Source organism: Aptenodytes patagonicus, chromosome W (assembly GCF_965638725.1).
Source record: "Aptenodytes patagonicus chromosome W, bAptPat1.pri.cur, whole genome shotgun sequence".
Lineage (NCBI taxonomy): Eukaryota > Metazoa > Chordata > Aves > Sphenisciformes > Spheniscidae > Aptenodytes > Aptenodytes patagonicus.
In genome coordinates, this window is record NC_134981.1 from 26,217,525 (window position 1) to 26,268,953 (window position 51,429).

General features: G+C 55.2%; 4 protein-coding genes and 1 pseudogene across 4 annotated transcripts; 4 read left to right on the plus strand and 1 right to left on the minus strand.

Annotated features, from left to right (window-relative positions):
* Positions 1-4,018: 4,018 nt before the first annotated feature.
* Positions 4,019-5,203, plus strand: LOC143172141 (prostate-associated microseminoprotein-like). Its single transcript, XM_076361395.1, has 3 exons — positions 4,019-4,130; positions 4,481-4,589; positions 5,014-5,203. Exons 1-3 carry the CDS (start codon positions 4,019-4,021, stop codon positions 5,201-5,203), a joined length of 411 nt encoding a protein of 136 aa, XP_076217510.1.
* Positions 5,204-7,049: 1,846 nt separating this feature from the next.
* LOC143171997 (RAB6A-GEF complex partner protein 2-like) lies at positions 7,050-15,729 on the minus strand. The gene is made up of 8 exons (XM_076361205.1): positions 15,614-15,729; positions 14,514-14,650; positions 14,058-14,141; positions 8,710-8,859; positions 8,481-8,630; positions 7,926-8,053; positions 7,503-7,680; positions 7,050-7,273 (listed from the first exon to the last, which is right to left on the minus strand). The coding sequence occupies exons 1-8, from the start codon at positions 15,727-15,729 to the stop codon at positions 7,050-7,052; spliced, it is 1,167 nt and encodes a 388-aa protein (XP_076217320.1).
* An 860-nt stretch (positions 15,730-16,589) lies between these two features.
* LOC143172205 (non-lysosomal glucosylceramidase-like) lies at positions 16,590-35,687 on the plus strand (annotated as a pseudogene).
* An 11,365-nt stretch (positions 35,688-47,052) lies between these two features.
* LOC143172206 (avidin-like) lies at positions 47,053-48,810 on the plus strand. The gene is made up of 5 exons (XM_076361446.1): positions 47,053-47,145; positions 47,277-47,487; positions 47,955-48,073; positions 48,373-48,430; positions 48,761-48,810. The coding sequence occupies exons 1-5, from the start codon at positions 47,074-47,076 to the stop codon at positions 48,808-48,810; spliced, it is 510 nt and encodes a 169-aa protein (XP_076217561.1). The 5' UTR covers positions 47,053-47,073.
* Positions 48,811-49,737: 927 nt separating this feature from the next.
* Positions 49,738-50,482, plus strand: LOC143172114 (avidin-like). The gene is made up of 2 exons (XM_076361373.1): positions 49,738-49,906; positions 50,358-50,482. The coding sequence occupies exons 1-2, from the start codon at positions 49,738-49,740 to the stop codon at positions 50,480-50,482; spliced, it is 294 nt and encodes a 97-aa protein (XP_076217488.1).
* Positions 50,483-51,429: the final 947 nt, after the last annotated feature.

Consider the following 51,429-nt stretch of genomic DNA (forward strand, 5'->3'; position numbering starts at 1 on the left):
TCCCATCTGGCTTACCAGCTGCGGGAGACAGGATGGTGTGAGCCGGCTGTCACTCCCCAGGTAGCACTTTGTCCCATCCTGTCCCCCTTCCCGGCTCCTGGTTGCCCAGCTCACTCTGACCCCCCTGCTCAGCTCTCCCCAGGGTCCAGTCGTTCTGGTGAGCGGTGAGCATTCAGGTGAGTGGACATGGCTCAGAGCTGGCATCTGCCTGCATGTTGCCTGCACCCTGCCTGCACCCTGTCCCAGTGCCCTGGGGGCTCTGGGGCTGAAGCATCTTCAAGGTGCTGGGCAAGGAGATGTGCCCACATGCCGCAGCCTCCCTGGGGCCTGAGGCAGCACCGGAGCAGTCGGCCCAGCGATACATTGGGGTTGGGGTTTTTTTTGCTGTTTAGAGAGAAAATAAAGTGCTTGTGGGGAGCAGGAGCTAAGCTCCCCAGTGCCTAAAACAGCAATCACAGCACTTCCTCAGATTTATGGTGTTTGCTTTCACAATGCCAGCCGGGATCCTGTTTGCTTCCTGCTCTGCAGCTGCAGTCCCAGATGAAGGCTCAGGAGGTTCAGGTTTTATAACACTCCTGGATCCTGCCGATGGCAACTTGTCCAGCATCGTTTATTACCCCCACACCTCCTGCGGGGCTGGGGTGGGCCATTGTCACCCCATCCCAGCACCCACCAGCTTGGGTGCTCAGGCTTCATTCTCCCATCCCTCCGCTTGCCCCTGTTGGTCCGCAGGGTCCCATCCTCTGGCACCAGGGGCTTGAACAGCAGCTCTGCAGAGGGAGCGCCCAAGCTTCGCTGGGAGAGGAGCCCAGTGACACTGTGCCCTCAGTGGGATGTGGCACCCAGCTCTTCCCAGGCACAGCTACCTTCCCAGGGCCAGGCCAGGCAGGAGCAGCCAGCTCTTGCCAGGAGGATGCTGAGACTCAGATGTGACCTTCTGCGGGGTCCTGGGATGCTCACGGCTGGTGACTGCTCCTCACTGGCATGCCTGGACATGCAGTCACCCCTTGCTGTTGGCCTCCACCTGATAAATCAAAGTGACTGAACTTACAGTGAGGCACTTCTTCCAGCCCCTACATCCCTTCTGTGGCTCTTCCCCAAGTCTCAGTTGTCCCCCTGAGATGTGAGCACCGAAACTGGCTGCCCCCTTTCACCTCCTGGGGCAAAACCTCCTTCGGGATGCACTGGCTAGCGCAGCCGGAGAGGGTGTCAGCTCCTCCAGCCACGGCATCCCTTGGGTACCTGAGCTGAAGCTCTTGAGCATTGAGTCCATCTCCAGCTGCTGCTTTCCAAGCTACAAGCCCCTGCCGAAATGCTTTGGACCCCCGATGGGGGTGTGTGCTGGGGCCAGGTGGGCACCCAGGGAAGCAAAAGGCAGGGAAGGAGGGTGGCCGGGAGGGGGAAGAGTGGGACTGACAGACTGCAGGGGACCACCAGCCCCATCCCCCAATGCACAGCCATGACATGGAGGGTGCTTTGCCGCCTGGGTCCCTCTGCAACGCGTTGAGGGGTGTCCTGACCCCCTTTCCTCCTCCTCTGCATTTACCCAGCGGACCGCTTTGATGAAATACCCAAAGGCCGCGAGCAGGCTGGTAACCTTAACCCTTTCTTTGGGAAACCAGAATGGCCGAGCTACAGAAATCCCAGGAATGCCTCCCCACATCCCCAGCAGAGCAGGGCCAGTGTCCCTCCGTGTGGCTGAGAGATGCTCTCACCCCAGATTTTCGGCACCCTTCTGGAAGCCTGGCCAAATTATGCAGGCCTCCAAATGAAACCCACCGCTTTTGTTTAACGTTTGCTCTACTCAGTGATGAAACGATGATGGATTATTTCATTGCGGTTGCTAGTGTGCCAGACTTCTTCTTCCAAACACACAATAGGAATATTAATTTATTGCTCCGATGACAAAAGCTTTTATCCTCCTTATATAGTAACAACTCTGCACCAAAGAGTGAGTTTCATTTGTCACTGATACACTTCACCATCCCGGCTCACGGCCCCATGGTCAGCAGGTTATTCATGAGTGCCCCGAGCTTCTCTGATTTTATCAGCCTTTTCCAATTGATCTCACCCTCACTGCCATCCGGCCACCCCGCTCAGAGGGCACAGCAGCATCCAGGGCACTACAAGAGGGCTGGGGTAACTCTCCGAGGGGGAGAGAGGGTACAAAGCCAGGGCTGCTCCTTCAGAGGCGAGACTACGAGATGCAGGATGGGGATGCAATGGGACAGCGAGGAGGCCTGGAGCACCAGTACGAAGGGCCTATGCCTTCAAATCCGAAGGTGGCAAATCCAAAGCAGATAAAAGGAAGCGTTTTGGTTTTTTTCCACTCCATGCTTAATTAGGCTGCCACAGGAAAATGCTCAAGCCAAAATTTAGCGGGATTCAAGGAGGGATTGGGCATTTATGGGGATAACAAAAATATCCAGCTATAATAGCAGATGCCAACACAAATTCTGGAAGGAATATTAAGCCTCACACGTCAGGGTGTAAATCTATCCCAAACTCTCAGAAAGTAGGGAGCTTAATGCAGGGGCAGATGACCCACATATGCTACCGCTACCACCTTGCTGCCGGCACAGCCCTGCGCTGGCTGAGCTGCCGGCTGGACCGTCCCAGGAGCCCTGCTGTTTCCTGCTGCTGGCAGCGCCTCTGAAGAGGGCTGTGAATTTCTTCTGGCAATTCAGTCCTTCACTTGTAGCTCCCTGATCTCCTCCACCTCACCCATCCCCTCGCTTTGCCTGCTGATAACAGACTTATCACTTCAACCTGGAGGCAGCCACTCTGGGCAAGGATCTGTGCGGATCACGGGCACATCCCCGGGTGGTATGGCATCTTCCCACAGCTTCTTGCTTCCAGCCAAGCCCCTCATTTCCCTCTCAGGTCACTTGTTGCCCAAATCTACCTTTGCCTCCTGTATTTCATCCCTTCTGTTCCCTGTTTCTGCTGGGGCCGGTCTCCAGCCTCTGAAAGGGGCTGCTCAGCTCTGGCGTCTCGCGGGTGCTGCACGTACGCAGGCATGGCCCCGCTCTCACACTCACATGGGCACCACTGAGCTGAGCCCTGGGGACATGGGTGCCTCACGCAGAGCCTTCCTCACCTGCTCTGCATCAGCGGCAATCGCCGTACTGCCTGCTCTTGGCTGAAAAAAAACACTATCACCTCCAGCCCGTGCATGGCCACAAGCCTGGCACTGCTGCAGCCCAGGCTGGGGTGAAACTGCCCCGCCATGGTACCCAGGAGCTGGGTGCGGGCATCTCTGCACCTGCTGAGGATGGTGCCCTTGTGTCCCACACTGGTTGTTAATGGGATGCCCGTGCCGCTCTGGTCCCCGCGAGATAGGATGCTCCCAAGACCTTGGTCGCTGTGAGGGATCAGAGATGGCTCAGCGCAACCAGAGGGGAGCCCAGAGCTCTCCTCCTGGTTGGGGGCCAGGGGCTCCCGTGCTTGTCGCTTGCACGCCTGCCACCCTGCTGAGGGCAACCCTGCCGGGGTTCCTTGGATCTCCCCTCGCTGTGGCACCTTGCACCCACAGGGGCTTCCAACTGGAGACATTTCTGGAGAGCATGAATCATGTTTTCACATTTTGTTAAAAATCTTGATCCTACCTCTTGTTTTCATGCCTTTCAAATCAGGAAATGAGTTTTACAACTTTTTCAGTGGGGCACATCTGGTGGCCAGGGTTGTAAAGTTGAACTTTATAAATATCTCTTGTTGGGATTGGGGGGGGGGAGAGAGAGAGGGGGGGAGAGAGAGGAGGGGGAGAGAGGGGAGGGGGGGGGGAGGGGGGGAGAGAGGGGAGGGAGGGGGAGAGAGAGGGGGGAGAGAGAGGGGGCGGGGGGAGGGGGGGAGAGAGGGGGGAGAGAGGGGGGAGGGGGGGAGGGGGGGAGAGAGGGGGGAGGGGGGGAGGGGGGGAGAGAGAGGGAGAGAGAGGGGGAGAGAGAGAGAGGGAGCAAAGGCAATAGAGAAGCAAGGCAACCTCGGCAGGACGGCAAAGCAGCCCAGCTCAATGCCGGCCATGGCCATGCAAGCGCAGAAGACGGGGTGTGCTTGGGGCAGGCTTTGCCTGCTGCTCTCCCTCCTCCTCCGGCTGCCAGGCTCCCAGGCCAAATGCTACTTCCAGGCTAAAGGTAAGCAGGGAGGTGAGCCGGGAAGACACCGATGGGAAGAGGAGGCCTCAGCTTTCCCTGGGCTGCGTGCCTGCGAAGCACGGAAGGGACTGCGCTGAGCTTGGGAGCACGATCGTGGGCCAGTGATGAGTGGAAGGAGCAGTCTATAAATCACAGAACAGCTCCCCAGGGCTCTGGCTGAGAAACAGCTCGCTGGGCCATGAAGAGCTCCTGGCAGGAGCCTGGCTGGGGCTGAGTGCACAGGACCAGCAGCAAAGGGAGGAGGGCTGCCCATCTTTCCTCTGCTGCCTCCTTCCAGGGCTGCAGAGATGCAGGCCCGCAGGTGCTCATCACCGCCATTTCCTTTGCAGCTCCCTGCAAGTATGAGGGGAAGCAGTTCTCCCTTGGGGAGTCATGGCTGAGCACCAACTGCCTGCTCTGCACCTGCCTGCATCCCATCGGCGTGGGCTGCTGCGAGACGTGAGTGAGGGGCCGAGGGGCGCTGGGGGTGGGCTACTGCCGGCAATGCTGCCCTGCCATGGCACCTCTGTGCCCGCAACGGGGAGGAGGTCACACGGGTCTGGCAGCCACACACACAGCGGAGCAAATGTCAGAACCCTGAGGGGCTGTGGGGTGCCAGACCCTGGGGGACAAGGGGCAGAGGTGGGCAAGAGCCCACTGGGGTGCTGAGGGTGGCAGGGTGAGTTGGGGAGCCAGGGACAGCAGGGGCATCTCAGCACAGCGAGATGCCCAGACGTGCCAGGAGCTGTGGCCCAGCCTGCCCAAGCTGGCCTGGGAGACACCCCAGCCAGCTGGACTGACAGCGGAGGAAGCCACCTGACCCTGCCAGCAGCCCCCTGGCACAAACCAGGGGGAGCTGATGGCACCGTGCCTTCTCCCACAGCACCCAGCACCCCATCGACTTCCCCGACTGGTGCGAGGCCCACTATGACTCACAGACCTGCCAGATCTCAGTGGTGCAGAAGACCAACCCCAGCCTGCCCTGTGTGAAGAGCATGGAGCACAAGTGGGGCTCAGCTGGCACCCCCGAGCCGCTGAGCAACAAGGTGCTGGGCGTGGGGCTGAGCAGATAGAGGCTCGTCGGCACCCCATGCCCACCGGCATCAGCCTCCCTCCTCCAGAGCACACCTCTCGCATGCTCCAGACCTGCCCCATCCCATAGAGACATCACTGCAGCCACCTTCGAGGGAAACCACTATCCACACACTATGGTACTGAGTTAACATTTACACCCTAGCTCTGCCACGGTATGGCTTTGCTTCCACCTTCAGCTTCCTGAACCGAACCAGGGCCCCCTCCCTGCGAAACTCCCTGTGCACCGTGGGAACGCAGATCCTATGGGATCTCCTCCCAGGTGGGCAGGAAAGCTCCAGCTACTAAAGAAAGGGCTACAGGAGCAAATTAGCCTGCATCGCGGCAGTCTTGTATTCCCACATCCTGACGCAAGCTAAACAGTTCCCTCCTCCCTCCGAGATCGCCATCCCCCTGCACAGCAACCGCTGGGAGCTCGCTGGGGAGCACCGCGGCCCTTCGTGCAGGACCCGCGCACCCCGGCCAGCCCCTTCTCTGCCCCAGAGCACGAGGGGCACAACCTACCTCTGGAACCACTAATGCCCCTGCTTCCACAGCTCCTGGGGCCGAAGGGGGTCCCTGGCACTGCAGGCCAGCCAGGGGCAGGCAGCAGAGGGCTAGGTGAGCAGGGGGAATCACTAGGAGTCCCCAGGAGGAGCTCAGCCTCTCCCATGCTGGCTGCCCCATTCCAGCTGCAGGGGAGCGGGGGGGGAGCCAGGTGCCCTGCTAGGGTTCAGGGAGCTGAAGCAATCCGCATGCGCCAGGGTAGAGCCAGCCGCCCTGGCAGCCTGCCCCAGCTGGTGCCATGCCTGTGTTGTGCAGAGCCTTGTGTAGATGTTTCTGTTCTTGCAGTAAAGTTATTAAACAAATAGGAGGTCTCCAGCCTGTGACTGTTGTGCAGGGCAGGCTGCATCCAGCACCAGGAATGGTGTAGGAATAAGGCTCTTTGGAAGGCTGTTTTGCACATTCAGATGTTTATTAGATTTCCATGCAAAGAGGAAAACTCTTTGAAAGGTTTGGTAGAAATGGGGAGCTGGCTGTTGAGCAGGGGGATCTCCATCCCAGCTCCTGAATGCACAGCATGCATTCACTCCAGCTCTCCAAGGATCCCAAGACCAGCAGGATGCCTTCGCGCCCAGGAGCACAGGCAGAGAACAGCCCAGGCGCTCAGTGCTTCTCAGTTTTGGATCATCACTATCGTGCTGTCACAGCACACAGCCACATCCAGGACACCAGCACGTGCCAGCAGCGCAGGGCTGGCCTGCCAGGACCTGCCTCCTCTGGGCGAGGGTAACGGGGGCACTAGGCTGTGCGCATGAGACATCCTTCCCAAGAGGCAGGACATGTGCCAGGGCAGGAGAGCAGGCTCCCACCCAGCCCAGGTGGCCAGCATGCCTCACCTGGATGCCAGACCTCTGCTTGAGGGGCCTCTGCTGTAGGGGCACGGCCTTCACCCAAGGCTGGTATGGGGCTTCAGCAGAAGAGCTCCACTCTCCTTTCCCTGGGCTGGGCTCTTCCCTCTTGGAAGCCCCTCATGGGGTAAAGGCACATCGGGCTGTTCCCTGGAAGGCAGATTTCCTTTCGGCGAGTGCTGGGACTTGCACCTTCACCCAGGCAGGAAGGGTCCGGCTCCCAGCCAAAGGCTGCAGCACAAGACGTCACAGCAAGCGCAGCGCTCCTCCACCCACAGGCAGGACAGACTCACCTGGTGCCCACCTGGGCATCGCAGACGAACCCAGGGGGACGTTGGGGTGCACACCCCGCAGCACGCCGGTGACAGTCCTGCCTGCCATTCCCACTGGCGGCACACGCCTGCAGCACTGCAGGCCCCTACCAGCTCTCTCCACTTCAGATGGTGATGGAGTTGGTGCTGGAGAACTGAGATACGTAGGAAGCCAGGATGGGGTTGGTGGGAAGGACTTTGATGGGCAAGTTCCAGCTGAAAGTGTCCACTTCGATCTGCTCCACCCCAGTCCAGGTGACAGCCTCTGACTGGCTCCCACGAACCAGGCAAGTCCCTGCCGACTCCCCAGAGGTCACAAACTCGAAGTGCAGCCTCCACTTCAGGGACACTGTGGGCAAGAGGAGGGTCAGCAGCCAACACCACAAGGGACAGGGACAGCAGCTGTCTCAGTGCTGGCTGTCCTGGCAAGGGGACAAGCAAATAAGCCCACTCACTCACACAGGCCAGCTCCCTCCCACACAACACAGCCCTGCGGGGTAGTAAAGGCAGGACTGGGGACATTGCAGTCCTCCTGCAGAGACCAGCAGGGGCAGGTCCCTTCCCTGGTGGCCACTAACCAATGTTGGTGGTGAATCCTGGGGTAGAGCTGAGCGGGATGGGCAGGCTGAAGCTGCTCTGGGCCGTGTGCAGGCAGGCCTCCTGATGGCAGGCGTGTGTGCTGAAGGAGATGGGCTGACCCTGCCGGTGCTGGAACTCCTCCTGGATGCTCTCCTCTGTCTGCAGGCTCACGGAGAACTGCAGGGCAATCGGCAGGGTGCTCACTCTCACACACACAGCCCTGTCCCAAAGCCCTGGGGCCTCCGTTTCCCAAACAAGCTCAGAACTGGAGCCCTTCCCCACCTCATACCCCAAGGGGACCTCAGCTGGGTCCCGCTAGAAACCCTCACTAGAAACCCAGCCCAGTGCCACCCCAATCCCTTCTCCCACTCCCCCACCCAAACCCCCTGCCTCTCCCCAGTGACCCCAAAGCCAGCACTGACCTGCAGACACGGGATGTCTCCTTCTGAGAAGTTAAAGGTCCCAATGACATCCTCTCCGATCTTATACATGGTCTTAAAGATGCAGAAAGTCCCCACCTTCCCACGAGTGTTGCTGATGTTATACAGGTCTGTGGAGCAAGAAGAGGTGGGGACAGGGTTGCAGCAGAATGAGGCTCTGCTCCATACAGCACTCTGGGTTAATCAAAGATCCCAGCAGAAATGACCCCATGCCTGCTGCTTGGGTGTGAAGGACAGGCCCTGGAGGCGGCATTCCCTTTGGGAAACACCTGCAATGAGCAAGAGCAAACCACACGCTGGATACACTGGGGAGAAGGTGTCTCTGGTTGAATTAGGAAGAGCCTGAGACTGGCAGGGAGAGCCTGAGACTGGCAGGGAGAGCCTATGGGAAACTCTGATCCGAGCAGGCCCTGATGGAGCTGCTCCACAGCCCCAGTCAGAGCTTTGCTTTGCCAGCAAGAGATTTTTGCAGCGAGCACTGAGCTGTGTTTCACGCCCAGGTTAAGACAGCAGGTTCAAGCAGGGGAAATGACCTACGCAGGCTGCATTGGGAGGTGGCCACCATGAGCAGTTCTGTCACCAGGTCCGCCAGGTGAGAGTCTTTCTTCAAGCCCTCCTCCTCTTCCTCCAGGAAGGGGTTTGAGGGCGCCACAGCCTCATCCTGTGGGAACTGGTAATCCTTGAGCCCTGGGGAGAAGGCGAGAGCATCATTGGGGCAGGGTGCAGCCAGGCCTGTGTCTGCAGGGAGGGCAACGCGTGGCCTTACCGTGCAGCACAAGGACATGGAAGGGTACACGCAGAAACTTGATGGGGGAGTTGACACGCTGGCAGCCGATGGTCAACTTGTACACGTACTTCACTGACTGTCCCCGGAAAGAGGGAGGGCCGTCTATGGGCAGCGTCTCACAATACGAATCTGCAACAAGTGCAGAAAGGTTTGCTTTCCAAGGCCAAAAGGAAGTTCCTGGAGCTGTTGCTCGCAGGCTCCCTGCGCAGATGGTTAAGAACAGCAGTGGGGCTGAGCTAGGGACACTGCATGGTGCTTTCTGCCATCTCCTCTTTCCCACAGCAGGCCAAGCACATCCCTGGCTTCCCTGCACCAGTGCACTGCTCCTCACCTCGCATCACATGCACTGTCATCCAGACATTGCTTCCAGCACATACAACCACACACATACAAACTCTGCCTCAAAAGAATGTGAAAGATGTAAAATCCAGGAACACAAACACGAGAGCTAAACTTACTCATCACGAGTTCAACCTGAATTTGCCTCTGCACACTTCCTTCACACACCGCTTTAAAGATGCAGTCACGCGCTGCGGTTTCCTCAGAGCTCTGCCCCGTTCACGCACAAACAATACTGAAGGCAGAGGTACCGATCAATACCTCATGCCTCTTTTGATATTCGCTTTACACAAACCCCAAACTCAGCAACAAAAATTAGTTTCTTCCCGTGTTTTTCTCTGAAGCACCGGGTCTAAATGGCCAAGAAATAATTAAGACGCCCATCTACAAGAAGGGCCGGAAGAAGAATCCGGGGAACTACAGGCCTGTCAGCCTGACCTCGGTGCTGGGGAAGATTATGGAGCGGTTCATCTTGAGGGCACTCACAAGGCATGAGTGGGACAACCAGGGGATCAGGCCCAGCCAGCATGGGTTCATGAAAGGCAGGTCCTGCTTGACCAACCTGATCTCCTTCTATGACCAGGTGACCCGCCTAGTGGATGAGGGAAAGGCTGTGGATGTGGTCTACCTGGACTTCAGCAAGGCCTTTGACACCGTCTCCCACAGCATTCTCCTCGAGAAGCTGGTGGCTCACGGCTTAGACAGGTGTACTCTGCGCTGGGTCAAAAACTGGCTGGACGGCCGGGCCCAGAGAGTTGTGGTGAATGGAGTTAAATCCAGTTGGCGGCTGGTCACGAGCGGCGTTCCCCAGGGCTCAGTACTGGGGCCGGTCTTGTTCAATATCTTTATCAATGCTCTGGATGAGGGGATCGAGTGCACCCTCAGTAAGTTTGCAGACGACACCAAGTTGGGCGGGAGTGTTGATCTGCTCGAGGGTAGGAAGGCTCTGCAGAGGGACCTGGACAGGCTGGATCGATGGGCCGAGGTCAACTGTATGAGGTTCAACAAGGCCAAGTGCCGGGTCCTGCACTTCGGCCACAACAACCCCATGCAGCGCTACAGGCTTGGGGAAGAGTGGCTGGAAAGCTGCCTGTCGGAAAAGGACCTGGGGGTGCTGGTCGACAGCCGGCTGAATGTGAGCCGGCAGTGTGCCCAGGCGGCCAAGAAGGCCAATGGCATCCTGGCCTGTATCAGAAATAGTGTGGCCAGCAGGAGTAGGGAAGTGATCGTGCCCCTGTACTCGGCACTGGTGAGGCCACACCTCGAATACTGTGTTCAGTTTTGGGCCCCTCACTACAAGAAGGACGTTGAGGTGCTGGAGCGTGTCCAGAGAAGGGCAACGAAGCTGGTGAGGGGTCTGGAGAACAAGTCTGATGAGGAGAGGCTGAGGGAACTGGGGTTGTTTAGCCTGGAGAAAAGGAGGCTCAGGGGAGACCTTATCGCGCTCTACAACTACCTGAAAGGAGGTTGTAGCGAGGTGGGTGTTGGTCTCTTCTCCCAAGTAACAAGCGATAGGACGAGAGGAAATGGCCTCAAGTTGCGCCAGGGGAGGTTTAGATTGGACGTGAGGAAAAATTTCTTTACTGAAAGAGTGGTTAAACATTGGAACAGGCTGCCCAGGGAAGTGGCTGAGTCACCATCCCTGGACGTATTTAAAAGATGTGTAGATGAGGCGCTTAGGGACATGGTTTAGTGGGCATGGTGGTGTTGGGTCAACAGTTGGACTCGATGATCTTAGAGGTCTTTTCCAACCTTAATGATTCTATGATTGTAAGAGACCTTCACAACAACCTGTGGCGTATCCCCCTTGACAGACTGATGACTTAGATCACAAAGCCTCTGACTCCGAGACCTCTGAGATGCTGGGGCCTGGCTTTACACCGCATTGAGCCCTCTCAAAGCCCCTTGGCCACCACAAACCCCAATACTTTTCGAGGCAGTGCGAACACTTCTGCAGCTTTTCCAAACTGCATGCTGTATAATAAGAAAGGTGCAAACAGTGAACTCTGGAAAGTCTCCACCTCTCTAGCTTGCCCACCATGACACAGATACACCCTCCCAGAGGAAGGGCAGCATCCTGCTGTGAAACCACAGATCCTTTCCCATGTCTGGCACATCCTAAACATTGAGGCTTAGATTAAAAGCTAGGGTTACACTTTAAATATAACTTCTAGATTTAAAAAACAGGACTGGAAGGAAGTAAAAAGCCTGTGCTAGTACGTAGTGCCCACAGGCTCTCACACCTTAAAACACAAGGCTGTCCCGCTGGACCAGGGTGCAGATAAAGCTGAGAACTGTCCTGACAGGGAGGAAAATCGGATATTTCCAAGGAAGGTTCGGGAGCGCTGCAGCAGACTGCTGTAACCCCCTGTACCAGGCTTAACAAGAGTGCTCACAAAGGCCTCTGTGCCTAGTGAGGATAACCCGAGCAGAGACCACCACTGTCCAAGGAGGATGGGTGGTTTGCTACCTGGCACAGGAATGCTGAGACTTGGGAAGTCCCAGCTTCTGTGCAGATCCCAGAAGGAAGTGCATTCCTGGCACTATGGATGCCTTCCTCTACCCACCCGCTGTACCCTCTGGCTGGGCTCCTGGCCCATGTCTAGGCTACCTCCATTTCCTCCCCTCTCTGTGATCTACCAAATATTTAAAGGTATTACAAAACCAGAGAGGAGGCAAAAACAGCCACAGAAATTACTTGAGGGCTTGAGAAAATGTTTTATGGTGACAAATTTAAAGAGCTCAGTCTGGGCAGTGTGTCAAAGGGACGGGAGGTGAGTCAACTTCAACATATAGGCACCATAACAAGGGGAAGATATTGGGGAATAAGCTGGTCGGCAACTGAAAACAAGGCCTTTTATCAAGAGACAGACTCACACAACCTCAGCTATACATGCTAGCTCTGGCTACAGTTTCATAACATAATACTTTGCTGAAGCAGAATTAAGATTTCTTGGGGTTTTTTTGCCTTTCCAAACTCAAAACTTCTGAAAAACAGGAAATGAAGAATTAAGATACACACCCACACAGCCTCAACTCTGCCTCCACGGAGCTGGCAGGAGCCCCCAGGAATGATCTGCAAGCATGCCAGCTACAGTTTCTCGTGAGAGGAGCGGCACTGCACGCCGATGGGATCGGTGTGAACAGCCTGGCAGAGCCAGGGCTGTGATACGGGGGTTTCAGTGCTAAAAAGCCCAGTACCACACACAGCGGCATCACGCATGACACGCCAGGGATGTGTGCATCACACAACCAAGGGGAAAGGCTGTAACATATGGCCAAGGAACCTCAAAGCGTAGAAGAATTTGTGTCCTTCTTATGGAGCTGCATCCAAGCGCAAGGCAGACACAGGCTCAGTATCACCCAGTGGCAGAGCAAACACACACACACAATACAACATCACTCTGAGGGACAGACTATCGCTAGTTTAGCTGGGGGCTGAACAGCTTCTGCCTGCAAAGACAGAGCACAAGGAAATCCTCTCAGTCCATCCCAACCACCTGGAGGTTGGACTGTAGTCACTGATCTGCTCTCCCAGAGACTGCCAAGCCTGCCTGAGATGCTCTAGGATAAGGGGCTTCCCCCTGCTCCTGGGGAATGGATGCTCCAGCCCCACATCTGTCAGCAGCGAGGAGCGCAGGAGAATCCAGGTGAGCCTCAGGCCAGCTGAGATTTCTGCCTCCTCCTTCCTGGCACAGCCACTTTCAGAAAGCACAGTGGACCTTGGCTTCGATGCAGCAGGGCCAGCTCCTTTCACCCGCATGCTGCTATAGAATAGTAAGTAAATAACTAAACGTCCTCAGACGATAGGCTTTGCAGTTTAGGACACATAGCCCCAGACAGCACTGCCCCACCCCACTAACCACCTAGCCAAGCCAGGTTGGTTTCATCCTGTCCGCCTTTCCCTCCAGTCAGGTCCCTCCAGACCTAGAAAGGCAGGAGGTCCCTGCTTCAAAACCAGCATGTTACAGCCCGCGGCTCCTTGGTCTCACTTGCAGCTCTGCTCTCACCTCCTCCCCAGAGCTCAATGCTCCAGAGGAGCCCCCTCCACCACAGGCACTGCCTCTGCTCCCTTTGCTCTGTGACTTGAGAGGTCTCCATCACCCGTTCCCAGCAGACCCCTAGGACAATCTGAGGAAGCCGTTCACGCGCAGCCTGCAATGCCTAATGTTATGCTGCCACTGGACCACAGGCCGCTGGAACACAAAGGAGATCTGACACGAACTGACAGGCTGGGTCACGCAGCCACCGACCAAGAGACAACAGCACATATTTGTATTTTCACAGCTGTCTACTCAGGTAGAAGTCCCTGATAGAAGCAGCTGCCTGAACTAGAAAAATGACTTGCTGCAAATTCCCTGTGAAAAGGATGAAAATGTCTCTAAACAGCAAAAGGGAAAGTAGTGAAGGAGAGCTTAAAGGGGGCCCGTTGGAAGGATGCCGTTTGAGGGCTTTGGAGACATGGAGAGCTTTGAGCCAGAGATGATGAGAAGTGCTCACTTTTACGGCAGAAAGGTCAGGAAAACTAGAACAGGCAGAAGACTCTGCGATCTCCAGGACAGCCACAACCTGAAGAGGAAACATGGACCTTTGGAGGACGCCAGCCTAAATCCCAAGAATACTCCAGTGTGGCTGAAGAAATAAAGGTAGGGAAATGCAGGTGTGTGTATCCATTCCTTCAGCTGCAGCCAGGTATTTCAAAATGCTTTATGCCTCGCAGCTACACAATGGACCTGTGGCAAAGGATGCGGGCCAGGGGCAGGACTGAGGGGCACGTTGCAGTACGCAGCCCTCATATGGTGGAGAACAGACTCTGCACGATGCAGCAGGTGAGCAGTTCCTTAGCACTCACGCTCCCACCGAGGCACCTCGCCTTCCACGAGCGCCAGGGTCTCCCACTTGCAGCACTCAGGTCTGCAAAGCCAGCTTGAGAGCAGGGCTCCCCAGAGGCGAGCTCTCTGAGCAGGGGAAGAGAAGACAGGACTCACAGGACTTTGATTTCCCAGGATCCAGTCGCAAGTCACAGAAGAGAATCTTTGGTGGAGTGGACAGGATACACTGACCCTGCTCTCCTGGAAGAGAAGAAAAACCATGTGAATGCTGCCCAGCCTCGGGGCCCAGGCCAGCCAGGCCTTAGCCTCACAGGGAGGAATGGGGAGGAGAAGGGGCCGAGGAGGAAATATCTCATGCCCCGGTCAGATCATGAGACATTCCCAGAACAGCTGGACTGACAACCTCACATTTCACTCCAAGCTAGCACCACTTTGATCTTAGTATTAATGAGGTCCTGCAGCAGCCATCACCAGGGAATTACACAAGGAAAGCAACATGGACTTCCCGCTCGCTTCTATGCGTGCTGTCCTCAGACACACGTTATAGTCTGCTTGATTCCTGCTCGCTGTGCTCTCACCGTCCCTACCCGATGTAACAGCAGTAGCACTCACCTCTGTTGGGGATGAAGACTGTCTCGTTCTCTGCCTGCACATCCTGCTTGCTGCCATCAGAGGGAGGGAGTGCTATCCAGTTCTTGCTGGCGTGAAACTGGCAGTGGATCTGGGCGCTGGCCCACACCAGCATCTCACTGAGAGCAAAGAAGAGCAACACTCATGTCTATGCTTTAAACCTGGATTACAGCGAGCATGAATTGGGAGAAGAGCAGCTCTTGCTGCTCAGCTCCATGCAGGACTATTTTTCTGGGGAAAGAAGGCCTTGCTTTGCTGTCACTGAAGCCACTCTCAAAGCCCCCCTCCAAAGAAGCCTTCGGGGCAAGCTCAAGCTGGGGTGCTGACCTGAAGCCACTTCCACCCCAGCCGCTGACAGCAGTTTCACCTAAGGCCTGGCTCTGTGGCCTGAGGGCTCTTGTTTAGCAGCAATTTTTGCAGCCTGAGCCACACCACCTTGGGCACAGCACAGACACGGAGCGAGGAGACACCCCTGCCCCAAGAAGCCCACTGTACATGCATGGCAGAAGACAGCAAGCAGCACAGGTCAGCAGCCACCCCGTCCACAGCGACAGAGCTGAACCCCACAGAGATCCTCCAACACACTGAGGTCAAGCGTCCCAAGATCCAGTCCAAAGCCTTACTCACTTGGTCACCTTTCTCATCACACCTGTCCAGCAGGGCACAGCTTGGGACTGGCCACAGACTGTACTGTTGAGAGGACAGCTCTAGCTGTCGTGCATGGGCCAGGCCTGGCAGAGGACTTTTAGCCACGAAGAGCTAAATCCCAAGCCAGAAGTGACATGCAGAGCAGCACTCTGAGGCATCTCTGGTGACTTTTTTCTCATCTCTTTCTTGGGGGCAGAAAACCAGAATAATTATTTCAGTTTCAGCCCTGAAATAGCGATGGCGCAAAGCACCCTTAAGGGAGTACCTCGGGCAGGGAAGTCACCAGTGGCTGAGCTGGCACTATTGCCCCACAACCCAGCCACGACTACACCTGGCTGCTCAGAGGGAGGGCTGTTCCCTCTGGAGGGAACCAGACAGCACTGCCACTGCAAGGCTTCATGTGCAGAGGGGCCCACTGGTGCGGGCTGCTGTACCTGCTGGCGGAAGTGGATGAGGCTGATAATGGGTTGGTAAAAGTGATCACGCACTCCAGCACCTCCCCTGCCAGGAAGACAGGCCCGCGGCCCAGCTTGGCCAATACCTCGATCATGGCTTGGACAGCCCTGCTGCACACCTGTCAAAAAAAACCCCAACAGTGGGCATAGAGAGAGGGCTGGGTGCTGTAACAGCAGGGGAATGGCAACAGCCAGGCTGGGCACATGCACATGGGGAGGTCAGGGAGAGCCCCAGCTCTAGACACAGCACACAGACACGTACAGGAGTCAGAGACAGCCCTGGCCTTGCACATACACACACGGGGGAAGCAGAGACAGCCCCAGTCCACCCCCCCCCCCCCCCCCGAGGTGTACAGGGGAAACACGCACAGCCCTGGCCATACACATACATACACCCCCCACCTCCCCCACACAGACGTGGGGGGGTCAGGACATACTGCTGGGGGTGAGGGACAGCCCTGCCCTACCCCCCGGGGCTCAGAGACGGCCCCGGCCGCAAACACACAAACATACAAACATAAACACCCACGAGAGGGGCCAGGGACCGCCCCGGCTCGGCGTGCAGGAGCGCACGCTCCCCGCAGACCCCGCCCCAGGCCCAGGCCGCCCCGGCCCCACTCACCGCCCCGCGTCACTCCAGGACCGGCTTCCCTTCAGCCGCTCAGCGGCTCTCCCGACCTCTCCCGGGGCCCGCTCGGCAAGTCTCAGGCAGCGCTCGAGGGTCGCTTGGGAACTCTCGGGCACCGCTCGGTAGCGCTCGGGAACTCTCTCTCGGGCTCTGCTCGGCAGTGCTCGGTCGGGCTCCCTAGGGATTGCGGGTTGTGCCAGCGGCGGGGCGGGTCCGAGTTTCCGGACGCGCTCGGCGGCGCGCGGGGCCCCGTGCCCCGGGGGCGCGGGCAGGGCGTGGCGTGGCGGCGCGCACGGTGAAGAGGGCGCGGGCTGAGGGGCAGTGATAGCGATGGCGGCGGCGGGGCTGTTAGTGCAGCGGTACGAGGGCGCGGCGCCGGGCTGGGGCGCCTGCCTGGCGCACCGCTTCGAGGAACTGCGGCAGCCCTATGGTGCCGCCGACGTGCCGCTCCGTGACGTCCTGCGGCACGTCGGCCTCGCCTTGCGGTATGGGGGAAAACAGGGACCGGGACTACCCCAGGAGGGGAGGCGAGGGACAAGTAGTGTCCCGGGGGCAGGGCGTGGTAGCACCGCGCCGCACCCGAGCACCCCGGTGCTGGTGGGCGGCTCGTCTCGGGGAGGCACCGTGATGTCCGGAGGGCAGGGCACGGCAGATCACGGAAGGCCCTGGGCTGGAGGGAGCTGCTCTCCTCCTGCCCCGAGCTGCTAGCACCCACCTGCCTCCCAGGTGCCAGCACTGATGCAGACTGGCTGAAGCTGGCTTAGGGGCAGCACCCAATGCTCGGGCTCCCCAAAACTGAGCAGGAGCTGGGAGGGAAAAAGCATTCGGGGTGGGAAGCTGCACTTTGGCCCTGCTCAATGTCCTTGGAGGTTGCTGCTTGCAAAGCTTGTTTATACAAAGCCTGATGAAGGGGCAGATAGTGGATTGCTTTGGGGTGCACAGCATGCCGGTCTGACCTGAGACATTCCTGGCGTGAGCCTGGGCATCAGGGAAGGGAGAATGTGGGTTGTGCGTGGGAGATAAAGGCTGCTGGAAAAGCTGCCGCAGCAGGTTGGGGATGAGCTGAGTGCGTGTGAAAGCGTGAAGTTCTGGTGGGGTGAGCAGGGAGAGGTGATCGCCTCTGTGCTGGCTTGGGGAGGCCACTCCTGGCCTGTTTTCATTGGGGTCTCAGAATGGAAGTGGCTTGTATCGGTCCTAGAAAAATGTTTTTAAGGTTCAAAAGACTGGCTTTTAAGCAAGAAGCTAAAATTCAAACTATTGTATCTTCCCCTGTACAAGTTTAGGAGATAATTTGGTTGTGATCTCAAAATACTTGTGCAGGGCAAAGCTTCCTTGCAAGGAGACTCTAGCCTAGAGAGCAGAAGAGAGGAAGAGCCAGGGCGGCGAGAAATACCTGCATGGGTTTGAATTAAAACCCGAGGGCAGTGGTGATGACTGGTGAGGGGTGGTTAATGTGGGGATGCAAGGAAGTGTGGGAGGCTGTGTGTTCCTGGCATTGGCTGGCACCCGCGTGTCTGCCTGGCAGAGGCAGCTGGCTGATGGAAACCTGGGTGCTGATGCTGCCAGAGGAGCCTGGAGCTTGGTCCTGCAGCACAGTGCATGGATCTGAACCTCTGGAGCCCTGCACATTAGTGTGACCTCTCCCAAATGGCCAGTGATGAGCAGCAGCCCCTCTCTCAGGGGCACCCATGCCAGGGGTGCTCTCAAAATCTGGCATGGCTTGGAGCACCAGAAGTGCAAAGTTGCTTGGTACAGGCACTTGTACCTCTCAAGATGGCTGGGAGCGCCTTGGGGTTGCTGCACGTCTTCGGCCAAGGAAGTCTAGGACCTGCAGAGGAGCCACCACATCCTGGGTTGACGTGGTGTCATGTTGAGTTAAACCTTTGGCTGATGGGTGTCCTTTCCTGCAGCCCCAGCCCCTGCTGCAGTTGGCATGTCTGGGGGTGTTGACGGCCCTGGGGTGGGATTTTGTTAATCAGGGCTCATCGGGGTAACCCCTTCATGGGGACACCCACAGCTGCAAATATGGAAAGAAAAGGTTGTGCGAATGTTTGGGCTGCAGCAGGTGCTGGGGCTGGTGGGGCAGGAGGAGAGGTACGGGCAGGTTTCTGCAGAAGTGGCTGGTGTGCCCTGGGAGGGGGTTACAGCACAAGTCCAGAACGTCTGGGTGATGTCTGGACAGGTTTTAATTCCGCTGCCAATTTGAAGGGAAAGAAATGCCCTCTGGCCCTGACAGGGCTTCTGGTGTTGCAGAACATAAAGACTTTTTCCTGGTTATTTTGCAGCCCTGGGAGAGCTGTTAATAGCCAGTAACTGGGCATCAACCACCTTTTCTTGGCCTGTGCCACATGGGGAGAAGCTGGCAGATGGCAAAACAGCTCAAGTAGTGGCTGGCTGTAAATCTCAAACCTCTCCTGCTGCGTGCTCCTGGAAAAAATGCTTTTTGAAATCCCTCCATCGCCTCCTTTCCAAGGAGCCAGGATGCCCCGCTGGGCTGTGCTGCAGCCGCTCTGCCTGGGTACCTTATTTCCCATCGCCAGAAACCTGCTGGGGAAGCATCTGGGTTGGTTCTCTGACACTGGGTTAAAAAAAAAAAAAAAAAAAAATCAAAAAAAAAAATCACTTCCTTGAGAGAGAGAGCATGCTGCCAAAACCTCTTCTCAGCAGTGTAAAGCCAGGGCTGTCTCGGCTAGAAGAGCAGTTGCAGCAGATGTAGCTCGAAGATAGCAGCAGGCCCTGATTCAGGGCAGTCGTGCAGGACAGGCTGGTTCTCTTGGTGCCCTGAACCTCTGCAGGCAAAATGTCCTTAAACAGTCAAATGTGAAGGTGAGTGCATAGGAATGGGGAGTGGGCTGCAATTGGGTCCCATGACTTCATCCCAGAAAATCTCATCCTGAGAGGGATTTGGAGACCTTAAAAGTTGGCGAATAAAGGTGAATGTCTGGTGACCACACAGCCAAAAAGGCAAGAGTGGGTTGTTTTTGCTGGGGAGGAGTGTGTAGGAGCAGGGGGTGTTGTGGAAGAGCCTCTCCCCTTTGATGCCCCTGTCCCCATGAAGCTAGGGGTACATGTCCCAGGGGAATAGTGCTCACTCATCGCCTACTGCCTGGGCTCTGCATCCCGCGAGCTGCTGGAGCAGGACAGGCTGTGGGCTCCCAGCTGGGGTGGCTTTCTCCTCTCGGTGGTATGGCATCAGTGCCCGCAGGTAGCTCAGGGATGTTCCCCACCACAGGGGCTCCTGTGCCCACCTGGGGCTGTGGAGCTGCCACTTGGGTCTTGCCTGTCTGTTTGCTCAGGGAAGTTCAGCTTCTTCTAATCTGGTAGCTGGTTTCTGTATGCTAATTGTTTCCAGATGGAAGATTTAACTTGGGGTGGTTCATTAGCAAAAGCCAGTCCCTTATGAGTGCTGACTTGGGAGCTCAGCCCTGCTCCTCTTGCCTGGAGTGGTGCCAGCACACCCAGGTGTGGGTGTGCCCCTGTTTGGATGTCTCTTAATTTCTCACCCAAAGGCCTGGGAATCATCTGATGGGCAGTGCCTGGCTGCACAGCCAGTGTGCGAGTAGAGGTGAGTCCCTGTGATCCTTCCAGCTGCAGACAGCAAGCATCACCTCCTACAGGGCAAGGCTGCCCTGTGCCGTCTGCCCCTGGGGATGTGGCATTGGGATGTGGCAGGGCTGTGTGTGGCAATGGGGACATGGAGGTGGAAGAGCAAGGCTCACATCCCTGGAGCAGTGTATGGCTTCTCTGAGCTTGTGCCTCTGCTCTGAGACCTTCCTTAGCAGGATGTGCCCTACCAGGTGTGGTGGTGGTCCTTGTGTATGTTGCCACTTCTTAATGGGGCGGCTGGGAAAGCTCCCTGCATGAGCTGGGAGCCCTGCTCTCGGGTATTGGAGTGCTCTGTTTTCATGCTGTGCCCTTGCAGGCAGCCTTGGGCTGCCTGAGCTCTGCCCACTCGTGTCTGCTGATGGATACACACTGCAGATGGATGGCAGGGGATGTCACCCTGTGTGCTCTGGGACACAGGGCCCCGTTGTACATCTCTACAAGAGGGGCAGCTGCAATGTGTGCCAGTCACTGCGCAGGAGGATGTGATGCCAGATCCTGTCATCTTTCATACCTCTCCTTCCCTTGCTTGCAGATACTTCAGGTGGTGATACAAGAAGACCTGCATAGAGAAGAAATCTGCCTTCATTGACCTATTATGTGCTGTTCCTCTACAGCAGATCTACGGTCAGCCTCCAGTTTGGGCACTGGGGTGGCGTGGGAGGCAATGCCAGCGTGTGCTGGGTGGGCAGGGATTCACGTAGGGCCGTCAAGGTGCTAGAGGGGGAGAGTGGGTCGAGTTGCTTCTGGGGTGCAGGCAGTGCTGAGGGGCCCCTGGAGCTGCATGGGGGGGTCATTGGGCCAGACCTCACTGTGGGGAGGAACCAGGGTGCTAATTTCAGGTGTTTCTGCCGGGGTGCCTGCTGGGTGGGATTGGGGGATGCACCATCGTCTGTGGCTGGCGGGGCAAGTTCTGCTGCTGGCAGCTGAATCCTGGCATTTATCACTATGAAACAGTCATTGCTGACCAGGTAAGTGCAGTAGGGCTTGGACGGCAAGGGGTGTGAGAGGTACTGCAGCAGCCTGGGTGGTTGAGGCATCTGCTTCTTGGGCTCCTCTCATCCCTTCCACGTGCTCCTCTCCTCCAGTTCATGGTGTGCCCACATCGCAAGGGGCAGATGGCTTACCAGCAGGTCCTGTCCATGAAAAGACCCAGTGCTCTGCAGGGCTGGAACTGTGGCTACTATGCCTTCTACCATGCCCTGTACCCCTGTGCCTGGATGGTCTACGAGCTCCCGGGGCAAAAAGTGGTGCTCACTTGCCGCCAGGTTGCTCCTGTCATCTCCCATGACTATAAGGTAAGGAGGTGATGGCCCTGTGCTCATTGCAGCTTGTCCCGTGGGAGCGCTGGGCTACACTGGGCTGCGGCAGCACGGCTCTTATGGAGCAGGCTGGCAGGGACTTTGCAGAGCTGCCTGCATGGGAAGGGGAAAGGACTGGCACAGCAGAGATGGGGCTGTCCTGTGAGATGCTCGGTGCATCCTGTTTGGGCAGCAGAGGCTCGGAGCTGGTGAACTTTTGACCCTTGAGCATTGCTCATGCATCCAGGGATGCTGTAGTAGAGGAGTTCCTTATCTTGTTGCCTGAAGATGACCAGGCTTGCTGCCTTGTTAATGTTTTTTTTTTCCCAGCCTGGTCTCTTCTGTCCCAAGACCCTGTCCTTAGTGCCAGCTGCCACCCAGGTGTGTAACAGCGAGACCCTGGAAGGCTTTGCCCCTCCTGGGGCGGTCAGTGCTGGGAGGAGTAATCCCTTTTTTCCCCTGTGCTTAGCTCTGGCAGCTGCTTCTTTCCCCTCTGACCTGTGCTCTGACACTTTGTCCTGCTTGTTCCCTGCCTTTGGTTTTGTCCTGTGGCCATCCCAGCTCCTGCCTACTTGGAATGGCAGGTCCAGAGCTGTGGCCTTACTGCCCGAAGGATCTGGTGTTGATGTTTTAGGAAACCCTCAGCCTGTACTTGTGGGTTGGTTTGTTGGCTGGGTGCTCCTGAGAGTGTTTTAGCTGGCTCTTGTGTGCTGTCCCCAAGGGAAGAGCTGCTTATTAGCTGGGCTTTCCCAACGTTTCCCCCGTCTCTGCTCAGCGATGCTCCCAGGCAAGAGGAACCCCCACAGCAATGCAGAAGGTTGGAGACGGCAGCAAGGGATGCCTTGCTGCTCCCGCACGCTGCTCCTGCTCGCTCCCAGCCCTGGGTGAGGGTGGCAGGCTGTGCTGCCAACACACCTGACCTTCCTCTTACAGGTTCACGTGCTTTGCTGGGGTAGCAGTTTGAGCAGATGGGTGGTGAGACACCTGTCTGAGCCTTAAATGCTGCTTTCCATCTGTGTATTGCCTGGTGTGGGGGTTTGCTAGCCCAGGGCTCATGATCTGAATTTTGTATTGCCTGCCCCCCAAAATCCTCTGCTGCCGCTGCTGCTCCCCAGCTTGGCAGTGGACTCTGAGATCAAGTTGTTCCTAGTGCTCTTGCTCCTGCTGCATCCCGTGTGAGACGGTCTGAGAAGCGATGCTCCTGACAGCTAACTGCAGAGCACCAGCCCTATACATGGCATTGTCTGTCTCTGCCAGGATTCCAGCCTGCTGGTAGTAGTGTTCATCTGGGAGGTGGAGAATGGGAGGGACGAGGACATGGACATCTCCGTCATGTTCAGCCTGCAGAATGGCATGGGAATGAAAGAGGACAGGAGCAGAGGGCACTGGAACGAGCCCTTCGCCTTCAAGAAGGAGGGTGAGCAGGTTGCTGGAGTCCTGCTGCACCACCACACGCATGTCAACCCCTTCACCCTTGCCATCTCTACCTGGGAGAAGGTAAAGGGCTGGCACTGGTGCTGTGGCTCCTGCTGCGGGGGGGTTGTACAGCCCTGCTGAACGTGGGGAGGCTGCTTCCAGGCAGCTGGTAAAGGATGAGTGTGTGATGTGCCATGGGTCAGCACCAGTCCTCGGCACTTGCCTGACTGCTGGGGCGGGAGCGGGGATGTGAATTCCCCAAGGGCACCCTCTTTGGGGGTGGATGCCAGGAGCGAAGCTGTGGGTGAAGCTTGCAGGACAACAGGCAAATAGGTTTGGAGTTAGCATTGCTGGGCAGCATGCAGGGAGTGAGTTTGGGTTCCTAGGATTGTTAGGGAGGGGATGACAGCAACCCCCCCTACACCTGCCCCTGGTGTGGTCTGGGGGGACGCTCATGTTGCCGGCTCCTTGGGAGGAGCCCTTTTGGTGACACTCTTCCCCTCCCCAGGCTGGCATGGGAGTCACCCACCTTACTGTATTCAATCCCATGGGATTGGGTAGAGAGGTGTGGCAGGACTTCCTGCAGGACGGCAGGCTGGATTCCCCTGCTGGTGTGTACCTCTGTCCTCTGTGGAGCAGGGGAGCACATGGCCACACTGATGGTGGGACATGCGCTAGCCTTGGCAAGCCAAGCAAGGGTGGGTTTCCCTTCCTCCGGCTGACTCCAGGCCATTGCAGGAAGCTCTTGGTGATGCTGTGGCTCATTCCCAGCTTTAGCCTGTGTCTGAATTTCCCGTTGTTTGTCACGCTGTCCTTGCTGTGGTTCTTCAAAAGCTGTTGGCACCACTTTGGGGCTGTTCTCAGCTATATTAATTGCATGTGCCAGTATCTCGTTAGCATGCAACCCTGCACAGACTGAGTTGAGACTTCGGCTGAGATGCCCAGCCACCTTCCCTGAGTTCCTGTTGCCAGATCCACAAGCTCGGCACTGTCAGATTTCTTCTAGCAGGCATTTAGCAGTCCTTGGGGTTTGGTGCTAACATCATTTGCTGTCCTCTTGTTATTACGTGGGTTTCCTGAAGGTCTCTGAAATTCCCTTGATACTTCTGCATCATCCTCTGTTGTCTGCTTGCTCCCTTGGCAGAAGTCTTGAAGCAGGGTAGCAACTCCCAGCCCTTGCTGCTAACCTGTTATCATGACAAGATGACCATTTGCCTAATGTCTCTGCCAGCTTTTGAACAAGGATGATGCTGACAAACTAGTGATGCTGGCACTGGGCCTCTGCAAGATTTCTCGAAGCTTAAATTATGTAAAGCATTTACCTAAATATTTCTGGAAAACTAAGTTTCCTGCCTGCTTGTCAGCAGATGCACTCGGAGCTCTCCAGGCTGTTGGGATGTGGTTTTTCTTCGTGCATGCCAGGCATTATCATAGTCAGGATCTGTGCTTCTGTTAAAATTGTTGCTTTAATGAGTTTACCTGGTACACATGTCAGAACCAGCATGTAATTATCCAGCTGCCTCAGGGCTCTTCTTAAATACAGGCACCGTTCAAGCACCCTGCAAAAAGTTGGAAGCGATGACTGTCACTAGAAAGTCACAGTGTCTCTGAGTGCAGTGCAGTTATAAAGTCATAGGGTGCTCTGTCTCTCCCACTCGTGCCTGGTGGCTTTTCCTGCCTGATTTGTTCCTCTGCTTTGATGACTTTTTTTTTTTTTAACCCCTCTGCCCATGGCAGGTATTTTCTCCTGCTTGCAAAAAGCAGTTACTTGTGTGTGGTAATGTTATCTCTTAACACCCTGGGGATGTACCCTCCAGGTTGCAAGGGGGCTGGGGCGTGCCTGAATAGCCTCATCCCCCTTGGGGCGTGTGGGAGCATCTGTGTTGTGTGTCCTATCCGTGTTGTGTGTCGTGTGTCCCCATCCCTGTCCCCCCTGGTAGGCTTCCTTCATCACTTGTGAATATTTTTTTTTCCTAGCAGGTAAAAGTAGCCCAACGGAGAAGGGGGAGGTGACAGCGGCAGCGGTGTGTGCCAGCTGCAGGGTGCCTGCCCCAGGGGCATAGGATGCTGGAGCTGGCCCTGGCTTGGGACATGCCCCATGTTCATTTTGGCTCCAAGGAGAAGCTGCACCTCAGGTGGGTGGGTTGTCTCTGCTGGGGCTTGGCTCACGTCCCCAAAGTCCCCTTCTCCCTGCCTCTGGGCTTGAGTGCCGCCTGGGGAGCCTTGTGCCACCCGCTCCCCGCGGCCGTGGCCCTGCCAGCTCACAGAGGGGACCTTCTCCTCAGCGCCTGCTCCTCAACACCCCTGCACTAGCAGTCACTTTATACTGGTGTTCATCATAGTCCAGCCCCTCTCCCATGGCCAGGTGGGCTTCCCAGCCTGAGCCTGTGGCATACTCACAAAACCCCTGCTTGGCAGGCGGTACACCCGCTTCTTTGGCAGTGGAGACAATGCCGCTCCTGCCCTGTCGCATCACGCCCTGATGCGCTACGAGGAGTGGGAGAGGAAGATCGAAGTGTGGCAGAAGCCCGTCCTGGAGAACAGGTGGGGTAGATGGGAGCACCTTCCCAGTGGCCTCCTGCAGTTATCTGGGGGATCAGGGCAGGAGCATCACTACCTTGGCCGCTGTGGTTGAGTTCCCCTCTTGCCCACAGCCAGCTGCCTTCCTGGTACAAGTCGTCCCTCTTCAATGAGCTGTACTCTGTGATGGATGGGGGGGACCATCTGGGTGGAGCTGCCCCTGGATTGCTGCGCTGAGGACCTGCAGGGGCCAGCAGGGGCTGGCCTCTCCCACCTCCTCCCTGTCCTGCAGGAGTACGGAAGGTTTGCTTATTTAGAAGGTAACTTGGTCCTTTCTGAACCTCACGACTCAACGGGAGGGTCTCTCTGACAGTTTTGTCTGACCCTGTCCTCTATGCAGTAAATAATCAAGTGATTTTCAGCGAAGCCACCGAGGCGAAGGGCTCCGGAGCGGAGGATCGCGACGGGGGACCCTTCCTGAAGCGGCAAAACCGCGGCCAAACCCGCGAAAAGCAAAAGCGCAGGGAGCGAGAGGGAGCCCCAGCCCCCCCATTCCCCGAGCCGGAGGAGGGCGTTCCTGACGAGCGGCAGCTCTGACTCAGCGTGGGCGGGGACAAGAGGGGCGGCGGCCAAACCCCCTCACTTACAAGAGCAGCCCCAGGGAGCGCGAGCGACCCGGAGCGCGGCGAACAGGGCGGGCAAACAGGACGTGGCGCGTCAGAAGGGCGTGGCGCGGCAGTTCGCGCAGGCAGGGCGTGCAGGGAAGGCGAGCGGGCAAGGCGCAGCCCCGCTCCCGGCTCTAGAGGCCAACTCAACTGGTAATCGTCGGCTTCCGAGAAGAGGACCGGCTATGGTTTCCACTCGGCCGAAAGCCGTCGCCAGAAGGAATGTGGCGACCCAGACGGAGCCCACATGCAAGCATACAGCTGTCCAGGTCTCTGGCTGCAGGGGGTGCCTGAGCCTGTCAGCTGTACCGGAGGGCGGCGGAGACACCACCTGTGTGCGGTGTGACCAGGTGGATGATCTGCTCAGCCTGGTGGCAGAGCTGAAGGAGGAGGTGGAAAGGTTGAGGAGTATCAGGGAGTGTGAGAGGGAGATAGATTGGTGGAGCCGCACCCTACCGTCCCTGAGGCAGAGGCAGCAGATGGAGGCTCCGTGAGAAGCAGAGGATCCCCTGCCTTCTTGTCACCAGGTAGAAAGAGGGGACCTAAGCGACGGGGGGGAATGGAAACGGGTCCCTGCTCGGCGTGCCAGGCGAACCCCCGTCCGGCCTCCCTCACCTTCCCGGTTGCCTTTACACAACAGATATGGGGCCCTCAAACTTGAGGGCCAGGCAAATGAGGATGTAGACGAAGGTCCATCCAGGGGGTTGCCCAGGGTGAGGCAGTCAGCCCCACGCATTATGACTGCCTCTGCTAAGAAAAAAAGGAGGGTAATTGTCGTAGGCGATTCCCTTCTGAGGGGAACAGAGGGCCCTATATGCTGACCGGACCCGTCCCACAGGGAAGTCTGCTGCCTCCCTGGGGCCCGGGTCAGAGACATCACTAGGAAGCTCCCTGGTTTGGTACGGCCTTCTGATTACTACCCGCTGCTGGTTATACAGGCTGGCAGTGATGAGGTTGCAGAGAGAAGTCCTGCAGTGATCAAAAGGGACTTCAGGGCACTGGGGCGACTGGTTCAAGGATCGGGAGCACAGGTAGTGTTTTCCTCAATCCCTACAGTGGCAGGGAAGGATACTGAAAGGAGCAGGAAAACACACCTGATCAACACGTGGCTCAGGGGCTGGTGCCATCGGAAGAATTTTGGTTTTTTTGATCATGGGGAGGTTTACATGGCGCCGGGCCTGCTGGCGGCAGACGGAGTCCAGCTGTCTCACAGGGGAAAAAGGATCATGGCTCATGAATTGGCAGGGCTCATTGAGAGGGCTTTAAACTAGGTTCGAAGGGGGAAGGGGATAAAACCAGGCTCACTAGAGATGAGCCTAGGGGTGGTGTGCCGATGCCAGGGGCGAAATCGATAGCCCAGCTCAAGTGCATCTACACCAATGCACGCAGCATGGGCGGCAAACAGGAGGAGCTGGAAGCCATTGTGCAGCGGGAGAGATATGACTTAGTCGCCATCACAGAAACATGGTGGGGTGACTCTCATGACTGGAGTGCTGCAATGGATGGCTATAGACTCTTCAGAAGGGACAGGCGAGGAAGGAGAGGCGGTGGGGTGGCCCTGTATGTTAGGGAGTGTTTCGACTGTATAGAGCTCAACGATTGTGATGATGATACGGTTGAGTGTTTATGGGTAAGGATGAGGGGGAAGGCCAACGAGGCAGATATCCTGCTGGGAGTCTGTTATAGACCACCCAACCAGGATGAAGGGGCGGATGAAGCGTTCTACAAGTGGCTGGCACAAGTCTCTCAATCGCTAGCCCTTGTTCTCGTGGGGGACTTCAGCTTCCCGGACGCCTGCTGGCAATACAACATGGCAGAGAGGAAGCAGTCTAGGAGGTTCCTGGAGTGTGTGGAAGACAACTTCCTGACGCAGCTGGTAACTGAGCCTACCAGGGGGGAGGTGCCTCGCTTGACCTGCTGTTTACTAACAGAGAAGGACTGGTGGGAGATGTGGTGGTCGGAGGCCGTCTTGGGCTTAGCGACCATGAAATGACTTCTTGGTGAAGTAAGGAGGGGGGGGGGCAGCAAAACCGCAACCATGGACTTCCGGAGGGCGGACTTTGGCCTGTTCAGGACGTTGGTTGAGAGAGTCCCTTGGGAGACAGTCCTGAAGGGCAAAGGGGTCCAGGAAGGCTGGACGTTCTTCAAGAAGGAAGTCTTAAAGGCGCAGGAGCAGGCTGTCCCTGTATGCCGTAAGAAGAACGGGCGGGGAAGACGACCGGCCTGGCTGAATGGGGAGCTCTTGCTGGGACTCAGGAAAAAAAGGAGAGTTTACTGCTTGTGGAAGAAGGGGCAGGCAACCCAAGAAGAGTACAGGGATCTCGTTAGGTCGTGCAGAGAAGAAATGAGAAAGGCAAAAGCCCAGCTAGAACGCAATCTGGCCGCTGTCGTTAAAGACAACAAAAAAGTTTTTACAAATATATTAATGACAAGAAGAGAGCCAAGGAGAATCTCCATCCTTTATTGGATGCGGGGGGGAACATTGTCACCGAGGATGAGGAAAAGGCTGAGGTACTCAATGCCTTCTTTGCCTCAGTCTTTAACAGGCAGACCAGTTCTCCTCAGGGTACTCAGCCCCCTGAGCTGGAAGACAGGGACGGCGAGCAGGATGAACCCCCCATAATCCAAGAGGAAGCAGTCAATGACCTGCTACGCCACCTGGATGCTCACAAGTCTATGGGGCTGGATGGGATCCACCCGAGAGTGCTGAGGGAGCTGGCGGAGGTGCTCGCCAAGCTGCTCTCCATCATTTATCAGCAGTCCTGGTTAACGGGGGAGGTCCCGGATGACTGGAGGCTTGCCAATGTGACGCCCATCTACAAGAAGGGCTGGAAGGAGGATCCAGGGAACTACAGGCCTGTCAGCCTGACCTCGGTGCCGGGGAAGATTATGGAGCGGTTCATCTTGAGGGCGCTCACAAGGCATGAGCGGGACAACCAGGGGATCCGGCCTAGCCAGCACGGATTCATGAAAGGCAGGTCCTGCTTGACCAACCTGATCTCCTTCGATGACCAGGTGACCCGCCTAGTGGATGAGGGAAAGGCTGTGGATGTGGTCTACCTGGACTTCAGTAAGGCCTTTGACACCGTCTCCCACAGCATTCTCCTAGAGAAGCTGGCAGCTCACGGCTTAGACAGGTGTATTCCTTGCTGGGTAAAAAACTGGCTGGACGGCCGGGCCCAGAGAGTTGTGGTGAATGGAGTTACATCCAGTTGGCGGCCGGTGACGAGCGGTGTTCCCCAGGGCTCAGTTTTGGGGCCGGTCTTGTTCAATATCTTTATCAATGATCTGGATGAGGGGATTGAGTGCACCCTCAGTAAGTTTGCAGATGACACCAAGTTGGGCGGGAGTGTTGATCTGCTCGAGGGTAGGAAGGCTCTGCAGAGGGACCTGGACAGGCTGCATCAATGGGCCGAGGCCAACTGTATGAGGTTCAACAAGGCCAAGTGCCGGGTCCTGCACTTCGGCCACAACAACCCCATGCAGCGCTACAGGCTTGGGGAAGAGTGGCTGGAAAGCTGCCTGTCGGAAAAGGACCTGGGGGTGTTGGTGGACAGCCGGCTGAACATGAGCCGGCAGTGTGCCCAGGCGGCCAAGAAGGCCAATGGCATCCTGGCCTGTATCAGAAATAGTGTGGCCAGCAGGAGTAGGGAAGTGATCGTGCCCCTGTACTCGGCCCTGGTGAGGCCGCACCTCGAATACTGTGTTCAGTTTTGGGCCCCTCACTACAAGAAGGACGTTGAGGTGCTGGAGCGTGTCCAGAGGAGGGCAACGAGGCTGGTGAGGGGTCTGGAGAACAAGTCTTATGAGGAGCGGCTGAGGGAACTGGGGTTGTTTAGCCTGCAGAAAAGGAGGCTGAGGGGAGACCTCATCGCTCTCTACAACTACCTGAAAGGAGGTTGTAGCGAGGTGGGTGTTGGTCTCTTCTCCCAAGTAACAAGCGATAGGACGAGAGGAAATGGCCTCAAGTTGCAGCAGGGGAGGTTTAGATTGGATGTAAGGAAAAATTTCTTTACTGAAAGAGTGGTGAAACATTGGAACAGGCTGCCCAGGGAAGTGGTGGAGTCACCATCCCTGGAGGTATTTAAAAGACGAGTAGATGAGGCACTTAGGGACATGGTTTAGTGGGCATGGTGGTGTTGGGTTGATGGTTGGACTCGATGATCTTAGAGGTCTTTTCCAACCTCAATGATTCTATGATTCTATGAACCCGTGGGGTGTCCTGCATTGCTGACGCTGCTCTCCTTTTGCTCCAGCAGTGCCTACTGCAGTGGACTGTGGCTGGCAGCCATCTGTATAATGTGCAAGATAGCAGAGGTGCTAGGGGACACCGAGATCCAGCAGAAATATGCTGTTATCCTGAGCAAGGGCAAGGAGGTTGTCGTGGATGGAGTGAGACTGCACTTCACTCGTAAGAGAAGCAACAATACTTTATTGATAGAAAACAGTGAGTTAAAGTGTGAATTAGAAAGTTCAATGGTAAATGCGACAGTGAACAAGATTCGATGGCAAGGTACACTTGATTATTTACTGCATAGAGGACAGGGTCAGACAAAACTGTCAGGGAGACCCTCCCGTTGAGTCGTGAGGTTCAGAAAGGACCCCCTTGCTTTCTAAACTCCTTCTCAGAGAGGAGTCTAGGTGCGGCTGGATCCAATCCTAGTCCCAGACTTGGTCAACGGTTTATGTCTAAAGGATTATATATGCACAATCAATCCTTTTATATCACTTAGCTAAGATTTCAAAGTTTAGCATGCTATTAGTCACTTAGCGAGGATCTGCTGCGGCAAGGAATCTCTCAACCTCGAGGAGTAACCTTGAGAGGCGTCCCTACTCAAGGGGAGATTCTGCCATGCAGCCCGCTGCCGTGCAGGAGAGCTCAACGGGCCCTGGGCTGTCCACTATTTATAGAGTAAGATGATTGACTTATAGTCATATTTGCATATCAGCAAGTCGTTTGAGTCTCTGCTCCAGGCAGCCCTTGGCTACTATGTTGCCATCCATCCCCAAAGTCCAGCATAACCTGGATGCAGCCACAACGACCCCCACTGGTGGTCATTGCTTACGCAGGGCAGGGGGAGCACACCGCCACAGAGGTGTTTGAGAGGATGCTCTGGAACAGTGGGTGCTTGCCAGTGGGAAACCACGCTTGGCTGGCTGTGTGTCCCTTGGGAGGGAGATGGCTCCTCCTTGGGTCATGGAGCCTTGCTGGGAGCAGGGGAAGGAGGGGAGATGCCAGCCTTCCAAGCAGAGGGGAAGGAGCAGGTACCAGGGAGGGAACAGAAAGGGTTTGGGAAAGGAAGAAGAGAGCCTTCTGGAAAAAGCTGCTGTGCTCCTGCCTCATTGGGAGGAGCGTAGGGACAGCACATGTGAGCTGGGGACCTAAACTATCGTGTTTTTTTTTTTTTTTTTTTTACTGTTTCCTGCCTTTTTTCCAGGAAAATACTACAACTATGACAGCAGTGGGAGTGACACCTCCAGCAGCGTCATGTCAGACCAGTGTGCTGGGCAGTGGTTTTTCAGGGCTTGTGGCCTGGACCAGGGGGAGTTTGAGGTAGAAGGGGCAGCCTGGTGTGGGGTGGGGGCAAGATGGGACCTGTGCCTGGAGAAGAACAGCAGGGCTGGCACGTGGCACGGGTTAAACGTTAAAGGCTGGTGCAGGGGGCTCCAGTCCGCTCCCCTTGTAGCGGTGCGTGCTGGGTGGAGGCTGTCAGACACACATTGGTGCAACCCGCCTTAAACCAAAATCTGCTCATGAGGAGGCCATGCAGCAGGGGTGTGTAACTGTGGTCAGCTCTGGCATGCTTGGAGGAAGGTCCCACTGGGGTTTGCCCTCAGCAAAACACTATTTGTTTAAAAACAGGAGAAGTGGTGTATGAAACTTTACATGTGTTATTTGCTGCCCAGTTAAAGTCCTAAATGAATATCTAAGGGGAGTAAGGTTTATTTGGGGCACTAAAGTCTGTTGCTCTTCAGTTACAAGAGAAGAATTGGCTGAAGACTCATCTTGTCTGATGGGGCAGTAAGAGCAGCTGCTAGTGGTGTAACACCTGGAACAGAGCTGGGAAGTGGAGAGCCATTGTATGGATTATTTATGACTGATTAGGTAATTGTCAGACCAAAGCTCTCTGTGGTGGTGATGGACAGGCAAACGCTTTGGGTGACTGAAGGAGGAGGGAATGACTCTCAGTTGAGTGAGGGTGATGGACCACTTCATTGTCTGCTGGTACCAGAGGGGAGCTTCAAGTAACCTTTCCTGGGAGCAGCTTGTGCTGGATGCTGTGGGATTTAATGAGAAATGGGTGCCTGGTCATGCCCTCCTGCATTTATCCCAGTGTGGGTCCCTAGAGTGTGGGGACTGGGGCTGTGCCTGGGGCCCCAGACAGGATCTCGCCCAGACCTCATGCAGCAATACTCAAACATCCCCTTTTGGGGGGGAAACAGTAAACTTAGTGCAGTCCAAAAATCTTGCTTGCCTTTCCGTAGCCTCGGACTTTTGTTGCTTAAGATGTCACTCTTCTCTGTCTGGTGAGCTTTGAGCTCACTGGAGACAGGACTGGTGAACTTCTCTTTCTTGTTACTACAGTAATCCATTTTTTTTCCCCCACATATTTTGATCCCTTGCTTGGCTGGCAGCACTCCTGTTTGTAACCTCATTAATGCATTCTTGCTGCATGCACAGGTCAGTAATGAAATATGAAGTAAGAAACCTGTGACTCCAATCCTGAAGAAACGGTGCCCCAAAACCTTGTGCCAGAGAAGGCTGCTTCACACCGCCCCTCTGCTGACTCCTGCTCCCTAACAGTGCTTGGGCTTATCTCCAGAGCTATGCTGGAAAAAATTAGTCAGATGCTTGGCTTTAGCATAGATAAAAGGGATCTGCTGCCTTTCCTTTGAGTTTACCAAAGCTGTCTGGTTAGATTGCCCAGCCTACCTTGGCAAGCTCCTGTCTTGTGTCATCACACCTTCCACTTCCTCTGGCTCTGATGTGTTGTGGTTTAACCTCAGTCAGCAACTGAGCACCACACAGCTGCTCGCTCACTCTCCCCCCCCGTGGGATGGGGGAGAGAATTGGAAGAGCACAAGTGAGAAAAACTCGTGGGTTGAGATAAAAACAGTTTAATAATTGAAATAAAATGATAATAATGTAATAATAATAATACACAAAGCAAGTGATGCACAGTGCAATTGCTCACCACCTGCCAACTGATGCCCAGCCAGTCCCCGAGCAGCAGCCCCCCCTGGCCAGCTTTCCCCAGTTTATATACTGAGCATGATGTCACATGGTATGGAATGTCCCTTTGGCCAGTTTGGGTCAGCTGTCCTGGCTGTGCCCCCTCCCAGCTTCTTGTGCATCTCCAGCCTTCTCAGTCGGTAGAGCATGGGAAGCTGAAAAGTCCTTGGCTAGTGTAAGCATTACCTAGCAACAACTAAAACATCAGTGCGTTATCAACTTTATTCTCATCCTAAATCCAAAACACAGCATTGTACCAGCTACTAGAAAGGAAATTAACTCTATCCCTGCCAAAACCAGGACAGATGGTACCAGACTTGCAAGAGAAGTCTGGCACATCCCTGTCGTTGGGCTGCACTGATGAGCTGGGAGCCATCTGAGTCTTCCTCTTCTTGCAAATGGATGTCAGGTTTGCTCTGTCCCAGCTCCATAACACTGCTCCCGATTTGGTCACCCTGAAAAGTTCTCATTACAGCTTTCTAGCCACTAGGTGAGCATAGGATGGAGACGAGCCAGCCCTCCTCTTGCAACATCACCAAGTCTTGAGCTTTGCTTTTCTCACTGAGGCAGTTACTTCTGCTGCACTAACACTTCCTAGTTTTAGTGCCAATAATGAAAGCAGAGGAAAAGTATTATTTATTTTCAGCTGTCCACAGAGGCTTTTCATCTTATGCAGTCCTCACTGTGCTGTAGCTCTACTGCTTTTTGTTTGGCTGGCAGGCCTTCTCATGCTCAGGTGGGGTTGGTTTTTTGGGGGTTTTTTTTTGTTGGGTTTGTGTGTTGGTGTGGTTTTTTTGGGGGGGGGGGGGGTTGCTTTTTGGTTTTTTGTGGTTTTTTTTTTTTTTTTTGGCAAGAGCTTACTCAGCATGATACTTCAGTCTGTTCTTGTAACTGTTTTGAGCTTTTGGCCTTAGTTTGTTGAACTTTTTTTTTTTTTTTTTTTTTTACTTCCTCCTGATAATCTCCTGAAATGGCTGTTTATCCAGCGAGCACTATTGACCTTTCACAAGTCTTTAACTTTTACTTGGGATAAAAGTTTCAAATCTCTCATACCGGATGCAGTAAACCATCAGGCATCTTGTGCATCTCAGTCTGACCTCTTCATCCCCAGGCTGCCCCTTCTCTCACCTCAAACTCACCTTGGTCCAGGCCACAAACTCTTGCATCACCACCTAATTGCAAAATTTAAGGGATTAAAGTCCTTTTGAAATCACTCAAAACTAAGCCCTGTTTTTCTTCCCCTGAGCTGAAGCTGAATATATATGTTGTCATGTTCCCCCATCATCCCCGTTTCCCCCCCCAAGATTCTGAGCATTTACCCAAACAAACCTACCACTATCCACAACATTCACTTTCCAGCTGCAAGATGCATTCCCATGTCATCTCACCGGCTTTGCTATAATCCTTCCCTTTGGCAGGAAGATACCTCCAGCCTCGCTAACCCCAGACCCTCCTTCGGCCACCTCTGGCCAGTGTCCCATCTCTTGTAGGCATTGCAATGCCTCTTGTAGCTGGTGCAGATGGATTGATGGGCTGAGAGAACAGTACAGCAGCTTTACCAGGAGAAAGTCTGGGCCTCAAATAGTCATTAGCCTGAGATACAAGCAGTGGTGACCATAAACCAAGACAAGGATGGTGCGGTTGGCCAGGTCCCCAAAGCAAACTCCCAAGAGATGTGGGGGTTTGGCCAGTGACTGAAGGCGAGAGGCTGTTTATGGAGACGCACTAGTTGGATGAGCTATCAGCCTCCCCAGGAGAGACCAGGTCTTTTCAGGGAAAGAGGCTTTTTCACTTCCTCCTAGAATCATAGAATCATTGAGGTTGGAAAAGACCTCTAAGATCATCGAGTCCAACCGTCGACCCAACACCACCATGTCCACTAAACCATGTCCCTAAGTGCCTCATCTACTCGTCTTTTAAATACTTCCAGGGATGGGGACTCAACCACTTCCCTGGGCAGCCTGTTCCAATGTTTCACCACTCTTTCAGTAAAGAAATTTTTCCTCACGTCCAATCTAAACCTCCCCTGGTGCAACTTGAGGCCATTTCCTCTCGTCCTATCGCTAGTTACTTGGGAGAAGAGACCGACACCCACCTCGCTACAACCTCCTTTCAGGTAGTTGTAGAGAGCGATGAGGTCTCCCCTCAGCCTCCTTTTCTGCAGGCTAAACAACCCCAGTTCCCTCAGCCGCTCCTCATAAGACTTGTTCTCCAGACCCTTCACCAGCCTCGTTGCCCTTCTCCTGTTATTTTCCTTAGGTGGCTGTTTACCCAGTGAGCAGCATTGACCTCTTTCTAATGAGAAGCTTAACCCTGTGCCCTGGAGACCCAGACTGAGGGCTCTGCATGAGTGCTAAGCATAAGTGAATGGCATGAGGCCTGATGAGGAGCTGGACACCTCCAGCGTGCAGTCCAACGAGGTATGGATTGATGTGGTCTATGCCTTGGCTGCCACCATGATCCAGGAGTCGAGTGGTAATGCTGTGCCCCTTGGCATGTGCTATCTCCTTGCGTTCCATGGAGGTGCTGATGGTCATCTTCCCTCTGCCACAGGGCCTGGTGGAGGAAGACTTTTGTATGGCAGAGGGCTGCTACTGGACAGTCCCAGACACTGGAGGCCTATCGGGAGAAGAAAGTCTACTGCTCGTTGGCTTACATGTGGCCCCTTAGTATCTGGAGCATGTAGCTGGCCCTGGAGTGTAGAGCTGGCTGGGCACCAGCACATGTGCAGCCCCCCAGGTCCCCATCCACTCTTGAGCCTGGTGGCACTAAGCAGGGCAGCAGGTGCAGCCAGGGGCCTGGGGAGATCTCAGCTGGTGCCCCTTTCCTCCCCATCTTTGATAATACTCATATTGCTGTTTTCCTTCCCTACCTCCACTACATGCCCTTCATCTCAGGGCCCCTCTAGCCACCAATGCTGAGCACAAGGGGGGACCAGAGGTTGTGGGTGATGTCTCCTTGCCCTCACTAGTGAGAGAAGAGGGGTGGGATAAGGAGGTGCTGCTGGAGCCTGTACCTTTCCCCTTCCCTGTTGCTCAGGGCTCTGACAGCCTGCAGGGCCCCCAGCCATCCTCCACAGGAGACCTCTCTCCTGCAGTCAGCAGGCTTGGTAAGGTGGGAGCTGGCCTGCAGGGCAAAAAAGTGTGTGTGTGGGGGGGGGGGGCATTGGCATGTGGATGCTGTAGTTGTCCTTCTGTTGTGTGACACTGCCAATGCAAACTGACTCTGCCCCAAGGCACTAGCTGCGGGAGAGCCTGTGGCAGGTACAATATTCAGGGGAGCCCCTGAATATTGCCTCTCAGCATCTGATTGCCGGTGGTAATCAGAGCCCAAGCACCAGGTCCTGGTCTGGTACTGTGCCACTCCCTCCCTGCTGGGGGTGGGCAGTGGAGCAGATTTTAGGGGATGAATCACTTAAGTTCTTAATAAACTCTTGTCTAGCTGTCTGTCCTCCTTCTTGCATGTCTTCTCTGCTGTGGGGGGCTGCTGCTCCCCCTTTTCCTCCTGGGCTGGGCTGGAGGACTGGGGATGCATGGGGGAGGGGGCAAGTCCTAATTGCAGGCTCGTTCTTGTAGGGTTTTGCTAATGGGTGCAAGAAGTGGCACCATCCCCTGGGGGGGGTGGGAAGGGGCCCTGCCTCAGGTTTGGCTACAAGCTCTTTCTGCCTACTTTAGTTGCTCCCTGCCCCTTAGAGCCACCTGTGCTCAAGGCTGGAGTAGGAAGTATCCTGTCCCCTTCCCCCTGTGACCATGTTGTCATTCCCTGCCCTCCCCCCAGCCCTTGCCTGCCCTGGGAGCTGGTGCAGGTAGGGCATTGCTGTGGTGGCCCAGTGCTGTCAGCAGGTGATAAATGGCCTTTTCTTTGCTCCCCAGGGGAGTGTTCCTGCATCTGCCTGGGTGTCCTGGTTTCGGCAGGGATAGAGTTAATTTTCTTCCTAGTAGCTGGTACAGTGTTTTGGATTTAGGATGAGAACAAAGTTGATAAGGCACCGATGTTTTAGTTGTTGCTAGGTAATGCTTACACTAGCCAAGGACTTTTTAGTTTTCCATGCTCTACCGACTGAGAAGGCTGGAGGTGCACAAGAAGCTGGGAGGGGGCACAGCCAAACTGGCCAAAGGGACATTCCATACCATGTGACGTCATGCTCAGTACATAAAGTGGGGAAAGCTGGCCGGGGGGGGCCGCTGCTCGGGGACTGGCTGGGCATCGGTCGGCGGGTGGTGAGCAATTGTACTGTGCATCACTTGCTTTGTGTATTATTATTATTATCATATTATTATCATTTTATTTCAATTATTAAACTGTTTTTATCTCAACCCACGAGTTTTTTCTAACTTGTGCTCTTCCAATTCTCTCCCCCATCCCACCAGGTGGGGGGGAGTGAGCGAGCGGCTGCGTGGTACTTAATTGCCGACTGAAATTAAACCACGACAGTCCTTTTTGGCGCCCAACGTGGGGCACGAAGGGTTTGAGATAATAACAGGTTAACCGGAGTGTATTAAAGAACTTATATCTGTTAGTGGTTGTGGGTCACAATGTTGGTTTCTCTGTTCTCGATATTGATTTGTATAATCTGCATCGCGCTCTTTTTCCTGCTGTACATGTTAAAGATTGGTGTTGGTTTTTGCAGTTTGCTGTGGTCTGCAGTGAATAGTGATGTCTCGCTTGTGAGGTTTGTTTTTAGAACATTGACCTTGATGTTACTGTGGTATGTAAACTTCGCAATGAAGCCGTTACTGTACCACGGAGACCATTTCGTGGAGACAACTAGCAATTGCAGTAACTTTTCTGAGAGTTTTTTTACGGAGGAAATACAGAATGGCAGTGTCACTACCTTCTTCTATGATGTTTCCTCCTTCATTACAGTAACTTTTCAGTATCTTGAACATCCTTGGGCAGTTAAGATACTTCTATTAATACTTCTTGGGAATACTGTTTCGGTTTTGTCTAAAGTTGGTAAGCAATTTAAGAATATCATCCAGAGATCTGCCCCAAGGCTGAATAATTATGAGTGGCAGGGTGTGTGGGACAAGATGGGCAAGTACCTAGGCCAATGGGCACCCCCAGTGTTTTGGAACTTCACCCCTGAGCAAGTGCAGAATCCTGAAAAGTTAGTAGAATATTTGGACAAAGTATGCTGTCACCCTGGCAACTCCAGAGAGATGCAGATCATTGCAACGTGCTGGGGCCTGGCCCATGCCTACCGAGTCCTGTTCAACACCATTCAGTACCCTCAAAGGGAAGAGAAGGTCTCTGGCTCTGACAGTAAAACGACACGCACTGCGGCCACTCAGACCCGGGCAACGCGCCCTGCGGCCACTCCGACCCCAGCGACAGGCCGTGCAGCCACTCAGACCCCGGCAACAGGCCCTGCGGCCACTCCGACCCCAGCAACATGCACTGCAGCTACTCAGACTCCGGCAACAGGCCCTGCGGCCACTCAAACCCGGGCAACACGCACTACGGCCACTCCAACCCCGGCGACAGGCTCTGCGGCCACTCAGACCCCGGCGACAATGCACTGCAGCCACTCAGACCCCGGCGACATGCACTGCGGCCACTCCAACCCCGGCAACAGGCCCTGCGGCCACTCAGACTCCGGTGACATGCACTTGCACAGCGGTCACTCCAACCCCAGCAACACGCCCTGTGGCTGAACCAAAGAACCAGCCTGTGCCGGTATCAGTCGCCCCTGTACACAAGAAGAAATTTTGGAAGCGGAAGTCGGCTCATTTAGTAAGGGAGGAAGAAGCTTCTTCTAAAAGGGAAGCGGAGGAAGAACTGTACGACTATCCTGGAGAAGGGCCATCACGAGAACAGGAGGAGGAGAGACGGCCGCTGACCGGGGAGGAGGAAGAGGAAGAACTCATAAACGAGGCAGTGACCACCCGATCTCTATCCCTGAGTGAGCTGCGAGATATACGAAAAGATTTCAGCCGTCGTCCAGGCGAGCATATTGTCACCTGGCTGCTCCGATGCTGGGATAATGGGGCCAGTAGCCTGGAATTAGAGGGTAGGGAAGCCAAGCAGCTGGGATCCCTTTCTAGGGAAGGGGGCATTGACAAATCAATTGGAAAAGGCACACGTATCCTCAGCCTTTGGAGGCGACTCTTGTCAAGCGTGAAGGAAAGGTATCCCTTTAAGGAAGATGTCATATGTCGCCCAAGCAAGTGGGCCACCATGGAGAAGGGTATCCAGTTTCTGAGAGAATTAGCTGTGCTGGAAGTGATTTATGGTGACCTAAGCAATGAACAGCTATGCAAAGATCCAGATGAAGTCAAGTGCACACGACCCATGTGGCGGAAGTTTATAAGGAGCTCACCATCGTCATACGCCAATTCATTGTCAGTGATAACCTGGAAAGATGGAGGGGAACAAACAGTGGATGAATTGGCTAGTCAACTCCGGCAATACGAGGAAAGTCTTTCTTCCTCCCTTGTCTTGGCTGTGGAGAAACTGTCCGAAAAACTGTCCCGGGAGATCCAGCAACTCAGAGAGGATAGGTCCTACTCCCCACCTGTACGGACCAGTATCTCGGCTATTAGAAGTAAGCGTTCTTTTGCTCAAGAGAGAGGGTATAAAGGGTACACACCACGGGGCACCCTATGGTTTTATCTGCGTGACCATGGAGAGGACATGAGGAAGTGGGATGGGAAACCTACTGCAGCCCTAGGGGCACGGAGACGTGAGTTGCAAGGGAAAACAATCACAGAAAGAGGTTCTTCCAGGAAAATTGCTGCTCCAGTTTCCAGCGGGCAGTTCCCCAGAGAGAGTAGAAGGGCTGATCTTACTCCTGATCTTAATGAAGAAACTTCTGACTCGTACGTACAAGAAATGAGAAATGAGTACTGTGATGAGGATTAGAGGGGCCCTGCCTCCAGCCAGGGGGAGGAAAGGGACAACCGGGTTTACTGGACTGTGTGGATTCGGTGGCCTGGCACATCAGACCCACAGAAGTATAAGGCTCTGGTAGACACCGGTGCACAGTGTACCCTAATGCCATCAAGATATATAGGGACAGAACCCATCTGTATTTCTGGGGTGATGGGGGGATCCCAACAGCTAACTGTATTGGAAGCCGAAGTGAGTCTAACTGGGAATGGGTGGCAGAAGCACCCCATTGTGACTGGCCCAGAGGCTCCGTGCATCCTTGGCATAGACTACCTCAGGAGAGGGTATTTCAAGGACCCAAAAGGGTACCGGTGGGCTTTTGGTATAGCTGCCTTGGAGATGGAGGAAATTAAACAGCTGTCCACCTTGCCTGGTCTCTCGGAGGACCCCTCTGTTGTGGGGTTGCTGAAGGTCGAAGACCAACAAGTGCCAATCGCTACCACCACAGTGCACCGGCGGCAATATCGCACCAACCGAGACTCCCTGATTCCCATTCATGAGCTGATTCGTCGACTGGAGAGCCAAGGAGTGATCAGCAAGACCCGCTCACCCTTTAACAGTCCCATATGGCCAGTGCGGAAGTCTAATGGAGAGTGGAGACTAACAGTAGACTATCGTGGCCTAAATGAAGTCATGCCACCGCTGAGTGCTGCTGTGCCAGACATGCTAGAACTTCAATACGAATTGGAATCAAAGGCAGCCAAGTGGTATGCCACAGTTGATATTGCTAATGCGTTTTTCTCAATCCCTTTGGCAGCGGAGTGCAGGCCAAAATTTGCTTTCACTTGGAGGGGCGTCCAGTACACCTGGAACCGACTGCCCCAGGGGTGGAAACAGAGCCCTACCATTTGCCATGGACTGATCCAGACTGCACTAGAACAGGGTGGAGCTCCAGAACACCTGCAATACATTGATGATATCATCGTGTGGGGCAACACAGCAGGAGAAGTGTTTGAGAAAGGGAAGGAAATAGTCCAAATCCTGCTGAAGGCCAGTTTTGCCATACACCAAAGTAAGGTCAAGGGACCTGCACAGGAGATCCAGTTTTTAGGAATAAAATGGCAAGATGGATGTCGTCAGATCCCAATGGATGTGATCAACAAAATAACAGCCATGTCTCCACCAACTAGCAAAAAGGAAACACAAGCTTTCTTAGGCGTCGTGGGTTTTTGGAGAATGCACATTCCAAATTACAGTCTGATTGTAAGCCCTCTCTATCAAGTGACTCGAAAGAAGAACGATTTCAAATGGGGCCCTGAGCAACGACAAGCTTTTGAACAAATTAAACGGGAGATAGTTCATGCAGTAGCCCTGGGGCCAGTCCGGGCAGGGCAAGAGGTAAAAAATGTGCTCTATACCGCAGCCGGGGAGAATGGCCCTACCTGGAGCCTCTGGCAGAAAGCACCAGGGGAGACTCGAGGTCGACCCCTAGGGTTTTGGAGTCGGGGATACAGAGGATCCGAGGCCCGCTATACTCCAACTGAAAAAGAGATATTAGCAGCATATGAAGGGGTTCGAGCTGCTTCAGAAGTGATCGGCACTGAAGCACAGCTCCTCCTGGCACCCCGACTGCCGGTGCTGGGCTGGATGTTCAGAGGGAGGGTCCCCTGTACACATCATGCAACTGATGCTACGTGGAGTAAGTGGGTCGCACTGATCACACAACGGGCTCGAATAGGAAACCCCAGTCACCCAGGAATCCTGGAAGTGATCATGGATTGGCCAGAAGGCAAAGATTTTGGAATATTGCCAGAGGAGGAGGTAACGCGTGCTGAAGTGCCCCCAATGTATAATGAACTACCAGAAAATGAGAAGCAATATGCCCTGTTCACACTGATGGGTCCTGTCGTCTTGTGGGAAAGCATCGGAGGTGGAAAGCTGCTGTATGGAGTCCTATGCGACAAGTTGTAGAAACTGCTGAAGGAGAAGGTGAATCGAGCCAATTTGCAGAAGTAAAGGCCATCCAGCTGGCTTTAGACATTGCTAACCGAGAAAAGTGGCCAGTGCTCTATCTCTATACTGACTCCTGGATGGTGGCAAATGCCCTGTGGGGGTGGTTGCAGCAATGGAAGCAGAGCAACTGGCAGCGCAGAGGCAAACCCATCTGGGCTGCCGCATTGTGGCAAGATATTGCTGCCCGGGTGGAGAACCTGGTTGTAAAAGTCCGTCACGTAGATGCTCACGTACCCAAGAGTCGGGCCACTGAAGAACATCAAAACAACCAGCAGGTGGGTCAGGCTGCTAAGATTGAAGTGGCTCAGGTGGATCTGGACTGGCAACATAAGGGTGAATTATTTCTAGCTCGGTGGGCCCATGACACCTCAGGTCACCAAGGAAGAGATGCAACATACAGATGGGCTCGTGATCGAGGGGTGGACTTGGCCATGGACACTATTGCGCAGGTTATCCATGAATGTGAAACATGCGCTGCAATCAAGCAAGCCAAGCGTTTAAAGCCTCTCTGGTATGGAGGACGATGGCTGAAATATAAATATGGGGAGGCCTGGCAGATCGATTATATCACACTCCCACAAACCCACCAAGGCAAGCGCCACGTACTTACAATGGTGGAGGCAACCACCGGATGTGCTGGAAACATATCCCGTGCCCCATGCCACTGCCCGGAACACTCTCCTGGGCCTTGAAAAGCAAGTCCTATGGCGACATGGCACCCCAGAAAGAATTGAGTCAGACAACGGGACTCATTTCCGAAACAACCTCATAGACACCTGGGCCAAAGAGCGTGGCATTGAGTGGGTATATCACATCCCCTATCATGCACCAGCCTCTGGGAAAATTGAACGATACAATGGACTGTTAAAGGCTACGCTGAGAGCAATGGGTGGCGGGACATTCAAACATTGGGATACGCATTTAGCAAAGGCCACCTGGTTAGTCAACACGAGGGGATCTGCCAATCGAGCTGGCCCTGCCCAGTCAGAACTTTTACGTACTGTAGATGGGAATAAAGTCCCTGTAGTGCACATAAAAAATATGCTGGGGAAGACAGTCTGGGTTATTCCTGCCTCGGGCAAAGGCAAACCCATCCGTGGGATTGCTTTTGCTCAAGGACCTGGGTGCACTTGGTGGATAATGCGGAAGGATGGGGAAGTCCGATGTGTACCTCAAGGGGATTTGATTTTGGGTGAGAATAGCCAATGATCTGAATTATGTGATGTTAAGTACTAATTATAGTTATAATAGTTATACTAATAATACACAGATATACTAATCATACTAATAATATTATATGCCATACTAATGTTATTACAATAAGAATCACCCAGACTAATGAAGAATAACTTCAGTGAAACCAAGCAAAGCACAGTGATGATGGTACCAGAACTGACTTCAACATGAAACAATCCAACACCACATACCATCTCCATCTTTCCTGCCCTGAAAGATTATTATGACAGATGGAGCCCGAAGTCATGGACTAAATGAACTCACCAAACGTTTCAGAGGGATGGCCCACAGACTAAGGGAATGATATCTCTGTGTGTGTATATATATATATATATATATATAAAAAAAAAGGGGTGGTGATTAATGAAAATGTACTGGAAAATGTGAGACTTGAGCATGACATAGATGGTACAGAATAAGGGGTGGATATTGTCCTGGTTTTGGCAGGGATAGAGTTAATTTCCTTTCTAGTAGCTGGTACAGTGTTTTGGATTTAGGATGAGAACAAAGTTGATAATGCACTGATGTTTTAGTTGTTGCTAGGTAATGCTTACACTAGCCAAGGACTTTTCAGCTTCCCATGCTCTACCGACTGAGAAGGCTGGAGGTGCACAAGAAGCTGGGAGGGGGCACAGCCAAACTGGCCAAAGGGACATTCCATACCATGTGACGTCATGCTCAGTACATAAAGTGGGGAAAGCTGGCCGGGGGGGCCGCTGCTCGGGGACTGGCTGGGCATCGGTCGGCGGGTGGTGAGCAATTGTACTGTGCATCACTTGTTTTGTGTATTATTATTATTATCATTTATCATTTTATTTCAATTATTAAACTGTTTTTATCTCAACCCACGAGTTTTTTCTAACTTGTGCTCTTCCAATTCTCTCCCCCATCCCACTGGGGGTTGGGGGGAGTGAGCAAGCGGCTGCATGGTGCTTAGTTGCCGACTGAAATTAAACCACAACACTGGGCTGAGGAGTAATGTTATCCAGGAAGGGCAGGTCATCCTGGATACGCCCCCCTGGACCAGCCAGTGTTGTCCTCCTGTGGCAGAGCCCACAGCTGGCAGAGAGGGACCAAGATGCTCGCCCTTGGGGTGGAGGATGTCAGCCCGGGCGCTAGCTGGGCTGGGCTGCCTACCTCCATTTGTCTTGTGTAGACAGCCACTGGGGACGGTGACATCCTGATCCAGCTGGTGAGGGATAAAAGCAGGTGCTGAAGCCAGCACAGCTTCTGACTGGGCTGGGTTTTATTGCTCCTTAACCCCAGGCGATAGGCTGCCTGCAGAATTTCTTTCAAAGGTTGGGGTGTTCAGTCTGTATCAAGGGATATTTCTGCTCTTTTCTTTTGGCTGTATCACATCAATAAAACTTGTATCTGCTAGGCTCAGCTTTTGGCAATTCTGCATGGGCGTGGCTGTGAGCTGGGAGGACAATCTTTGGTTACAGATATGATTTTCTCTAATATTTGCCTGTATTATCATTTTTCAAGGCTGATTCAGTCCCAGCTTGAGCAGCGAGTTTAATTATTCATTAACCCTTTCTTGACCCCTCACATACACAGGCTTAAACCACAGCCTTGCCAACTTTTAACTTCTTCAGCACTTTCTGGTTTGGACCTCTTCCTTGCCTGCCCCCTGCTGTGCTAGGGCTCAGGTGGGCACGTGAAGTGGCATTGCAGGATTTAGCCGTGGTAATGATTGCCAGCCCCAAGCTGCTTCGCTGCCTGCCCTTTGGAGGATGCCTCGGGAGCACAAACCCCATGGAGATACCCCAGCTTTTGGCTTGTTTTATTTTTGACTCCAGCTGAAACTGGTCAACAAATCCACTTCCTTGAGCACTGAGCTGATCCCTGCACCTGTGAGATACACCACTGGGCTAGGGATTGTTAAATATAGGAAAAATAAAGGTTATGGGCAAATAGCAGCAATACTGTGTGTATGATGCTAAAATAAACCTACGGTTGTAAATGAGCTGTGGGTTGCCGTCAGCAGCGGTGCCCACATGGGGACCTTGTGTTGCCCATCCCCATGCTTACGGGTGGCTGCAGGATCCCTGCGGAAGCTCCCTAAGGCAAGGTGATGGCAAGGGGGGCTGCCCCTCCTGCCCCCGCACCCTTCCCAGATGGACCCTGCTCATTATCACAAACCTCAGCCACTCTCCAGGCAGCATCTGCCTGCCAAAAAACTAGCCAAAGCAAACAGCAGCTGCATAGGAAAACATACCTTGTCGTGCAGTTAATTCCTAAAAAGGAGGGAAGCAAACACCAGGGCAAGAATTTCCTGTGGGCCGCCAGCTCACTGGCCGGAGAGCTCCTGCAGGCAGGGGTGCAAGAAGGCTGCGGGGCTCCTGCAGAGAGGAGAGGCGGGTGTTGAGATGCCGGCAGCAGAAATGCAGTGCTCCCCAGCCCAGGTAGCAATGAATTTTACTGCCGGAGAGAAAACAGGGCTCAAACATGAGATTAAAGGGAAAGCAAAAATTAGGAAGTATTTCTGAGATGCTGCAAAGAGTTGCCTTGTCTCCATTTTAAGAAAAGGAGCATTTTCTGATGAATGGGGCTCCATCAGCTCTTGCTGTGATGACCAGGGGAATTAAAACACACATATTTTAGGAGACTGCCTTGAAAATCATTGAGGAATGGGTGAGAAAATCTGGTGTGAACCAAGCCACTTCAGCCTCCCCAGCCAGCAACAAATATAAGGGGAATTATATAAATACATACTTAAAGTTATTTAAGAATCCCTGTGTAAATGATACCAGCATAGTTTAAACCTAACCTTATGTAAATATGCTCTGGTTGTTGTAGCTTTAGCTATCGTGCAGAGCATTCACGAGGTCAAGGATAGAATTTTGTAACAGGAACTTATCTTAGAATAACAACCACAAGGACTTGAGCAATTAAGGATGTATAGAATGCTTACAAAGCCTTTGGAAAAATAACATCCGTAGTGGCGTCCTGAAGTTAACTACGCCTCGGAATGAGTAGGGGGCACCTACCCAAACGACCACCGACGACCACTCAGGACCCCCGTGCATGCTTAGTATAGTTTTGCAACATTAGTAATATGTAAATGTAGTAGATAAGAAGGGTCAATGTGACGTATATGCCATACTAATGAATTATGCAAACTTGAGTGTGTAAATATGCTAAGTTTTCTGTTTAACCTTACACTCGATTTGGGGAACTTCCCCCGAGTGTCCGATTCTGTGCACTATCGAATCAAGCAATGTCTCCTTCCTAAACATAGTCTTTTCTCTGCATTTTGGGAGTTAGAGTAAAACGATAACATAAATACAATTTTTGTCAGCATTAAAATGCGATGTCAAAGATATTCAGGGAATGTTTGTTTTTCATAAACAAAATAATTTCCTTCCAACAAAAGCCAGCTTGTCAAAACAGCAGCAAATCTTCACACCAGCCCCGGGTGAGAGGAGACCGGGCGCTTTGTAGCCTGACCTGTGGCTGCTTCAGTGCCAGGGGGGGGATAAAGCAAAGCCCTGAAAGGAGCCTGGTGCTGGGTGGGTTTGCACAAGGATGCCTGGTGAGAAGGAGTGGGGTGAGGCCATGTGCTGCAGCCAGTCCTGGGGTGCATTGGGGTTAAGGCCACTTGGCACCCCTACGCACCCTGGGCACAGCAGTGGGGTGGCAAACAGGTGGCAGAAGGGATAACAGCTCCCAAGAGGGTTTTTTTCCCTGGCTGAGCATCTATCCTGGTGGTCACCAACCTGCAGAAGCCAGGGCTTCCCGGCAAGGTGCCAGAGAAGCGTGAGCAAGGAGGGATGGTTTCAGCAGGCACTTCTGGGAATATCTGCCTGCAACCACCCTCTCATACAGCTGTGAACTGCAAATTTGGAAACACCCAGATTGCACAACGCCCTGGCTGGAGCTGCCACCCGCAGCCCTGGCAGCAATAAAAAGGTGAGGGAGCAGGTACATCAGCAGAGCCCTGCGAGGAGCGCGTCCCCGGGTACGCTAGCTGTCTGCCCACTGCAGAGATGGTGCAAGCAGCTCCCTTCCTCCTGGTGCTCAGCCTGGCCCTGGTGGCTCCTGGCCTCTCTGCAAGAAAGGTAACGGCAGGGCTGGGATGCACAGGGCAGGGCGGGCAGGGGGGCTGCGGCTCCTGGGGGTGCCCAGTCCTACTGCCCTACCCGCACCCAGGCTGCGCCACGACACCGGTGCCGAGTCCCCTCTGCTTCAGTGCGTGCTGACCGGGCACTGGATCAACGACCTGGGCTCCAACATGACCATCACGGCCGTGAACGGAAAAGGTGACTTCACCAGGTCCTACCATATGGCCATGACGGCCTCCACGAATGAGGTCCGGGTGTCACTGCTGCAGGGGTCCCAGCACCGCATGAACCAGAAGAGCCAGCCCACCTTTGGCTTCACCATCAACTGGAGCTTTTCAGGTGCTTCTCATTTCCCTGCCCTCCCCTGTGATGTCCCCAATGGTCCCCTGCCCTCCCCTGTGGTGTCCCTGATACTCTTCTGCCCTCCCCTGCAGTATCCTTGATGATCCCCTGCCTTCCTCTGCAGTGTCCCCAATGCTTCCCCATCCCCAGAGGTGTCCCCCATCCCCTGCAGTATCCCCAGTACTCCCCCATCCTTGATCCTGGAGCTCCTTGGCTGGTGTCACCTCCCGGTCCCAGGGCACAGAGGATGCACTGGGGGCTGAAGCCTGCTGCTGTCCCCCCGTCTCCAAGTGAGACCCCCAGCCCTCTGACCCCTCCTGCCTGCTTTCCCCAACACCGCTGTCCCCAGAGGACAGGGACAGCCCAGGTCCAGCATCCTCAGCACTGGGGGAGGCTGTGGGGCCACGGCTCCAGCACTTCCCTGCTGCCCCGGCCACACTCCCCTCTACCTCCTGCCCCTGCAGACTCTGTCACTGTCTTCACAGGCCAGTGCTTCGTGGACAAGGAAGGAAAGGAGGTTTTGAAGACCATGTGGCTCCTGCGGTCACACATGGACAGCATCAAGAACAACTGGAAAGCCAACATGAGCCCCCTGTCCCTGCCCTGCACAGGTCCCCTGCACATCCCCGGGGGGGGGGTCAGGGCTCTCCCACCCTGTGGTGCTCAGCGCCTGGCAGAGCCACTGCCAGCCTTGGGGTACCCAGGGCACGTGCTCTCGAGGATGGGATGCTCATGCATGGCCTCCTCGGGGGTCCTGCCAAGATGCAAACACTGCTGGGGGGGAGATGGGGCTGGGGGGGTGTTTGGCACTGGGGAGGGGTGCATTCACCCCATGCAGGGGTGCGTTTCCCACCCTTATGTCTTGTCCCTCTGTGCCCCCACAGGGTCGGCACCAATGTCTTCACCCACCTGCACCCGCAGAAGGAGCGAGGGTGGCAGCGTGGGGGTCCCCGGCCCCACCACCTGCTTCTCCCAATAAAGCTTTGCTGCAAACACCCACCCTGCTCCTATCGTGTGGTGGCTCAACACCCACGCTCCCGCGTCCCCCCTGCGGCATCCCGCAGCCTCTCCTGTCACTGTCCCCAAGGCCCAGTGTGTGTCTCCTGCCGTGACCCCCCCATGGGCCCCGGTTCCTCCAGTGGGCACTGGGTCCCCGTCACAGCCCTCACCACCCTGCCGTGCTCCCTCAGGACCCCGCCTTGCCCAGGGGAGCAGGACCCCGCTTGTTTTGGCGCGGTGGCCCATCTCCTGCCGGGGTGGCCCTTGGCAGGAGGCCCGGCATTGGTGGCCACTGCCCGGCTGCAGCCCCCGCTGCTATAAAAGAGGCAGAGCCCAGGCACCATGTATGGTTGCCACCGCCACTGCTGCCATGGGGAGCCTCAGCTGCTGCCTCCTGCTTGCCTTGGCCCTGCTCGGCCCCCATGCTGCTGCTGCCAGGAAGGTAAGGGCAGCCTGGGGGCAGCGCCCGGCCAGTGGGCTGCCCACTCTCACTGTGCCATGCCGTGCCACGCCATGCCATCCCTGGGGTGCAGGGTGACCAGATGAGGGGCTGCACACCCTGGCTGTGCCGTGCTGTGCTGTGCCATCCCTGGGGTGCAGCGTGAATGGCCAAGGGGCTGCCTGCTCTTGCTGTGCCATGCTGTGCTGTCCGGTGCCATGCTGTGCTGTGCCGTGCTGTGCCATACTGTGCTGTGCTGTGCCATACTGTGCTGTGCTGTGCCACACCTGGAGCGCAGTGTGCATGGCTGAGGGGGTTGCATGCTTTCACTGTGCCATGCTGTGCCATCCCAGCACTCAGTGTTTGTGGCCAAGGGGCTGCATGCTCTTGCTGTGCTGTGCCATGCTGTGCCGTGCCATGCTGTGCCATCCCAGAGTGCAGCATGCGTGACCGAGGGGGCTGCCAGCTCTGGCTGTGCTGTCCCCAGGGGTAGCGTTGGTCACCTAACCCTGGTGTGTGTGGGGGGTACCCCCATTACCCCTAGCTCTGCCCTGCCCTGCCCTGCCCTGCCCTGCCACAGGAGGGAGAGGTGCTGGCCCAGCCAGTGCCTGTGCCACTGGTCCCAGCTGCCGTGTGGAGGGGCCATGCCAGCTCCCAGACACATGGGGCAAGTGTCCTGCCGCCCCAGCAAGCTGAAGGGGGGGGGCAGTCGTGGCTCGGCACTGGCCAAGGCGCCAGCATGACCCCCAGCCCCCAGTGCAACCTGCAGGGCCTGTGGAGGAACGAGCTGTTCCTCTTCCAAGAGGAACATGACCCTCTTGGCCCTGGACACGGCTGGGACCTTCTCGGGCTCCTACCACACCACCATGGCAGCCACCAACAAGCAGATCCTGGTGTCACCCCTGCAAGGGGCCCAGCAGCACCCTGGCGCCAAGGGGCAGCCCACCTTCGGCTTCACTGTGCAGTGGCAGTTCACAGGTACAACGGTGCATGGCACCGTCAGCATCCCGGGGCAGCCAGCAAGCCCCTGCCTGTGCTGGGAGCAGGGTGCCCCCTGGCTGGTCCCCCATACCCCCCGTGGCACCCAGAGAAACCCTGGCTGCAGCCATGGACCAGCTGCTCTTGCTCCCACCATGGGATGCAGCAGGGGGACAGCTATCTGTCTGGGGCAGGTGGCAGGGGTGTCTGTCTGGGAGAGGTGGTGGGAGTGTCTATCTGTCTGTCCAGGGGACATGGCAGGGGTGGTGCCCATCTATCTGTCCAGGCAACGTGGAAGCGATCCACCCAGGCAATGCAGCAGGGAGGGCTATCTGTCTGTTCGGGGCATGTGGCGGGGGTGTCTGTCTATCTGCTGGGGGCAGTGGCCCAGATTCCCCTGTCTGGAGGTGCAGGCTCTGAGCCCCCTCTGCCCCGCTTGAACCCCTGCCAGACTCCACCACTGCCTTTGTGGGCCAGTGCTTCGTGGACCACTGCAGGAAGTGGATGCTGGAAACCGCATGGCTCCTGTGGGAAGAGGTCCCATCCCGCAGGGATGCCTGGAAAGCCACCAGGTGAGCCCTGCCCCTGCCCTGCCACCCTGCAGCCCTCCCTCCCCTCCTGCTGACATGGCTTCCCCGCAGCACCTCTGTCTTCACCCACATCAAGTGACGGGGATGCATCAAGTGATGGGGATGGGGACCGGAGCCACCTGCACCCCGCTGTCCCACCTGCGTCCCTGAGGCTCTCCACTGCCCTGGCCCCAGGCTGGGCTCCTGCCTGCTCCCAGCATCCCGGCAGGGAAACATGGCCTCACCCTGCCCTGCTTCCTCCCAGTGCCTCCCAGCACCTCCCAGTGCCTCCCAGCGCCTCCCAGCAGCCTGCTGGCAGGGCCCCCCTCCCAAATCTTGTTGCCCCTGCACAAGGAGCCAAATAAACCCTTCTCCACCTGGCAGAGAGCCGTGCCCTGTGTGTCCCTGGGGAAAATGTTCCCGGTGCAAGAAGCCACTCTGTGGCTGTGGGCAGGGCGAGGCAGGCGGTGGCTGGGGGAGGGCAGGGCAGTGTTTCAGGGGTCTGGGAGGGACGGGGCGGGAGGACAGCAGCTGGATAATCCTGCTTCCCAGCCATGGCTTCAGGCCTTGATGGGTGCCTTCTTGCCCGTGCACCCGTTTGAGGCACCTGCAGGGGCCCCATGGTGGGGGGCCCCAGGCAGCATCCCCGGTGCAGAGCAGCGGGATGCTCCACTGCCAGGGGTCGGGGTGAAGGCTGCATGCAGGCAGGTCAGCACACTCACCTGGCCTCATTCTGCATCTCTGCACCTCAGTCTGCCCCGTCTTCCTGTTAAACTCCATTTCCAGCTACTGCCCTGGGTGAAGGGCTTGGTCCTGGGTGCACATATGGGGGAGGGCTGGGTGCCAGCCCCCGCAGAGGTGACCACAGTCACGAGCTGGGAGCCTGGGCTGTCGGGGTGGCCCTAAGTCTGGGATGGATACTGGAGGGACCAGAGGAGGGACCTGGGGCTCCAG

Bases quoted from the DNA above. Each gene is read 5' to 3' on its own strand.
- LOC143172141 (XM_076361395.1), top strand. From the start codon at position 4,019: ATGGCCATGCAAGCGCAGAAGACGGGGTGTGCTTGGGGCAGGCTTTGC. The intron at 4,131-4,480 runs GTAAGCAGGGAG...TTTCCTTTGCAG, and splicing joins ATGCTACTTCCAGGCTAAAG to CTCCCTGCAAGTATGAGGGG. The intron at 4,590-5,013 runs GTGAGTGAGGGG...CTTCTCCCACAG, and splicing joins GGCGTGGGCTGCTGCGAGAC to CACCCAGCACCCCATCGACT.
- LOC143171997 (XM_076361205.1), bottom strand. From the start codon at position 15,729: ATGATCGAGGTATTGGCCAAGCTGGGCCGCGGGCCTGTCTTCCTGGCA. The intron at 8,631-8,709 runs GTAAGGCCACGC...CCTTCTCCCCAG, and splicing joins CCATGTCCTTGTGCTGCACG to GGCTCAAGGATTACCAGTTC. The intron at 7,681-7,925 runs GTCAGTGCTGGC...ATTGCCCTGCAG, and splicing joins GAGACATCCCGTGTCTGCAG to TTCTCCGTGAGCCTGCAGAC.
- LOC143172206 (XM_076361446.1), top strand. From the start codon at position 47,074: ATGGTGCAAGCAGCTCCCTTCCTCCTGGTGCTCAGCCTGGCCCTGGTG. The intron at 47,488-47,954 runs GTGCTTCTCATT...CTGCCCCTGCAG, and splicing joins CATCAACTGGAGCTTTTCAG to ACTCTGTCACTGTCTTCACA. The intron at 48,074-48,372 runs ATGAGCCCCCTG...CTGTGCCCCCAC, and splicing joins AGAACAACTGGAAAGCCAAC to AGGGTCGGCACCAATGTCTT.
- LOC143172114 (XM_076361373.1), top strand. From the start codon at position 49,738: ATGACCCTCTTGGCCCTGGACACGGCTGGGACCTTCTCGGGCTCCTAC. The intron at 49,907-50,357 runs GTACAACGGTGC...AACCCCTGCCAG, and splicing joins TGTGCAGTGGCAGTTCACAG to ACTCCACCACTGCCTTTGTG.